This window comes from Oncorhynchus keta, chromosome 31 (genome assembly GCF_023373465.1).
Source record: "Oncorhynchus keta strain PuntledgeMale-10-30-2019 chromosome 31, Oket_V2, whole genome shotgun sequence".
Lineage (NCBI taxonomy): Eukaryota > Metazoa > Chordata > Actinopteri > Salmoniformes > Salmonidae > Oncorhynchus > Oncorhynchus keta.
The window spans coordinates 1,260,887-1,321,834 of NC_068451.1; the positions used below are offsets into that span (position 1 = coordinate 1,260,887).

Here is a 60,948-nt window from a genome sequence, read left to right on the forward strand (position 1 = left end):
TATTTTCGTACAATGTAGAAAATAGTCAAATTAACGAAAGACTCTTGAATGAGTATGTGTGTCCAAACTTTTGACTGGTACTGTACCTACAATGTATTTGCGAAGCATTGCAAAGTATGAAGTGATTGATAAGGTCCCCCCCAAAAATAGGAAAGCCCCTGTAGAAGCTGACCACTGAACATTTCTACTAAACAAGGGGATGATTGTGGTATTGAAGCTAGGTGGAGCATGAAGCGTACAATATTGCGGGTGGCGGCAGTGCAGCACTGCACGTCCTCTGGACTAATAGGCCTCGCACCCCCTCTCCCCAAAAGTCTACTCCCGGACTCTGTGCACAAAAGTACGCCCACTACTCTGACCTAGGACACACTAGCCCAGAAACCATAAGTGTACAACCTGATTGTCTGGTCATCATCAAAATTATTTTTGCTCCAGTTCTTTCGGATTCCTTATTGTGTCACATCACCTTACTTCCTGGTCATGGGAATTCAGTGTGAAATCTCGAAGCCGCAACTATCGGCCCTTCCTGTCCACACCCTTCCTTCATTGCCAGCTGGAACCTGAGGTCCCAGTCTCAGTCTGACGGTGGATGACATAATACAGTAAGTTCAAGGTCTGTTCCATAGCTGTACTTTAACTTCCAAGCAGCTTTTGTTACTTCTAGGTTAGACTACTGCAATGCTCTACTTTCCGGCTACCCGGATAAAGCACTACATTTATTTAAGTTAGTGCTAAATATGGCTGCTAGAATCCTGACTAGAACCCCAAAATTTTATCATATTACTCCAGTGCTAGCCTCCCTACACTGGCTTCCTGTCAAGGCAAGGGCTGATTTCAAGTTTTTACTGCTAACCTACAAAGCATTACATGGGCTTGCTCCTACCTATCTCTCTGATTTGGTCCTGCCGTACATACCTACACGTACACTACACGGTCACAAGAACCAGGCCTCCTAATTGTCCCTAGAATTTCTAAGCAAACAGCTGGAGGCAGGGCTTTCACCTATAGAGCTCCATTTTTATGGAATGGTCTGCCTACCCATGTGAGAGACGCAAACTCGGTCTCAACCTTTAAGTCTTTACTGAAGACTCATATCTTCAGTGGGTCATATGATTGAATGTAGTAGTCTGGCCGGGGAGTGTGAACGGAAAGGCTCTGGAGCAACGAACCGCCCTTGCTGTCTCTACCTGCCTGGCAGGCTACCCACACCAACCCAACACAGGCTAGCCTACACCAACCCAACATAGGCTAGCCCACACCAACCCAACACGGGCCACCACCACACCAGTCCAACATGGGCTGGCCTACAACAACAACACAGGCCAGCCCACACCAAGCCCAACATGGGCTATCCCATACCGTGCTTAGGGTCATTGTCCTGTTGGAGGGTGAACGTTCACCACAGTCTGAGTTTCTGTGCGCTCTGGAGCAGGTTTTCATCAAATTCTCTCTGTACTTTGCTCCGTTAATCTTTGTCTGGATCCTGACTAGTCTCCCAGTCCCTGCCACTGAAAAACATCCCCACAGCATGCTGCCACCACCATGCTTCACCATAGGGATGGTGCCAGGTTTCCTCCAGACGTGATGCTTGGCACTCAGGCCAAAGATTTCAATCTTGGTTTCATCAGACCATAGAATTTAGGTGCCTTTTGGCAAATTCCAAGCGGGCTATCATGCGCCTTTTACTGAGGAGTGGCTTCTGTTTGGCCACTCTACCATAAAGGCCTGATTGGTGGAGTGCTGCAGAGATGGTTGTACTTCTGGAAGGTTTTCCCATCTCCAAAGAGGACCCCTGGAGCTCTGTCAGAGTGACCATCGGATTCTTGGTCACCTCCCTGACCAAGGCCCTTCTCCCCCGATTGTTCAGTTTGGCCGGGTGGCCAGCTGTAGAAATCTTGGCGGAGTCTTGGTGGTTCCAAACTTATTCCATTTAAGAATGATGGAGGCCACTGTGTTCTTGGGGACCTTCAATGCTGAAGACATTTTTTGGTACCCTTCGCCAGATCTGTGCCTCGACACAATCCTGTCTCAGAGATCTACAGACAATTCCTTCGACCTCATGGCTTGGTTTTTGTTCTGATTGCACTGTCAACTGTGGGACCTTATAACGACAGGTTTGCGTCTTTCCAAATCATGCCCAATCAATTGAATTTACCACAGGTGGACTCCAATCAAGTTGTAGAAACATCTCAAGGATAAACAATGAAAACAGGATGCACCTGAGCTCAATTTCGAGTCTCATAGCAAAGGTATATAAGGTATTTATGTTTTTTATTTTTAATACATTTGCAAACATTTCCAGAAAACTGTTTTACTTCATCATTATGGGGTATTGTGTGTAGATTGTTGAGAAAAAAATATTGAATTCATTTTAGAATAAGGCTGTAGGGTAACAAAATGTGAGAAAAGTAAAGGGGTCTGAATACTTCCCGAATGCACTGCATATACACTGAGTGTACAGAACATTAAGGACAGGTGACCAGGTGAATCCAGGTGAAAACTATGATCCCTTATTGATGTCACCAGTTAAATCCACATTATCTACAGTGATTGAAGGGGAGGAGACATGATAAAGAAGTCTAGGGGTATGAATACATTCCAAATGTACTATAAATACGTGCATATTATGTAAAACAATATATGTAGGATAGCAACAACCAATGTTTGCAGCCTACATGGGCCAATATTTCAGCCCACATTGGACCCACATCGTGCCAATGTGGACATGTTTGCCAAGTGCACTCTATGCCGCCTGATCTACATTATGATGCTTTGCTGGCATGTGCTATGTTACTTTGCTACATGCTACTGTATGCCCTACTTTGTTAGCATGCTCTAGGCTAGGGTTACCAAGCAGGTTCTGTGTGGTTTGATTTTCTAGCCTGCTGCTCTCTGAGCTGGTTACTGGCAGGTGGCTCTGACTTTGACCTACTCTCTCCTGCCAGAAGGCAGCTGACAGGCTGGCCCTCTGCCACCAAGGGACTTAAGCTGCTGCAACGTGCAGCCGGCCATGTATACACCTGGGCACAAGCCCAGGGATTAGGATTGGCTGGGGTGTGAAAGAGAGGGGGGTGGGTGGGGTGGAGTGGTGCGAGGGTTAACCAAGTCTGTCCTCACAGGTCAAGAGCAGCCACTGCTGGGCAAACCCAGAGACCCATTCATAAAAACAGAGAATACTTACTGGACTGTATGCTGATGTGTATATGATCAACTACTTCCTCCAACCACTGCCACTGCCAGCAGCTCAAGGATATCCAGGCCACCCACAGAGTGACGTCCTGCTTCACCAGAGGTTAAATGTAATGGAGTTATTACATGGTATTTATTGTGGCTGTGTGATTGAGTTGGGTCCACCTAAGCGGGAGGACTGTATTGTGTGTTGCGATTGATTATATAATGGGTCATTTGAGGTTGTTAATTGGTTTGGTTGTACGTGCCGGCAGTCGGGTCCAGAGTGTCAATCTGCGTCACTGGATCCCATTTGCAGTGGCTCTAGTGCCAGGACACGGTGGCACCAGTGCCACCAGGCCTGGTCATAATGGTGAGGGATCCGGAGTCTTGGCAAGCATTTGTCACAAAATAGGAACCCGAAATTCCACAACACCTCCAGTATGACGTCAATATCTAAACACGACAGTGTAAATGCCAACAACCAGGCCACAAGAACAGCTTCTGTCAACTTTTTATTTTAAAGGAGAGTGGTAGTGGAAATCTACTCTCCTTAGGAATTTGTATTGTTTTATTGACAGGGATAGACTTGAATGTAGGCCAAGAGGAGACAGATATGAGGGGAAACAGTGTAGAAGAGCAGTGGGGTCAGTATTAGATCCCATGTAAGCCTGCGTGAAACTGTATGTTAGTTGTATGTCAGCCCCACAGCACTGGGTTCTAGGAAAGCAAGCGTGAGATTCTTTCATCTTGCTGGTACTATTTTTTCATGGTGTGTGTGACCCATGGCCCCATCCCTGGCACATCCCTACCCTGCCCTCAGACAGTGGTCAGTGGGGTGAGAGAGCAGAGGGGATGGAAGGTGCGGAGGCCGTATTAAGGGCAGTAAGTCATAATGATGGGCTGGATTAGTGCCGATGCGAAGATCACCCAGGTTAATCTCCCGCAAGAAGTTTTGGGATCAGAATACCGTGATCCAGTAATCAGTATTCAAGCCCAAAGCGCACACAGAGGCAGAAAAGCATTAGAGCGGCCATACAATGCATGAGCACTAAAACAAATAGCTGCACTAACACAATGTTCTTCTCATAAAAGGCACATGGTTTTGGGTCTGGTCTCCTCATCGATTTTGCTTTTCCAACCTCCCTGTTGACCAAGCAACACTGCACCCTATAGGACGTTCTCTGTACTACAACCTCAAAGGATACTTGCACTGACCTGGGTCTTCAATTGGATATGCTCTATGGATCTCTTCAGAAAAACAACTTGAGATCACACAGTTGGAAGACCTTTTCCCTCATGTATGTAATCTGTGGAATTTGGTTCCATGCAGGTCTTAGCCCAGCATCTTGCGGGGTGGGAGGGTAGCCTAGTGGTTAGAGTGTTGGACTAGTAACCGTAAAGGTTGCAAGTTTGTAATCCCCGAGCTGCCAGGGTACAAATCTGTTAGTTCTGCTACTGAACAGGCATTTAACCCACTGTTCCTAGGCCGTCATTGAAAGTGAGAATTTGTTCTTAACTGACTTGCCTAGTAAAATAAATCTTTAGAAATATTGTAAACCACATGAGAGGAGAAGTATAATTCACAATGGAGAGCACTGTACAGAGTATTGTCTTTGGCTTATATTAAACTTGGATGTAGGCCAAGAGGAAACAGGGTAGAAGAGCAGTGGGGTCAAGCTACAAGAGATTATACATTTGAATGCTTTGGGGTTTTAGGGATGCGCTCTACCCTGGCATTTTTATTTCCCCTAGGGAATATTCCCTTATGAAGAGCACCCACTCTTCTAAACTACTTAAGGCTGTCATTTAGCACATGCACGCACACTCACAGGTACACACGGGGCACACATAAACACACCCACGCACCCCTTTTCAGTGACCCCAGCTTAAACAGCAGCAGGTTTACCTAGCAGCCTGTACGAATTCCATTTTTTATTTAAACAGAACGTTTAAGAAACACCTGAATCCTATTTGCAGAACAGTCTCCAGGTTTATTTGAACAGATGACTTCCCTTCAGAGGCCATAAATGAAAGCAGGCCAGGACGCCACAATAAGGCTGAGAACCGCCGAGGTGTCAGATATCTGTGGGAAGAAGCAGCCGGACAAGAAGATGGGGTGGAGATGTGAGGAGACAACTAGACTGGCTCATCTCTCTTCAAATTATATATGTGGTTTCGAGTCTGACTCAGCTGCTTTGGAAGACTAGGCTATATTTGAAAAGTGCAAAATGACTCGTCTGTGATTGTAGGTGCTATGATGTAGGTGTTTACATCAGGTGCTGTGTTGTGGCTAGAAAATGGTGGTTGGGATAGCGGGCTATTTTTGTATAAGTTTTTCCACCATGTCAGCCATCATTGTGATGTGACTGTGGGCTGCTTCAGCTCTATCAGTCACTCTCACTTTTCAACCACTCCTCTCTTTACGGGCATGGCCTATTTCATCCACCTGCAGCTCCCCGAGGAAGAAACAGACAGAGGAAAGAAAGAGAGGCTTTTCTTCAAAGGAAGCAGTGTGGGGGAGGCAGGATAAAGCCATCTCCTCACAGCAATGCAGCAGGTGAGGATGGTGGAGAGAGTGAGAGAGAAAGTGGGAGAAAGAGTAAGAGAGAAATAGAGAGGAGAGAGAGAGAGTCAGAGGAAGAAAGAGAGACAGTGTCTACGTGAGTACAGTCAGGGATACATTTCTCAATACCAGCCTGTCTCGCTCGCCACAATTCTCTCTCTCTCTCTCTACACTAGCCTAATGAGACAGTGTAACAATGGGGCAAGTGTTGGATTTCTGAGACGAGATTCCGGACATCGGAAGAGTGCGGAGGGGTTTGATTCCCACATGGGCCCTAATCAGACACATGACAAACATCACCAGTGTCATTGTGTGTGTGTGTGTGTGTGTGTGTGTGTGTGTGTGTGTGTGTGTGTGTGTGTGTGTGTGTGTGTGTGTGTGTGTGTGTGTGTGTGTGTGCGTGTGTGTGTGTGTGTGTGTGTGTGTGTGTGTGCGCGTGCATGCGTGCGTGGCTGAGCATGTGTATGTGTGTATGGTGTATCATTGCTTCCCTTGATGACATTTACAATACAGCATTTCGGAAACATTGAACTCAGATGAACAGATGACACCAAACACAATGGGTACCTCAAAGTCAAAGTCGACCACAGAGTTTGTGGAGCAGCTGCCCTTGCCAAGCTCCGATGGGTTCCGCAACAGAATGACAATCGGCCCCTTCATCTGTTCGCTGTCATAGATGGAGCAGGAGGGACCGGCCCATTTCACCAAAACAAAGCAGTTCACATAGTCCCCTAACGCATATTATGCTCACTCTTTCCATCCTATATCAGCAAAACACATGATCTAATTATGAATCCAAAAGCTTCTGAATGCAGCACTGTAATTGTTGCATGTGTCTCTTGTACGTGAGCCCATTTTGTTGGCCACGTGACCACTGGATGACGCAATTTAGAGTTCTCCTTCTTTCTGGTTTTAATTCGGTTCCACAAGGCCCTCAAAGATCTAATACTGCTGTGCGACAGGCTGATAACTGTATATGAGAACTGAGCATCCATAGAGCCCACATCACAGGGCTGCATAGGAACACCTATGTGACATCCTCTATGAGACCTGGGCACCGCATGCCTCCTTTTTTTATGACACAATAAAGACCGGGCTGAGCACTGGGGATGCGTGGGGCCGCGGATGGGGCTAGCAGTGGATGCCATATACTGCACAGCAGCCCGGGAGACGCTGTCCTACTGGGAGGCATCTGCTGGGTGACCTGGCTGTTGTGACTTTCTTCCAAGTTCAGGAGGATTTCTGTGGTAATGTATGGAGGACTGTATAAGAGTTCAGGAGGATTTCTGTGGAGGAATGGAGGGCAAATGGAGGAATATATGGAGGTAAAACATAGAGTAGACCTACAAACTTGCCACAACATGCTAAGATCTGAGCTCTGGTTGGCTAGTTTGCCTCTTCCTCCTGCCACCTCTCCCGTTCACCATTATTGCAGACCTGGAAGTGACTGAAATTAGCTCAAAATGAGGCACAAGAATTCTGTTACAATGAGGATTAAGGTTACGGCTAGGTTTTAGGCTTAGTTAGGGTATGGGTAAAGTGGTTAAATTGTTTATTAGTGCCCAAAAACACGGCTTGCCTCTAGAATTTAGGATAACGTCTGTGATAATGTATGGAGGACAGTTTGAAGGCCTTCTCTGAGATCTGGACTGCAGTGTAGCACAGCCAACACATAAACCTGCTAATTTCAGTGTCATATAGACAGAATGGAACATAACGACATGGCATGACATGAGACACACTCATGCACCCACAGTGAAACATTTTGTTCTGCTTACTGTATGGGCACATGGAAAATAACATACACAGAAATACACAGACAAAGCACTGTGGACAGAGATGCTCTGTACCAGGAGAGGATGTCAGGACTCCTGCCAGCCTTGATGGTCCCTCCTTACACGTTCGCCCGAAACAGAGGGAGGCCAGGGGAAGGAAAGAAGAGGACCATTTGGAAGAGAGAGGAACAGGCGAAATAGTTTTTGTATGTGGACTAGAGATGAGTAAGGATGTGTGATGTTTTGGTATAACATGTCTGTGTGTGAGAGCCTCAGAGGTATAGATAGATAAGTGAATTGGTGTCCCTTGCATAACATGTGCATATGTTCACGTGATTTGATGCGCAGGTTTGATCATGTTTAATCAAACCCATCTCAGAGGGGTGGCCCTTCCTCTTCTGGCTGTACCGGGTAGATGTGTGTGTGTGCATGTGTGCCACCTTCACAGAACTGACATAAGGCATACCTACCTAGAGGTTATACCAACAACAAGACACACCGTATTGCTTATCCAGAAGCCCTATCAGACCGGCATTGACTGGGAAGCAATCTCATCACTCCATACTGACACATCACCAGCAGTTTATCCCATCACCAAATAAACATGTCTGGCCTAATCTGGAGCACAACATGTCATTTCCTTGTGCAACCTAATCTACTGTGATATAGCCATGCTGGCTGGTGTTTCAAGGGTAAAGGAAACCCACTAATGGTTGTTGTGGACATCTGTCTACACTGCCACTCAGTGGTGGAAAGGGGGAATGACTGCTATGGGCACACTTCCTCTTTTGACACAGCTCCAAACCATATGCACCATTGCATGACTGAAAGTGCAAACATTGAAGTTTTAGATGGCATGTTTGGTTCATCTTCTTACTCTATGCAGTCTCAATTCTGCACCTTATTGCACCACTTTATTATTATTATTATTCTTTTTAAACATAGGCATAAAGTCACACAACAAAATACAAAATCTACTTTTTATAAATGTTCAAACATTACACATGGTTTAATCTCTCGTGGGCAGACCACATAACATAAAATGTCGCAGACAGAGACGTTGATGAAGCTGCCAACCTGTTTCCGCCACTGGTCCTAGTATCTTTTCTCTTTCGTCTATCCCAAGACCTTAACCAAGTAGCTGGCGCACAATTTAAGTTCTGAGTTACCAAGATTACATATGGGTTAAACACAACAAGCGCAAAAAAAAAAAAATCAATATTCTTCCTGATTCAAATATCTTTGATTGGATCTGGATTTATGGAGGACTTCTTAAAACAACAGATTCGCCCTCCTGCTTGCTTACTTCAAGTCCCCTCAGAGCAGGCTCGGAGGCACAACCCTCGGCTTGAGGAAGCGGAGCGAGGAGGACATCCTGTATTTCTGTCGGATGTAGGGGTATCTACCATCATCCTGCGGATGCTCGTAGTGCATTTTGGGATAGACGTACCACATGACGACTCCTGAGGGGTTGATGGAGACGGTGAACTCTGTGGTGGCAGACAGTCCACTCAATGTTTTCCCAGTGAATACGTCATAAGCCTGAAAGATATAGAAGAGTACAAATGAAGAGGTACAATACTGTGTCACTTACAAAAACACAGCTCAAACTTCCACTTCCCTCAACAGGAATAAACACAGTCATCATACGCTGGAAGAAATCGAGTCATCATGCGCTACAAAGTGGTTGGAGAGAACTAGGAATGGAACCAGGAAAGAGGAGCACACCTCGTAGCTGCCTGCTGTGTAGTTTAACTTGGCCAGGGAGGTGTGGTAGCGATAGGGCATGTCCTGGCGACGGCTGAGGAACACCAGAGCACTGGCTGACTGGGAGAGGGGCCGCCAGTACACTTCAATCTGACTCCTCTCCTGAAAAAAAGAGAGTGACATACAGACAAAGAAAAGGAGAGTAAACAGTGGATTTCGTGGTCTAGCAGTAATGCTCCCTGTCAGTCACATACTCCACTCCCAATTGGAGACCAGGGTTCAATCCCCTTCCTACTGTTCTCCTACTTGTCTCCCAACTGTCTGAATGAAGTGAATTTTATCCTGCCGGAATCATAAACAAATGTGTCATTTTGTCATTGAGGGTCACCTGTAGCAAGCGTCTTCCCTGGACGCCCATCGGGTCCTGGTTGATGGCGATGGCGGCACCATTCTGCAGGATGGCCCTGGCCTCACTGCTTAGGGTTCGAAGGTTGTTAGACATAATGAGAGGTGCAGCCATGATCGCCCAAAGAGCCATCTGAGATCGCGATTGGTCCACACTGAGGCCAAAGTTTCCTATGATCAGCTGGGAGAGAAAAATGATAAATATGTAAGGTTAATGACTTGTACAACAAAATACTGATGGTGGAACAAATACACATATTAAATAAATAAAACAACGTGAGCGAGAGTGACTCCTAGTCCCTTCCAAATGCAGGAACAAGGTGAATATTGACAAGAGAGGTGGACGGGGTAAGAGTGACACGTAGCAAGTAATGTATACAGGCTTCAATAAATGTAAGATACAGACCAAAGTAAATGTGAAATAGGGTGAAAACTCTACCAATTCAATTCTGAGGAGAGTACAGTATTAGACATGGACAGAGAGGAGAGCACAGAAAGAAGGACAGAGGGATTGGTGTAAGTAAGGGACAGACAATGGTCGGACATAGGAAAGACAGCAGACAGACCATGTCAGGATCGTTCCAGCGTCCAGGGGCGGCTTCAGGCTGCAGTATCTCCTGGTTGTCAAAGAACCAGTCTGTAATGTCTTGTACACTGTCCCACGAGTCCTGAATGTCACCATAGTTACGCCACAGGTTACAGATTTCCCCCAGCAGAGTGTAATTCACCTAAAGAGAAAAAAGAGATATGGACTGTATGAGTGTTTGTGAGCAATACAAATGTATTTACATACACCTTGATTAGTTTCCAAAAGGGTACAAATGTTATAAAGATATTCGATTTGATACTGTTGCCCGCCTGTCTTTGGAAGACATCCTGATTCTTCAGGGGGGGGGGGAAAACAATCATCAAACACCTCTGATCAAGAATGATCTGAGTGATGGATCAAACGTGAAGGAGCAACCGTTTCTCATTTAACTACAGCAGTGCCGTCGCGGAATACCTGTAACTATGCAAAAGTAGCTCATGCGAGAAAAAAAACCTAATGTAAACCAGTGAAAGTATGACAATGAATGAAGCATTATTCAAAGAGAAGGGTCATCCATGACCTTTTCCTCCAAGCCATAATTGTTATTGTAAAACTAAAAATCTTTGCAACACATAGCTATTTACTAACCCTTATTTTTGTTTTGATCTCCTTCTGTATTTTATTATTTTCATGACAGCACAGTAGGAAGCAAAGGCTAGGGAGACAGAGAGGAAGAGCACAGACAATCCGCCGAGCCAGGGCTCAAACCCGTCGCCAGGGGGCATGCGTGGTCCCTTATTTCTGTTATTGTGTCACCGGTAGCTTAATGAAACATACACTGGGAGGGAGTCCACCCCGATAGGCTGGCCAACTACAGGAGTAGCCAATTGGACGGCCTGTTGCATTCAAAGCCTTGGACATGAGAGGGTAACCTGTATGACAGAAGAACATAGTACGCGTCAATAGAAATCCACACTATCCCCCTCTGAGTCTATTTCCCTCTACCCTCTTGCACCCATCTCTTTAAATACTACCATGCCAGTCTACCCAAAGGACCACCAATGCTGATACACTCTATATAGTAACTCCCAATGTACAGTTACAGTTCCCCCTCAAGATTCACTCACCCTTCTGTTGCTCCTCTTCATTGGAGTAACAGCCATCCAACTTCAGGAAGTCCACACCCCAACTAGCAAACGTCTGGGCATCAGTATCAATCTTGTCCAGCGTGGTGCCAGGGTACCCTCCACAGGTGTGTGTGCCCAGGTCCCCATAGATGCCCAGCTTCAGGCCGCGGTCATGGAGGTACCTCGCCAGCTTGGCAATGCCCCCAGGGAACCTGGGGTCAGAGAGATTGGCAGTGAAGTCTTGGGTCCATACCTAATATTGTCCTTTTATAATGTTGTAGTAGATAAGACCTTCAACTCAAGTCAATATCCTTTATTAACCCATGCTAAGGTATTCATTACAATCAGCACAGTTTTAGTACACCAGATTTACAGTCTTTAATTAAGGTTGAATGGGAAGAAGAGGAACTGCAAAAATGGAGAGGGTAAGGAAGAGGTAGAAGGCCAGGAAATAAGGAAGAAAGTCAAAGATGCAGAGAGTGAGGAGAAGGGTGAGAGAGAGGCTAACCTTTGTGGGTCGGGCTGCAGCCGTCCATCTTTATCCCGGAGCATGGAGGACCAACAGTCATCTATCATGACATGATCATATCCCATCTCTTTCCACCCATCCTCAGCCAGTCTGTCTGCCATGTCTCTGAAGAGATTCTCACTGTAGGGAGATATTCATTTATTCATATTCATGCCATTATATTATTTGATGTAAAATGTCCAGCATCCTATTAATATCAGAGTCACTATGAGAAGAAAATTAATCTACAAGTAACCCAGGCCTATATACACCTAAATAGTCTTGTCTACCAGCTTGGTCACTATCTGTCGAGTTATACTCTATTGGCCAGTTTATCGGACACAGATTAAGCCTAGTTATAGACCAAAAAATGATGTTCAAAAGAGATTCTCGATTGAAAGTGCTTATTAGTCCAAGACTAATCTTAATCTGTATACAGGGAAGATACCTGATATGCGGATGCAATTAGCCTGGGGATGAGGTTAATAGCTCTACAATAGGAGTGACTGCAGAGTCAGTCTGTAAAACTGCACATAAATATGTCTACCATTATGTACCTGATGCAGTTCTTGGGATCATTCTCACAGTCGATATTACAGCGAAAACGCTCCCAGGACATCCATCCCATGGGTGGGGTCCTCATCAAACCATTGTCCAAAGCAGAGGTAGCTGAGGTTAATGCCAGGAGGGAAATCACTGGCAACAGCTTCATCTCTGAGGAGAAATAGTGTTATGCAAAGCAACTGTAAGGTTTATCCTAGATGTTTATATTTAGGTCGCAGAACAAACTCTGCAAAACAAACAACAAATTGTATTGCCCAGCAAAGATAAACTGAAAGCACCACCCAGATTTGATGCACGGATCATATTTGTGGTGTCTACAATACTGATCTTGGTGTCTATAATACTGATCTTGGTTAACTGGGAAAGTGAAAAAACGGTTTAGCCAGAAAGCACTTTGCCCTGAGTCTGCACATGGGTTGTTTATTACATACCATAATAACAGATTATGAAGCCTGCAAGATTCTGGTCAATCAAGAACCAGATCACCAACAATAGAAGCAGTAAAAGGAAATAAGTCCTTTTTCAATAATGTTGTATTACAAATGATATTACAAAACTAAATTGGGGTACTATACCTGCTCAACGTTTCACTTTTGCAGTCAGTAAACCCACTTTATTGGTGCAAATTCCTCACTGTCGCTACTTTCTTTCTATTTTCTCTTGCTGGTCTCTATTTCCTGTACACAGAGCCTTGGTCATGTGACTTCTGTCACATGGTAAGGTGGAGTGATTGCTGGCTACTAGTTTAGCAGCACACAGCAATTGAACTAAGAATGCTGCTTCACACATTTTGTGCAGGATCATGACTGAAACACGAGCGATTCTAATCACACCATATAATTCAATGGGCTTTATTGGCATGGGAATTAGATAAAGAAAAAGTTAAATAAATAAAATATTAACAGTAAACATTACACTCACAAAAGTATCAGAAGAACAAGAGACATTTCAAATGTCATAGTATGGCTATGCACAGTTATAACGATGTGCAAATTAGTTACAGTACAAAAGGGGAAATAAATAAACATACTGTAAATATGGGTTGTATTTACAATGGTGTTATTTCTTCACTGGTTGCCCTTTTCTTGTGGCAACAGGTCACAAATCTTGCTGCTGTGATGGCACACTGTGGTATTTCACCCAATACATTTGGGAGTTTATCAAAATTGGATTTTGTTTTAAAATTATTTGTGGGTCTTTGTAAAAAGGGAAATATGAGTCTCTGATATGGCAGCTTAGTTTCCACCTCATTTTGTGTGCACAGAGCCTGTCTTCTCTTGAGAGCCTTGTCTGCCTATGGCGGCCTCTCTCAATAGCAAGGCTATGCTCACTGAGCATGTACATAGTCAAAGCTTTCCTTCATTTTGGGTCAGTCACAGTGGTCAGGTATTCCGCCACTGTGTACTCTCTATTTAGGGCCAAATAGCATTTCAGTTTGCGCTGTCTTTTTGTAAATTCCTTCCAATTTGTCAAGTATGTATATTTTTGTTTTCTCATGATTTGTTTGGGTCTAAATGTGTTTCTGTTGCTGTCCTGGGGCTCTGTGGGGTCTGTTTGTGTTTGTGAACAGAGCTCCAGGACCAGCTTTCTTAGGGGATTCCTCTCTAAGTTAATCTCTCTGTAGGTCATGGCTTTGTTATTAAAGGTTTGGGAATCACTTCATTTTAGGTGGTTGTAGAATTTCACAGCTCTTTTCTGGATTTGGATCATTAGCCGGTATCGACAACGTTCCGCTTTCTGCTCTGTGTGCATTATTTGGTGTTTTACTTTGTACAGGGAGGATGTTTTTTGCAGATTTCTGCACGCAGTCTCAATTTGGTGTTTGTGAATTCTTGGTTGGTGAGTGGATCCTTGACTTCACAACCATAAAGGGCAATGGGTTCTATAACTGACTCAAGATCATTTATGGGTTTCTTTCTAATGTTAAACAAAGTGGTGGGTCATTTTTGACCCTTATGAGTAGATTACTACTGAAATAGACAGGCCTAAATGAGCTGTCAACTGAGCCAGAAATTCCCCCCAAAAATCCCTCTAAAAAGAGCATTGGAATTATATTTAGCATAAACGTAACGTATATAAATATTTAGCCTAAATGTAATAGTGCAGCCTAGGTTGTGTATTGGCTACAGCCTCATGTCCACACCGATGCTGACATGAGGGAGGCAACAGAAAATATAGCCAAACAGTCTTTTAATTACATAAATATCGGCTAAACGCCAGTTATGTTTGACAGCTATAATGTAGGATAATTAACATTAAATCACTATGAATGACCTATAGGTTCTAGAGTGGACCCAATATGGCATATAAAAGATAAATACCATTGGGATGGTGATGAAAAAGGTTAGTCTTGAGCCCTGCTAACATTGGCCATCAAGTTTAAAGTCAAAGGAACACGAGAGAGCGGTGAGGACAGACAGGAACCGATTAACTCCATTACTGACTATCAATTTATAATACTAGCGATTGATTCATTAATAGTAGAATTAAACTCCCTTGGTGTACTGGATTCATGATGCATCTCCTCTCTTTCCTTTCCATCTTGCTCCAGAGGGATGGATGACTGGGACATCAGGCAGCAGCCACACGTTCATTTCCTTTTTTGTTTTATTAAAGCCAAAAATAAAACTGTTGGGGCTTTTTCGATTTTGTACTCCAGTTGATAATACAATTCTCTTCATCAGTTTACTAAGAACAGGCAGCAAACTGATTGGGCAGCTTTAAGACAGTGGAATTAGTTTAGCTTCCTTCCACAACTGTGGACAAACACACTACTTTTGGCTTTGGTTAAAGATACAGCAAATAGGGAGAGGGGGGCAATACAGTCTGCTACCATTCTCAATAGTTTCCCCATCAAGGTTGTCTATTCCTGGTGGCTGAATGTTATTAATGATAACAATAGCCTACCACCTCTCCCACATGGACTTGACCAAAATCAAAACAGCAATCCTTCCCTTTCATTATGAGGGTTCACTTTTCAATGTTGTCATTTCACTTGAGTTTTTCTACTTTACTCTTGAAAGTCATTGAGAAGGTTTTGTTATAAATGAACCATCAACTTCAATGAACATTGGAGCTTAAATTGGGTTTTCTGCCCTTGATATCATTTAAGGTACTCCAAAGTATTTTTCCATTTGTTTATGTCATTTATCATGGCTTACAAATACCCCCAGTGCTGCATCTGGGTTCCCTTCCTCATACACATTAGACCAACATTAATGATTTACATCTTCAACAAAAGAGTCCTGAGAAAACATTTTGTATGATCTCTTATAAATTACTTTAGGCCAACCCTTTGGCTTTTCTTGTTATTGCCACAACATTATGGTCACTACAGCCAATGGGAACTGATCCAAATGCTGACTTAACACTTGACAGCCTATAGCAGCACCCCAAAACAAAAGGCCTTAGATGAGGCAGGTGAACTTGCAACCACAACACTTCAACAGAAGGTCCTCTAAGCTTTACAGGAATATGTATCTTAACATATACAGCAAGACCTCCCCCATAAGAATTATTGTCTTTCCTGTAGATGTTATGTCCTTCTGCTATATAAAAGGAATTATCTAAGTAAGTTTCAGAGATGGCCATTGTGTGAATGTTGTCCGATGTTAATAAGTTATTGATTTCATGAACCTTATTTCTAAAGCTACATATATTAATATGGGCTATTCTTAGCCCATAGGTAGCTCGCAAAAAAAAGGAAGGTGGACAATGAGCTTGTGGTAGCAGATGTAAGCAATGTCCTCATGATCTCTGGCAACTTTCATAGCTGGGATAAGTTCTTTCTGCACATCTTCATTGAAGAAGAAGAAGATGGTTCCTCTCTTGTCCTTGAACCTGACAACTGGGCTGGTTACAGGTTTTCCAGACCTGTGGAGAGTCTGGTAACAGTGTTATTCCTCCTGGATTGTCCCTCTAGACAAGTCTGTAATAATGATTCACAGACGGTGCTGATGTCATCTTGCTGCAAGTCTCTTTCAGGGCATGCACCTCGCCCTGGGAGAACTCTGAACTGTTCTTAGGTCTTGGACCTATCTGGTCAGATCATCCATTATTTTGTTAGTTGAGCCCAGCAGTATTTGGACAAAGTTAAGTACGATCCCAGGTCAACAAACAGACAATGTTTAATAAGAGTTTAGATTCGCTTTACTTGAGGCCTCGGGGGTTTACAAAAATGTAGCACACAAATGGCCCACACAAACACTCAGTCCTATAATTAAATCGTGGCTGCTGCTAAGGTAGAACAAAAATGGGCATCGCCACCGTGCATTGTCCATCCATTGGGTGTCCACCTGTATATATATATTTTTTAGGGGGTAGATTGCCCGTCACATTACTCCGTCATTGGTACATGCTGCCTCGCCACTGGCACAAAGACCAGAGCAGGGGTGAGGGGCCAACATTCTCTCTGTAGCACTTAATCTTCATTCACTCAGTTCAGGAAAAAACATCTGGGCTTTGTGCATCGTAACACTCTTCATTCGGCTCTGTCCTCCATCACCCCTCTAGGTGACAGCATGGCTCTGTTGCTGTCGTCTAGCGGTGGTATGGCAGCAGCAGCCTCGGTAATAATAGTTGTTCTCAACATCAGAAGAAGGACTGAATTGAGCTGGGAGCACCTTTTTGTACAGGGAACATGGCTCGTTGAGGGCATTAGGCTCAGGTGTGTAAATTAGGGGTGTGCCGATCCCCATGGAGACCAGCCAAATGGGAGGACACTATAATTAGGAGACACACAAAAGAAAGGCACAGAACACCAAGGAAAGCACAGGCTAAAATAATGCATGGTCAATAAAGATAGTAGATATAGAATAAAGATCCCTGCAAACTCAAAATAAATAAACACAAAATGGTCCGGTCTCCAGTTAGGGGGAAACAAGGGCGAGCAACACGTGACAGCTATTTTGCTGTTGCTGTAACAATTGTTTGTAGACATATTTTTGTTGATTTAAAAGATTACTCACCTGTGATAGCGAAGCACTGTCCCCTCCATTACTCCAACTTTCTTTAACTTTGGGCGGCATGATGGTAGTAACGTAGACTAACACTGGTACTCCACGCAATTCCAGCCAGCACAGCTCGCAGGGCCGATGGAAACAGCAACAAACAGCAGGGATTCAAACAGCCACAAGTCTGGGACTATCCACGGTAGCGGGCTGTGTTCAAACTGTCAAGGAAACATGGCTAACTTGATAGCTAGCTGCTTCGCCAAGCATCAGCTCTTCAGACTTTATGGTTTTGCGGTGTCCTGGGAAAGAGGATCATTTTTTTCAAGGAAAACCCTTTTCAGAAACATTCAAAACAGCAACCTGAGCTCTCTCTTGTTCCGCGTTCAGCATGCGTTGCACTCTGATGAAGTCCACACTGTCTCCTCACTGTCTAGCCAACTGGAATCAATTGAGAACAGCACTTTATTCTTGCTGTAGGCCTGTTTTTTTTTTACAGGTTGTTAGTAGCTGTCTGTATCTTCTTACAGACTGCCACAGATGGGTAAGGCTTAATTTGCCTTTCTTACTAATTTTCATTCAATTATGAAACAACTGGGCTTTAGCCACATATTGCTGATACTTATGTTGCTTCCATCAATACAGAGGTAATATCACATCGGGCTGAGCACAGGCCTAGGTACTTATGCTCTGATCATGGCAGCAGCGAAAGCCATGAAGACTGTGGAAGTGATGATTGCATGGCAATTTTCTGGACTGGTTACACTGTTGGGCTTCCTAGTACTTAGATGGTCTATTTATCCATCTCATGTGGCATTATCTTTGGAGCTGGAGCTGTTACTGGTCACGAGAACAAGAGTCGGATCAGCTGTAGAGATGGGTTTAACTGGTCTGGTAAATTGCAATGTGGATCCAGAATAGGGGGAGCAGTACTAGAATCTACTTTGATGACAGTGGGACCAAAAGGGCTTTGTGTCATGGGACTGATTCTCAGCTCCTCCTTGCTTCCCTTGAGACGGCAAATAAAGAGGCCAACGACAACTACTCAGATTGGACTGTTGCTGTTATTCATGGCTGTGACATTCATGACTATGCATATAGGAGTTTGGCTGGTAGTGGCACTGCTGGGGGTATCCTGCCTTCCATTCCTTTAGCAGGCATTTTTCTGTTACCTACAGCTGACCTTTTTGTCAGAGATTATATTGGGGAAACCAAGTACAGTTGCAGGGAATTGAGCCCTGTGTGGACAGTTGACGGTTTGGCAGGACTCCTGTTCGGACTGAGTGCTAAGGAAGGCAATCACCCTCAGTTTTAAACATCCATGACACATGGGTTCATACTGCAGTGATGCTAGTTGGGGCAGTTGGCTCTGCTCTGGGGGCAGTTTCAGTTACCTCCATGGAGGCAGACAGCTGGCTGGGTGAGTATATCTCTTATGATGGTTGTGGTGCTCAACAACATACAGGTGGATATGTCACTGGTCGGCCATGAAGGAGACTCATCCCTTGGGAGCGATAGGTTTGCTGATGGGCATGGCTGGGTTTATCGGGGGTGTCTCTAGAAGCAGTTGTTACGGTCGAAGGGAAACAACATTCATAGATGGGACTTGGGCTGGCAGTTTTTGGGTCAATGATTGGCACCATTTTGGGAGACCTAACAGTGACATTGAGCAAAGTAGATACAGCTCTGGTGCGAACGCTAGCCTTGCCAATACTAGAGTTTGCTTGGATGAGGAGAACATAGTCAGATGCCTTGGCTTTAGGGGCATTCGGGGCTATGGTGCTGGGAGCAGCTGAACTACTAACAACTGAACTGGGGTCAGCTGGGTGGACTGGAAATATACTGTTTACAACCATCCATATTGGATGTCACTGGATGTCACTGATCATGGTCCCTGAAAAACTATTTCTGACTCTAATTGGTCAAAATGTACTTATACAATGACACATATTTTGTCATTTGAGCTGCCTTCTTTTATTCAAACCCATTTAGACAACTGCAAGGGCACTTGAACTCTATTACACTTACGAAAGAAAGCCATTGATGAATAAAGATTAATACATTACTACGATATCTTTATCTTATTTTACCTTCACACACCAGTAGGGTGTGGATGAATGACAGGACAGGGACAGGGACAGGGAGGAGTCATGGCAGATGCCAGATAAAGGAAGAACCATCGATGCTCATGTGAGTGTTGATAGTCATTTGATGTAGTAGAGATCCTGGAGATTAGTATGAACAGAATGATGGGAGAATTCGTGGAACAGTTAGTGGGTATATCCTGTTCTAGTCAGCCTCTCAAATAGGGAGCAGAGGAGTACTTCACCTGTATCACACACAGACAGAGCTAGAGTCTCACCTGAGGCAAAGGGCTGGAGGAGAGGCTGCACTGTAATCGCTGGAAGAAGAGGGAACTCATCTACTGTACACTGAGCTTCCTGTATCATCATGGTTCCATCAAAGCTGAGTAAGTCGCCTGCATTTTACTGAACCTTTAATTTCATATAATGGGGGTGGTGGTGAATGATTTCCCTATGCTGTATAAAGTAGTGGGCAACAACCTTTTCATATGAGGCAAATAGTTTGATAGGTGGTTTTGAGTTGACATGTTTGCCAATAAGTACTGCACCTCGCAAGATGTAAATTATTCTATTTATCAATGAGATGGAAACTCTTGTTTTGTCTTGACATACATGTGCAGACAGCACACTGTGAATAATGTTGACCATGCACTTATAGCAAACAAGTATTGGAGAACAACTTTGCTGCTTCAGAGAGAAGTCCTTGGGACATATACAGTATATTCAGTAAAGTGCTTGAACATGAGCTAAATCCTAGTATTGTAAGTGTTGGAACCATGTGAGCAATGTGAACAACGTATACAGTACATATCATGGCACCATGCATGGCAGCTCTGCTGGTTAAACCCGATCAGCAAGTCTGTTGACAGTCACTTGCTACAGGCACTTCACGGTTGAAGTGACACATGGTGGTTTCATTCAGTTGCATGGTACAATACAAATACATAGGCCTACAGTATAAATACTGTCAATACTGTAAGTACAATAGTAGAATATGATTCATGTACTCAAATTGCCAACCACTTAACAATTAAACATCAGGGATGATTGGATCTCTTTACTTACTTTTTCATCAATATTTACTTATTACACATCTTCAGGCAATATATAGAAACTATATCACAAAACTGTTATACCACATCCAGAGTTTTTGTCAGTGACCCCCCTTTTCCTGCTTTGTTTCAGAGGCCAGGAGCCCCATGTTGGAAGCAGTTCTGGGCTTTGTCCTGGGAGTGGTGGGAGGCTGTGTGCTGGGGGCCACTGAGGAGCCAGTGAATGAGGCTATGTCAGTGATGACCTCAGGGGCCCTGCTTAAGCATGTGTCGGACAGCGTCCAGACTGTGGGGCCCTTGGGGCTGGGTACCCTCCTGGGAGCAACGTCACTAACCACAGTCATGACTTCAATGGTGGCTGGGGTCATATTCGCAGCGGCTATGGCTTCCGTATTGCTGGGTGCCAGGAGCAGTGGTGGTGGAGCATCCCAGGCAGAATCTGTGGTTGTGTGGATCGCAGTTGGACTGGCTGGCGCTTTCGGGACCACAGCCAGTGGAGCAGCACTTGGAGTCGTCATTGAGGCAGTCGTGGTGGGCTCAGGGATGGTGGGACTTCTCTGGGCACTGAGCATATTCACCCTGGTCAAACCTGCGTTGCACTTCCTTCTCAAGTTCATATGGAGACAAGGAGAGTCCTGTGTCCGCCTGGGACAGAGCTCTCTGGAGGCCAGGGAGAGAGAGCTGAGAGAGATGGTGTCGAGGGAGGTGAAGAAGAGAGACAGAGTGACAGTGGAGATTGAGCAGAGGATTGTCACATTAGACAAGGAAGGACAGAGGACAGAGGGCCTGGAGCATAGAGCAAACTGGGAGGCACAGCGCAGAGAGAGAAATGAGATGGAGAGAAAGAGGAGAGAATGGATGGAGGAGATAAATGAGCAAAAGACCATTCAAGAGCAGATCAACAAAGTGGTGGTGAAATACGTGGATTTCCTGGCGTTTTCAGGGATACCCATGACTATGACCGCCATGGTCACGGCTGGATTTGGGGTGTTTGGATTCGGGGACTACCGGTTTGTGTTTGTGGTCCTTTTAGCTTTGGTCCTGTTCATGTCCTTCATGTTCATGAAATCATCCAATTTTTACTTCTGGATGTTCGCAGGGTGTATGGGAATGTTTGCCACGTTTGCCATAGCAGTGCTCACTGTGCACGCACATCAGGAAGTGGTGGCGGAATCTATCAAAATGCGCAGGGTTGGTCAGGATATATCAAGAGCGAACATTAGCACCCAGATGAACCACAGATCTTCTCTTGAGGCCTTGGGCGCAGGATTTTTTGTGTCAAAGCTATGTCAGCTAGGCTTAGGGGCCACCATAGGAGGCCCTTTGGGCAGGGGGGAAGATAAGGGGAAGGTTATAGTAGGATCAGCTGGGTTGGCAGTGGTCATTCTGATAGTAGTGAGTGTCTCTTCCCCTGTAGTGCTGGGAGCGGGAGGGACCTCAGGGGCACTGTTAGGGGTGGTAGGGGCAGCAGGGGTGTCTGTTGGGGCCACAGCATCAGTGGCAGTGGGGTGGTCCACATGGGCAGGTACGATAGGGACGACAGCAGGGATTGTTTTAGGAGCGTTGGGGATGGGTAAGTGGCACTTTGTCAACATTGGATTGCAGATGCCTGTGGCTTATATCTTTTCTATGGCCGATCTTTTTTGATAGAGCATCCAACAGGAGAATGAGATATGATTTTGTGGCTTTGTGGTATGTGTTGCAATCATGAGCAATGCAGTATAACCTGTTTCATGCCAGTACTCCCACTTGTCTTGATAAGCTAATCAAACAACCAATCAAAAAGTCATGCTCAGGCATTTTTCTTTATTTTTATGAAATGCTTATTGTCAAGCGAAACTTGTACCATTTCATTTCATCATAGATTGCAATGATTCATTAATGTGTTAACGTTTTAATTGACTGTAAGTGAAAATAGAGAAATGCCTCTTAATAAATGTCATTTTCAGATGAAAAAGTAATTACACTTCTCAAATAGCCTACTGAAGTGAAACATTGTTAGTTGTAGTCTAAGTAATCAAATGCACTTACAGCTACAGTAACAGAACCATTCTATTGAAAAGCAGAAGGGAAAACACCAGCTGTATGTCCATACTTCACGAAAGTACAGAGATAAAGATGCAACTCCTCCATCACACACTGGTTCCTCAGAAGGGTTCCAGTGATGGGTTCCCTCTGGCTCAATGCTGGACCTGGCAGAGACGTACTTCTCTCCAGACTCCCAGGTAGAGTGGGGTAAAGTAAGAGTGCTGCAAGTCCTATCAGAAATAAGTATAGACTGGCTGTCCTGTTGGTCTCCGGAGACACCCTTTCCCATCCATTGTCCAACTCACAGTGACCTGATCAGGGTAGAAGTTGTTGATCAGACACAGCAGCGTGGTCTGACCACGAGTTCTGGTCAGGTCCCTTACCAGTTGGGACATTGACCCCAACATGACCTGTGGAAAATATATTAATGAATAAATGGAAATGCAAAGCATCAGCATCTGGTAATATACTACATTATGGTAATTAAACAAATATTTACAACAATTCTCTCGGAATAAAAAAGGTTAGATATTATACAACCTGAAAATCAAACGAGCAAGTGTTTAATCCTTAAGAGTCGATTAATGTGCATAATAAAAGAATCCCCATCAAAAATCTGTTTAATCTAGAGATATGTTTTTGCTTGGGCTGCATCTCAATCCATCGCATCCGCCTATGTTGGCCTTCCTCATCTGCAGTGGAAAGTGGCAGAGCTACAGTACAGCGCTGTTTGTCAGACCAGGAGACCTCCCGAAGATCAGTCTTCTCATGGAAACATTTGTAGCATCCGAACGCTTTAACCACTCGTTGGAATGGGGAGACTCCCACGAACACGACGGTGTTCTCCATTTTGCTCTGTCGACCCCCACTAGTGTCACAGAACTCGTCTGAAGGTAACCCGGGACCGGATAAAAGAAAGAGTTAAATATGTGTCCAAATACAGTATATATACCTGTATATATATTTCCTGAGCTTTCTTATATCTTCTAGATATAGGACAGACATTTCAAAACCTTATTCCTTATTATTTATTTTTTGTTTTGCCATTATTCTATGCATTTCTATGGGCTATAGTAGTAAAGGACAAATTCTATATTTGAGCAGACATTTAAAATGTTGATACCTACAGGGGTCCTAAAATTCAATATCAAATAGCTAAATGATCCATGGTATGACCATCTAAAAACTCCATATGTTACCTTAGTAGAACCCCCCCCACCCACCCACCCCAACCCTCCCCCCTTAGTATTTTCATAGCCTCCAGCATATCTATCTATCTATTCTTGATTTACATAATAACATATATTTTGTACATTTGTAAAATACAATATAATTAACAAAAATATTGGTACAACTTTATAATAACTATCATGAATCAATGTGTAAACATTTCTAAGCATTCTAAGCCTTCCATTCCATAATAATTTAGAACATTTATCATCATTTATAAAGCATTTATAAGCATTTATGAAGGCTTCATGAAATGTTAGAACATGATAGGATGAAATGATGTGTTACCAAAACATTAGATTTATGATATTGATTAAATAAAGAAAATCATTAAACAGCAGTGTTTTGAAGGATCCATTCCAATTCAGCAGCATAGAGGCCAATGTCAAAATGTAAATGTCTCTGAAAGAATAATACACTCTTGTTTTTAATTAAAATAGTTGTTTGTTACAGTAGAATATCTGTTCACAATTACACCATGATGGTTCCACTTACAATAATAACAGAAATGTCTATAAACAATATAGTCTATTTATTACAAACATTGTAGAATTATTTGCAACTTACTCTTAACGTTCAGTTTGGTCGTTTGCCCAAACATGTACCACAGTGATTTAAACATGAGATTGCTCAAAAACCTCTCATCCACTAAACTCACTGGTCCGTGAATGGCACAAGTTGACAGAATGTCAAAACAAATATCAATCACTACCTTATCAGACTAATTATCCATCATTTAACGTAACTATTCAATTGTTTATCATCATTTTTGTTAAACTCTTTTCAGAGAGAGCTTATATTTCTATTAATATATAATAATATATGCCATTTAGCAGACGCTTTTATCCAAAGCGACTTACAGTCATGTGTGCATACATTCTACGTATGGGTGGTCCCGGGAATCGAACCCACTACCCTGGCGTTACAAGCGCCATGCTCTACCAACTGAGCTACATAAGGACCACATTGATTTGTTATAAACTATGAACAATCTTACAGTGGGAGTTTGAGATTTGCCTTCAAATAGTTTTACCAAACTCAATAACATTACAATTTCAAACATGAATCCTTACCTTTACTGATCAATCCAGTGTATGTATCTTTGTGTACAAAAAAAGCTCAATACAGATGAAAGATTTAGCACCAGGAATCTTCCCATACTGATCATGTCATCACAGTGATTCCCAGCCTGGTGCCATTTCTCAATTCAATATCCATCAATGTACAATTTTAAAAAATCATGACAGCCTTTATTCCAGGATCAGCTGTATCATGTCCCAGGTAACTAGGGACTTTATAGCTCCTGCATAAGGAGTCTGAGAGGTTGTCCATATGTCATTATTGATGGAAACAAAATATCCAGAAACAACATGTTTTCGATAAGGAAATGTAGATCCCAAATGTCCATATGAGCTCTAGCACATACGAGAGAGGCTGTTTTGACCAAATGTAGAGTCTAGTGTTGACCGAGGTTTACAAGCATGGAACAGTTTTTCACTGAAGCTAAACTGTGCACTGGAGCTTGGCAACATTCTCATATGAGAACGGTGATCTGAGGTTTTTGTACTGCCGTATTTCACTGTGTGGATGGAAATGTTTCACTGTGTTGACAGTAAATACTGAGCTTCGTCCTCTGCTTGTACTCCACTGATAGTGAAGGCGGTGAGAGCTCCAGTATAGGAGCCACTGAACCGACCGGGTGTGCACAAATACCTCTGGTTACCATCATAAAAATAATTCTGGGTGCCTGTCCAGGTTTAAACTGGTGCACCTCCATATCATTGCCAATGTCTTGCGAGGCTCTACAGAGAATCTGTACTGTCTCCAGGCTGGACAGAGAGGACCGGAGGGGACTGGTCCACTGTGATGATGCCCCAGGAACCTAGACACAGTGCTGAAAAACTTTGAAGTGTAACAAAGACAAAACACATAATGCTGTTTAGAAAAGAACGTGAACTCATCAAATAAATCACTGCTTTATTGGAAGAGAAACACACCAACTATATTAGTAGGTTTAAAGGGGAAATCAGCAGTTGCTACATCCATTTTTGGATAAATAAACATGTACACATTGATTCTTGAAGAATATAATGTATAAATGCCTCATGCACTTAGTTCCCCATCAGAACCCAAAATATAAGGCCTCCCGAGTGGTGCAGTAGTTTAAGGCACCGCATCGCAGTGCTAGCTGTGCCACTAGAGATCCAGGCTCTGTCGCAGACGGCCGCGACCAGGAGACCCATGGGGCAGCGCACAAATGGCCCAGCGTCGTCCGGGTTAAGGGAGGGGTTTGGCTGACAGGGAAGTTCTTGTCCCATCGCGCACTAGCGACTCCTGTGGCGGGCCGGTTGCAATAAACGCTGACACAGTCGCTAGGTGTACGGTGTTTCCTGCGACACATCGGTGCGACTGGCTTCCGGGTTAAGCGGGCTTTGTGTCAAGAAGCATTGCGGCTTGGCTGGGTTGTGTTTCGGAGAACGCACGGCTCTGTCCCTTCACCCCTCCCGAGTCCATACGGGACTTGCAGCGATGGGACAAGACTGTAACTACCAATTGGATACTATGAAATTGGGGCGAAAAAAGGGTAAAAATAAATAAATAAATTATATATATATATATATATATATATATATGTGTAAGCTTGTTTTACTCCAATGTTTATAAACAAAGAAAATGGAAACAAACACTATATAGCCTCAGAACATGGTTAAAAATAGTGCTGTCTATGAATTTCAGAATGGTTACATTTTTCCAGCCCCATCCTCAGCTTATTACAGAGCCAGGGGTGGGGCAACCGCTTTACTATTGTTTCTACTTCTGATTGGCGCTTTAAGTTTTATGTATATGTATTTTTTGTCCATAGGGCTAAAAGAAAGAGGAGCCTAAATGTTCACATCATGGTGATCACTGCTCAAATAACACTGTTGGGCGAGTCTGAAGTAGTTTATCCTCTTATTGAAGACCTATAGAATAGATACTTTATTGTCCATTGGTTACAGTGGAAATTTGTCTCCTGCCTTTCCCATACCCACAGATATACACTCGTAGAAAAAGAGTTCCAAAAGGGTTCTTCGGCTGTCCCCATAGGAGAACACTTTTTGGTTCTAGGTAGAACCCTTTTGGGTTCCATGTAGAACCCTCTGTGTAAAGGGCTTTACATGGAAGCCAAAAGGGTTCTACCAGGAACTAAAACGTGTTCTTTAAAGGGTTCTCCTATGGGGACAGCCAAAGAACCTGTTTAGGTTCTACATAGCACCTTTTTTTTAAGAGTGTACACACACACACACATGTTGAGAGGCACAGGATGAGCTGTAGTGCAGTGCCCCTCGACGAAGAGCAATTGTGGGGGGTTGAGTGCCTTGTCCAAGTGCACAAGGGCAGGGGATGGTACATGGGATCAGAGACCAGCAGCCTTCCAGCTGCCAGTTCAGTTCCATTCCCATATTTGTGTTGCCTTGACTGGCTAATACCACCCTACTACTAGTTATTTATGATTGTGATTATGCTTACAGAACAGCTACAGCTATGATGGAAAGAGGTCATTGAACCCTGACAGTTCTCGGATGCTTGGCCGGACACTCGCACAAACTCACTGATGTGAGAGAAGCTAACAGAGTTTTTTGTACGGCCATATTTCACTGTGTGAATGGAAGCTGTTCACTTTGTTGGCAGTATTACTCAGGTTCATCCTCAACCTGGACCTCTGTGATAGTGAAGGTGGTGAGAGCTTCATTCAATAAGCCACTGAACCTACTAGGTGTGTAAGTACCTGCACAGGTTTGAACTGGTAAAGCGTCATATCATTACCAATGTCTTGTGAGGCTCTACAGAGAATTCCCACAGTGGGACTGGAGGGGACTGGTGCACTGTGATTATGTCCCATGAACCTGCAATCAGGACAAGGAGGACACGGAGACACATTAGGACAATTATGACACATTAGGACAATAGGACAATGTACAAACATGGTATAAAGGAGACGGACCCACTGGTTTCCCTCTGGGTTACAAATAGCTGGTAGTCCCATCCACCAAACTACCAGGTGTGAAACAGGGAAGAGACTCAGGTGGTATGCTAATTTGGTATAGAGCAAACCTAAACCCACTATTAAATTAGTCCAAACAGGAACATTTTATTTCCGGCTCGAAATTAATAAGGAAATTATCTCAAAAGAGAAAAATGTCCTCATGTGTGCTACCTATATCCCCCCCAATAGAATCCCCATACTTTAACACTGACAACTTCATCCTAGAGGGGGTCATCAACAATCTCCAGGCCCAGGGAGATGTACTAGTCTGTGGTGACCTAATTGCCAGAACTGGACAAGAACCTGACACTCTCAGCACACGGGGACAAATACCTACCTGGGGGTGACAGTATTCCCTCCCAAATATGCCCCCCATAGACACAACTATGGAAGAAAAAAAGAAAAAAAACGGGTCACAGCTCCAGCAGCTCTGTCGCATTCTGAGTCTGTACATACTCAATAGTAGGCTTCAAGGAGTCTCCTATGGTAGGTACATCTACAGCTCATGGAAGTAGTACTGTAGATTACTTCATCACTAACCTCAACCCAGAGTCTCTCAGAGCATTCACAGTCAGCCCACTGAAACCCCCATTGCAGCAAAATTACAGTCTAATTGAACAGAGCAATCCTCTATAATGAGGCATCAAAGCAAAAGGAACTGCACAATATTAATGCTATAGATGGAAGGAAAGTAGTGTAGAAACCCACCCAAAAACTATTAGGCAAGAACAAAATCAATCCCTTTTAGAAAACCTCCTGGACAAAACATTTCACTGTAATGGTAAAGGTTTTAACCTGGCTGTAGAACGTTTAAACAGTATATTTAACATTTCAGCTTTCCAATCACATCAAAAAAAGGTCAAGGTAACCTAAGAAAATTAAAAACAATGACAAATGGTTTGATAAAAATGCAAAAACCTAAGAAAGAAATTAAGAAACCTATTCAACCAAAAACATAGAGACCAATGCCTTCACTATGGTGAATCACTAAAACACCACAAAAATACACTACAGAAAAATCAGGAACAGCACGTAAGAAACCTTCCGCACAGACACCAGACGTCTTTTTAAGCCTGTTTTCTCCACTACAATGCCCCGATTCCTGCCGTAAGCCCTGGACCATTATTCCTGATCATCACAGCTAGCTAGCTGCCACCGAGTGACCCAGCCCCAAAGCTAGCTCTGAACCAGGCCCACCTCCAGGCCTACTCAGTGATCACACGACTACACAGCTGATGCCTCCCGGACTCTACCCCAACACGGCTAGAATCCACTACTTCACCGGATCCTTGCCATAAGCTCTGGACTTTTGCATCGGATCATCGCTGCTAGTTAGCTGCTACCGAGTGGCTATAGTGGCTAACGCCCCTGCCCCGAAGCTAGCACCAGTTAGCCGCAAGCCAGGCGCATCTCCCGGCTTGCAAACTAAATTACTACAACTACAATACCCCTTTCGCTATCTGGCCTGTACCCTTTGTCGACACGGCGCCCCGCCGTACCACCCCGACTGTTCTGCCGACGGAACTCCATCCGCTGTGCCCTCAACTGGCATTTGCCGGACGTCGGAGCAGACGCTTCTACTAACCCCTCGGCCTGCTAACTTTAAATGCTGTGCCTCCCGCGTGCTAGCGTAGTAACGACTACCCTGCGTCATCTAATGCTGTTCACTGGACCCTATGATCACTTGGCTACATAGCTGATGCCTGTTGGACCGTTCATTAATCGCAGTACTCCATTTTGTCGGCCCCAGCCTCGAACTCAGGCCCTGTGTATAGTTAACCGACGCTCTCTGCCCATTCATCGCCATTTTACTTGTTGTTGTTGTCTTAGCTGATTAGCTGTTGTTGTCTTAGCAAGGTCTCCCAATCAACACCTGTGATTGCTTTATTCCTCGCTTTATGTCTCTCAAATGTCAATATGCCTTGTATACCGTTGTTTAGGATAGTTATCATTGTTTTAGTTTCCTATAGAGCCCCTAGATTCCACTCAACATGACTCAGATACCTCCTTTGTCCAACTCCCACACATGCGGTGACCGCACCCAGCATAATTAGCACGTCCAGAGATGCAACCTCTCTTATCACTCAGTGCCTGGGTGTACCTCCACTGTACCCTCACCCCCATCTGTACATTATGCCCTGAATCTATTCTACCACAACCAGAAATCTGCTCCTTTTATTCTCTGTCCCCAAAGCACTTCTTCAAAAATGAAGAACTAAGAACAGATATAGCCCCTGGTTCACTCCAGACCTGACTGCCCTCGAACAGCACAAAAACATCCTGTGGCGGACTGCTCTAGCATTGAAAAGTCCCCGCAATATGCAACTTTTCAGGGAAGCCATGAACCAATACACATAGTCAGTCAGGAAAGCAAAGACCAGCTTTTTCAAAGAGAAATTGGCATCCTGTAGCTCTAACTCCAAAAAGTTTTGGGACACTTTAAAGTCCATGGAGAATAAGATCACCTCCTCCCAGCTGCCCACTGCACTGAGGCCAGGTAACACTGTCACCACCGATAAATCTACGATAATCTATCATTTCAATAAGCATTTCTCTATGGCTGGCCATGCTTCCACCAGGCTACCCCTACCCCGGGCCAACATCTCAGCACCCCCTGCAGCAACTTGCCCAAACCCTCACCCCCACTTCTTCACACAAATCCAGACAGCTGATGTTCTGAAAGAACTGCGAAATCTGGATCCCTACATATCAGCTGGGTTAGACAATCTGGAAAATCTCTTTCTAAAATGATCCGCCAAAATTGTTGCTACCCCTATCACTAGCCTATTCAACCTATCTTTCATATCGTCTGAGATCCCCAAAGATTGGAAAGCTATCGCGGTCATCCCCCTCTTCAAAGGGGGAGACACTCTAGACCCAAACTGTTATAGACCTATATCCATTCTGCAGTGCCTTTCCAAAATCTTTGAAAGCCAAATAAATTATCAGATCACCGACCATTTCGAAACCCACCGTATCTTCTCACTATGCAATCTGGTTTCCGAGCTGGTCATGGGTGCACCTCAGCCACGCTCAAAGTCCTAAATGGTATCATAACTGCCATCGATAAAAGACAGTACTGTGCAGCCGTTTTCATCAACCTGGCCAAGGCTTTCGACTCGGTCAATCACCGTATTCTTATCGGCAGACTCAATAGCCTTGGCTTCTCAAATGACTGGTTAACCAACTACTTCTCAGATAGAGTTCAGTGTGTCAAATCGGAGGGCCTGTTGTCCGGACCTCTGGCAGTCTCTATGGGGGTGCCACAGGGTTCAATTCTCAGGCCCTTTTCTCTGTATATATCAATGATGTCACTCTTGCTGCAGGTGATTCTCTGATCCACCTCTACACAGACGACACCATTCTGTATACTTCTGGCCCTTCTTTGGACACTGTTATAACAAATCTCCAAACGAGCTTCAAAGCCATACAACACTCCTTCAGTGGCCTCCAACTGCTGTCTAACTTTAAACATCAGCTGTTTGAGCAGCTTACCAATCACTGTACCTGTACACAGCCAATCTGTAAATAGCCCACGCGACTACCTCATCCCCCATATTATTACTTACCCCCTTGCTCTTTTGCACCCCAGTAGCTCTACTTGCACATCATCATCTGCACATCTATCACTCCAGTATTAATGCTAAATTGTCATTATTTTCGACCTCTAGGGCCCATTTGTTGCCTACCTCCCTACTCTTCTACATTTGCACACACTGTACATAGATTTGTCTATTTTTCTTTTCTTTTGTGTTATTGGACTGTACTTTGTTTATGTGTAACTCCGTGTTGTTGTTTTTGTCGCACTGCTTTGCTTATCTTGGCCAGGTCGCAGCTGTAAATGAGAACTTGTTCTCAACTGGCCTACCTGGTTAATCTTGTAACTACCCATCCCGGATCCGGGAGCGTTGTCATCAACTGACACTAATTAGCATAACTAACGGACATAAATATTACTAGAAAATATTCATATTCATGAAATCACAAGTGAAATATATTGAAACACAGCTTCATCTCAGAATTTGAAAATATGCTTAACAGCCAAAGCAAGACAAGCATTTGTGTAAGTTTATCGATAGCCTAGCATAGCATTATGCCTAGCTAGCAGCAAGCAACCTGGTCACGAAAATCAGAAAAGCAATCAAATAAAATTGTTTACCTTGGATGAGCTTCGGATGTTTTCACTCACAAGACTCCCAGTTAGATAGCAAATGTTGCTTTTTTCCAAAAATATTATTTTTGTAGCCGAAATAATTCCGTTAGTTCTTCAAGTTTGGCTGAGAATTCGACCGGAAATTGCAGTCACGACAACACCGAAAAAATATTTTATAATCAATCCTCAAGGTATTTTTCAAATATCTATTCGATAATATATCAACCGGGACAGGTGGCTTCTTAATAGGAAAGAGAGAAACAATGGCTGCATTTGTCCCTTACGCACAAAATACTTTGAGAGACTCCAGCTGACCACTGACGCAATGTTGACGTTCAGGCTCATTTTTCAAAATAAAAGCCTGAAACTATGTATTGTGACACTAGACACATTAGGGAAGCCATAGAAAAAGGAATCTGGTTGATATCAATTCAATTCAATTCAAGGGGCTTTATTGGCATGGGAAACATGTGTTAACATTGCCAAAGCAAGTGAGGTAGATAATATACAAGTACAGGGAAGGACATCTCATTCACTGATCAATAGGGACGCATAGGAACGCAGAGCTTTCTAAATAAGAGTCCCTTCCTGATTAGATTTTTCTCAGGCTTTCACCTGCAATATCAGTTCTGTTATACTTACAGACAATATTTTTACAGTTTTGGAAACTTTAGAGTGTTTTCTATCCTAAGCTGTCAATTATATGCATATTCTAGCATATTCTGTTTACTTTGGGGACGTTATTTTTCCAAAAATGAAAATAGTGCCCCTAGTTTCAATTATTAAATAAAGGTGAAATAAATCAAATTTAAATAAAAACCCTTCCCAGAAGAGTGGAGGCTGTCATAGCAGCAAAGGGGGAGACCAACTCCACATTAATGCCAATGATTTTGCAATGAGATGTTCGATGAGCAGGTGTCCACATACTTCATTGCAAAACAAAGTGTTTTAGTCAGTTATTTGGAGACATTAATATAGTATAGTTTTATTTAAAAAATAATAGCAATGTTTTTATGTTTCACTATTTTTAGGATGGTCCTCCCTTCTCTGAGGAGCATCTGTTGTTGTACCATTGGGGTTGGTGTTACTAGTTAAAATCAGAAGCTAAGTTATTTTACTCTCACTGTAAACAACTTGATCAAGCCTAAAAATATGAAACGCCCCCACCCCCCTCTTTCGCCCTCAGAACAGCCTCAATTTGTCCCTGCATGGACTCTACAAGGTGTCAAAAGCATTCTCATTGTCACGTTCTGACCTTAGTTCTTTTGTTACGTCTTTGTTTTAGTATGGTCAGGGCGTGAGTTGGGGTGGGTAGTCTATGTTCCTTTTTCTATGTTGTGGTTATGTGTTTGGCCTGGTATGGTTCTCAATCAGAGGCAGGTGTCGTTCGTTGTCTCTGATTGAGAATCATACTTAGGTAGCCTTTTCCCACCTGTGTTTTGTGAGTGATTATTTTTCTGTGTCAGTTCCACACGGGACTTTTGTTTATGCACGTTGTTATTTCAGTGTTCAGGCAAATAAACATCATGAACACGTGCTGCCCATTGGTCCGATATTTCCGATCGTTACACTCATGTTGACTCCAATGCTTGCCAAAGTTGTGTCAAGTTGGCTGGATGTCCTTTGAGTGGTGGACCATTCTTGATACACATGGGAAATTGTTGAGTGTGAAAAACCCAGAAGCATTGCAGATCGATTCTGTTACTTGTTTGCTTGTTATTTGTTATTCGTGTCAGATATTTCCATTTTGGGATAGTTGTTCTGTTCACTGGAGTATGATTAAAACAGGTTAATATGCCCCACCAACATAAGACAACTGTACAGAAATAAGTAAACTAAATCAATGATTAGAGAATAGTCAGATTAATTGATACATGACACGGATATAGCAGGAAGATGGCATAGCAGGAAGGCCAAAGTACTGTGAATTGCTAGCACAAGTTGCTCACGCTGCTACAGTGCCTACAAACGTTTTGCGTTCGGTGGAACGTGAGTGCGTTATCATGGGATGCTGTCTTCAAATCTTGTCCCAAATGGCAGTAACCTACTGGAAAGTGCATAAAATGTGGCGAGTAATTGACTCAAAGAGAAAGACAATAGTTGAACACTTTTGAACAAAGTAATTTATTCCAAAATAAAAGAAAAGCAAAAGAGAAATATATAGATTTCGTCAGTGTTTTTCACTTTCAGTTTCACTTACTTAGCTAGCAAATGGAGTTAGCTAGTTTAGCCTACTGAAACACCCTGCTCCAAAAGATGGTTTCTATGTTAGCTATCTGGCTATGACTATCCAACACAACACTGAAACTCTTCCAAGTCAAGGTAAGGTTTTGGTTGTACTAATCGCTGTTGAACTGGGTGAATAGAAGATGAATGACAGTCATTCAACATGCAGTAAAGAAATAAGGCCATGCTCATGAAAAAGAAAATCCACATTTTAAACAGCACTGACCTCCACTGGTTAAAAGTATACTCAAGAAAATATTTTATTGATCATAGTGATGCAGGAGTATGATTAAAACAGGTTAATATGCCCCACCAACATAAGACAACTGTACAGAAATAAGTCAATAAAATCAATGATTAGTGAATAGTCAGATTAATTGATACATGACACGGATATAGCAGGAAGATGGCATAGCAGGAAGACCAAAGTACCGTGAATCAAGAGTTCAAATCCCAGATTAGGACAGATTGAATAGTAATTACTGTATAAATGAACATGCACATATATGTATGTTATAGTGTGTCAAATATACAGGTTGGAAACAATGTATATTAAAAGCACAGTGTGTGTGAGTATCCCTAACCTTACCAACACAATGTAAGAATGGTTCCAAAGTTGTAACTTGACATGTGAATACATTCAATACGATTTGCAAGCATGCAACTCAATTCGAGGATAAATGCAACACAATCACTAAACTTTGGACTGGTGAATCTTCTTCTGTGAATAAAAATTACATTTGCCCATGTCTAAGGGCTCCCGCGTGGCACAGTGGTCGAAGTCAATGCATTTTTAGCTGCAAGTTGTGTCAGTCCAGTCCCTGGTTAGAATCCTGGCTGTGATGGGAAGTTTCATAGTGCAGTGCACAATTGGCCCAGCGTCTTCCGGGTTTGGTCGGGCAACGCCAACGTTGTAAATAAGAATTTATTCTTAACTGACTTGCCTAGTTAAATAAAGGTTACATTTGCACACTCTGCGTTTTGTAACATATAACATGTGCCAAAATGGTTTGTGGTTGTAAATTCGGGGTTGCACATACGGAGCTTCTTGCTGCGGTCCAAAGAACTGGGAACTCTGAAATCTCAGACTTCCAACTTCAGTGCCTTCAAAGACAAGTGGTAACTGAAAATAAAACTCAGACTGGGAAATATCTTTTGAAAGGTCATCCAACTCAGAATTCTATGTCGGAAACTCTGGCATCATTCTATAGCTCTGACTTTCCGACCTGAAGATCACTGTAATCATGATTTGAGCTAGTTTTTTTTCCAGTGTTCCCAGTTGTCCTGAAAGCACCAATAATAATAACTAGAGACAGCCTCTCCAAGATGCCCGATTGTTGTTTAAAACGCAATCTACTCACGGTTGCATATACCAATTCGTGGCTGCCGCCATCTTGCTAGTTTCGATTTTACTGGAACTACTCTGCCTGTGCACTAATACGGGAATAGCATGAGCCCGAGCCGTAACTTCATCACAAGCATGAGTGCGGGAAGCTTTTGGGCATTCTGCCAGTGTTGCCAGGGACATGGATCTGCGTGGCTGAGACAAGTTGGAGGAAGGTAAATCTGTACCACAGTGACCACAACCACTTTAAAAATTAAAGGAGTTGTATGCAAGTAAATTAATGAGGACTAAATCAAATGTGCACAAGCTAGCTTGACATGTGCACCTCAGGAGACCTAGCAGTTGTATATTTTCTATTCAACACAATGCAATCACAACAATTCATAGGACTTGTTACAAAATTAATGATGAAAAAAGTTTCTGAAAAAGCTTTGCAGTTATGATTTGCCTGTTAATTATTCGAGCTGTGTCACAATTCATCAGTAAAGTTGCCTTGTATAACAACATTTACACAAATTCAAAATGGTTGTGCATCCTGATGTAAACTTCAGTGCCTTCAAAAAGTATTCATAACTCTCGACTTATTCTGCATTTTGTTATGTTACAACTTGAATTCAAAATGGATTAAATAAGTAAAAGTAAAACTAAATGCATGCTCTTCAACCGATCGCTGCCTGCACCTGCCCGCCTGTCCAACATCACTACTCTGGACGGCTCTGAGTTAGAATACGTGGATAACTACAAATACCTAGGTGTCTGGTTAGACTGTAAACTCTCCTTCCAGACCCACATCAAACATCTCCAATCCAAAGTTAAATCTAGAATTGGCTTCCTATTTCTCAACAAAACATCCTTCACTCATGCTGCCAAACATACCCTTGTAAAACTGACCATCCTACCAATCCTCGACTTCGGCGATGTCATTTACAAAATAGCCTCAAATACCCTACTCAACAAATTGGATGCAGTCTATCACAGTGCAATCCGTTTTGTCATCAAAGCCCCATATACTACCCACCATTGCGACCTGTACGCTCTCGTTGGCTGGCCCTCACTTCATACTCGTCGCCAAACCCACTGGCTCCATGTCATATACAAGACCCTGCTAGGTAAAGTCCCACCTTATCTCAGCTTGCTAGTCACCATAGCATCCCACCTGTAGCACGCGCTCCAGCAGGTATATCTCTCTGGTCACCCCCAAAACCAATTCTTTCTTTGGCCGCCTCTCCTTACAGTTCTCTGCTGCCAATGACTGGAATGAACTACAAAAATCTCTGAAACTGGAAACACTTATCTCCCTCACTAGCTTTAAACACCAACTGTCAGAGCAGCTCACATATTACTGCACCTGTACATAGCCCACCTATAATTTTGCCCAAACAACTACCTCTTTCCCTACTGTATTTATTTGATTTATTTATTTTGCTCCTTTGCACCCCATTATTTGTATTTCTACTTTGCACATTCTTCCACTGAAATCTACCATTCCAGTGTTTTGCTTGCTATATTGTATTTACTTTGCCACCATGGCCTTTTTTTGCCTTTACCTCCCTTATCTCACCTCATTTGCTCACATCGTATATAGAATTGTTTATACTGTATTATTGACTGTATGTTTGTTTTACTCCATGTGTAACTCTGTCGTTGTATGTGTCGAACTGCTTTGCTTTATCTTGGCCAGGTTGCAATTGTAAATGAGAACTTGTTCTCAACTTGCCTACCTGGTTAAATAAAAGTGAAATAAAATACAAAAATTGATTGTGTTTGTTAATCCATCTACACACAATACCCCATAATGACAAAGTGAAAATATATATTTACATTTTTTTTTTAAGTATTGAAAATGAAATATATACTGTATATATATATTTTTTTTTAAATGTTATTAAAAAATATATATATATATTTGGGAGTACGTTTAATTTAGCAAATCCTTGTTCCGATCTCCTGACCCACAGTATGTAAAGGTACGGCTGTCTATGTCGGTTGCGGATGGTTTATGTTTTGACCGGCAGTGCTTAGCAATATAATCTTGTGAGGCTATATCTTGCTTATCTCTGGGATTGACCCAGGATGACACTTAAATGCGCAATATGTTTAAGTTGCAACTTATTCTGTTTAGGTTTATTAGATGCTAACTGAACACTTTATTCGCGGGAGCCTCCTCAGTTCATATGTTAGTAGAAGTTCTAGGATAGTGAGAGGTGAACGTATAGTTGGGATTTTATTTTTGTTTTACCTCTTGTTCGAGGTCACGCCGTGGTTCTTTGGCATCGGCCAGACAATGTGTTTATTATTTTTATTTTTCCTTTTTTTCTCTCCTGTTTGGGGGGGTGTAAGTGTTGGGGAAATTAGGGGAATAGGGTGGGAAGTGAAGGTGCTTGCAGGGGGAGGGTGGGTTGGATACTGCTCGGGTGTAGGTGCTACATATGCTGATTGTGATGGTTTGGTGCGCTTTCTTACCTTTTTATCAAGTTACATGTTATGCAGGCCACCATAGGAACTACAAATGAGAGGAGGGCGGGGCTTACATTCACTTCCTGGAATGTCATGGGTTTAAATGAACCATTTAAGAGAGGCAAGGTCCTAGCCCACTTGAAAGCACTCTCATCTGATATTATATTTTTGCAAGAAAGCCATCTGAAAAATAACTCTCATAGCAGACTTAAGTGTAGGTGGGTGGGGCAAGTGTATCACTCTAACTTCTCTGCCAAAACGAGAGGCACAGCGATTCTGGTACGGAAAGGAATTCCCTTTCTACATAAAACCACTATTGCGGATAAAGAGAGTCGGTATGTGATTGTAATAGGAGAAATCCACCCTGCCTCAGTAACTCTACTAAATATCTATGGGCCAAACATTGATAACCCCTCTTTTTTCAAAAGAGTTCTTGCCCTGATTCCAGATATCTCCCATACTAACCTGGTCATTGGGGGGGACCTTAACTGTGTGCTAGACCAATATTTGGATAGATCCTCTACCCGGCGAACCCCTACCTCCTATTCAAGCGAATTCTTGAATACCTACATAAAAAATTCTAACTTAAAAAAATACCTACGGGTAGGGAATACTCCTTTTACTCTCGTGTTCACAATGTTTACACTCGAATTGACTACTTTTTGGTGGATGCTAGACTACTCCCCTATACCTGTAATGTGAGGTATCATGATATTATAATCTCGGACCACAGTCCACTCCCCTTCTCCCTGAGATTGGGTGACATTGTACCAAACGAGAGGGACTGGAGGTTGAATCCTCAGCTCCTCACAGAACCAACATTCGGTGAATATCTTAAAGACCAAATTACATTTTTCTTTGATACCAACGACAACACAGAGACTTTCCCAGCATTATTGTGGGAAACACTGAAGGCTTATCTGAGAGGCTGTATCATCTCCTTTCAGGGTGCCAGGAGTAGGCAAAACAGAGGAAAACTGGAAGAACTGGAGGGACAAATTCACTTACTGGATAGGGAGAATGCTAGCCATCCATCTATGGAGAAACATAAAAAAATACCACTTTAAAATTTGAATATAATCAGATTCTCTCAGCTAAAATTGCTAAATCTTTTCTCTATGCCAAGCAAAAATATTTTGAGTTTGGTGACAAACCACACAAATTATTCGCCAGACAACTTCGAAAAAATGTGAGTGACTGAATGATTCACAAAGTTAAATCTGCATCTCTGGGGAATTACTCTCTCCCCCCAAAGACATCAATGACAGATTCCGGCAGTTTTATGAGACTCTATATACAGCTAAAGCGGATCCTAACCCCTTAATTATGCAAACATTTTTGGAGGACTGTAATCTTCCTTCCCTGAACCAGGAAGATTCTAACTTCCTGAATTTTTTTATTTTTTATTTGACCTTTATTTAACCAGGCAAGTCAGTTAAGAACACATTCTTATTTTCAATGACGGCCTGGGAACAGTGGGTTAACTGCCTGTTCAGGGGCAGAACGACAGATTTGTACCTTGTCAGCTCGGGGGTTTGAACTCGCAACCTTCCGGTTACTAGTCCAACGCTCTAACCACTAGGCTACGCTGCCGCCCCATATAAGGAAATATCTCTTGATGAAATTCGAGAAACAATTAAATCTCTAAAGAGTGGCAAGACCCCGGGCCCAGATGGATACCCTGGTGAATTCTATAAAACATTCAGCAACATGCTCTCTCCCTACCTGGACAAAATGTTGGTTCAGGCCAATGAGGATGGAGCTCTACTTTGGACGAAGCGTTCATTACAGTTATACATAAGAAGGGTAGAGATCCAGAAGAGGTAGGGTCATACAGACCAATAGAAACAGAAACTCATTCTTCAATCTCAGGCGCCTCTTCAAAATGATGTATTCTCAGAGGTTACCCAACGTGGACCTTGCCGTCATATCTCTTGACGCCGAAAAGGCCTTTGACCAAGTTGAGTGGCCCTATCTATTCAAGGTCCTACAGAAATGTAATATTGGAGATGGGTTCATAAATTGGATCCAGCTTTTATATAGGAACCCCTGTGCCAGAATACTCACTAACCAATCATTGTCGCCCCGATTTAACCTTTACAGGGGGACAAGGCAGGGTTGTGCGCTGTCACCTATGCTCTTTGCCCTAATTATCGAACCGCTCGCTCAGACGATTAGATCTCATGCAGCAATACATGGCTATAATACTAAAGATACTCAAAATAAGATTTCCCTATACGCAGATGACATCCTCCTCTATGTAACAGAACCCCAGGCTAGTATCCCAGTTATTCTAGATGTGATCAATTTGTTTGGTACTTTCTCGGGATACAGAATAAATTGGAACAAGAGTGAATTAATGCCCATACAGTCGTAAAAAACACCTCCTGGCTAGAACATCTACCAGTTAAGTTACCTTCAGAAAAATGTACCTACCTAGGAATTGTAGTTACCAAACAATACTCCTTACTATTTACATATAATTTCCCCTCTCTGATACAAAAACTCAAGGCAAAGTAAGGGATTTCCTCCTCTTCTTCCGAAGAAGAGAGGCGAAAAGGATCAGAGGACCAATATGCGGCGTGGTAAGTGTCCATGGTTCTTTTAATAAGAAATAGTACACATGAACAACTGAATACAAAAACAATAAACGTGGAATGAATGAAACCCAAAACAGTACCGTGTGGTGAAAAACACAGACATGGAAACAAACACCCACAAACACACAGTGAAACAAAGGCTACCTAAGTATGATTCTCAATCAGAGACAACTAATGACACCTGCCTCTGATTGAGAACCATACTAGGCCGAAACATCCCCAAATCATAGAAAAACAAACATAGACTGTCCACCCCAACTCACGCCCTGACCACACTAATTAATGACAAAACAAAGGAAATAGAGGTCAGAACGTGACAGTAGTACCCCCCAAAGGTTCGGACTCCGGCCGCAAAACCTTAACCTATAGGGGAGGGTCTGGGTGGGCGTCTGTCTGTGGTGGCGGCTCTGGCGCGGAACGCGGACCCCACTTCACCATCGTCTTAGTCCGCCTCATTGTCCGCCTCCGTGGCTTCCTAACCATGGCAACCCTTCTAAATGACCCCACTGGAAAGAGGGGCAGCTCGGGACAGAGGGGCAGCTCGGGACAGAGGGGCGGAAGCTCTGGCGCCTCTGGGCTGAGGGGCTCTGGCGCCGGACAGGCGGGAGACTCCAGCAGCGCCGGACAGGCGGGAGACTCCGGCAGCGCTGGACAGGCGGGAGACTCCGGCAGCCCCGGACAGCAGGAACACCTGTAGGGAGGAGGCAGAGAGACCTTCAGGAGGCTTGGTGTTAGGAGGAGGCACCTGAAGGACCGGTCTGTGGGGGAGCACTGGAGCTCTGGTGCGCAGCCTTGGCACCACTTCCCCAGGCTGGATAACTACTCTAGCCCGGACCCTCCAGAGTGCAGGCACAGGTTGAACCGGGCTGTGGGTAAGCATGGGAGATCTAGTGAAAACTACACGCACCTCTCCCTTAGGCTCCACTCCCACATTTGCCCGGCACTAGCGGGTACCGGCGACCAGACACGCTGAGCAGGCACCATACGCCCTGGCTCGATGCCCACACTCGCATGACACTCTCAGGGGGCTGCCCTATAGCGCACCGAGCTATGGGCACGTACTGGCGAAACCCATGCGCTTAACCACATAACACGGTGCCTGACCAGTAACGCGCTGCTTATAATAAGCACCAGGAGTGAGCTCAGGTCTGCTACCTGGCTTAGCCCCACACCTCGTGTGCCCCCCCCCCAAAATCGGGACTGCCTCTCCTACCTGTCGCACTGCCGTGCTGCCTCCTCATATCTACCCTTTTTCTTTCTACATGTCCTTGTTTTGAATGTCGTGTTTTGTATTATTTGTTTTGCACCCAGAACTCTGGGTCTTGTTGTTCCTGTATGCTCTTTTATGTTTAGATAAGAATTGTATACCTGTCATGTATACCTATACACCATTATTGTGTGTGTTTAATAAAAAATAATAATAATAATAATAAAATAAAATAAAATATTTGACACAACATATCTTTGTATTCAAGGCAAAAAGTGAATTGCTTTGTCACATTTTTTGCAGTATTACTTTAGTGCCTTGTTGCAAACGGATGCATGTTTTGGAATATTTACATTTTGTACTGGCTTTCTTCTTTTCACGCTGTTAATTAGGTTACTATTGTGGAGATGTTACAATGTAATCTTTAGTTTTCTCCTATCACAGCTATTAAACAATGTAAGTGTTATGAAGTCAACGTTGGCCTCATGGTGAAATCCCTGAGTGGCTTCCTTCCTCTCCGTCAACTGAGTTAGGAAGGACGCCTGTATCTTTGTAGTGACTGGGTGTATTGATACACCATCAAATGTGTCATTCATTTCACCATGCTCAAAGGGATATTCATTGTCTGCTTTTTACATTTTTTTAATCTACCAATAGGTGCCCTTCTTTATGAGGTGTTTGTGATTAAATCTGTGTTGGAAATTCACTGCTCGACTGATGGACCTTACAGATAATTGTATGTGTGGAGTACAGAGATGAGGTAATCATAAAACAAATCATGTTAATCACTATTATTGCACATAGAGTGAGTCCATGCAATGTATTATGTGACTTGTTAAGCAAATGTTTACTCCTGAACTCTAGACTTGCCATAACAAAGGATTTGAATACTTATTGACTAAAGACATTTCAGTTTAAAACATTTCTTTGATTTGTAATTTTTTTTAAATTCATAATTCCATTGTATATGCTAATATATTCCTATTTATCTTCATTCTTCTGTATATCTGTAATCTGTAAATAGTTCAATAACGTTTTCATTTGTTCTAGACAAATGCCACGAAGACTTCCGGTGGTGTCAGGTTACGTACCGACTGCTGCTGGTCCACTGTCTGTCAGTTCACCTCAGTTTAAAAGAGAGTGGAGTTCAACGTTTAACATTGCAACCCTGAGCTATTGGTGGAGGAGGAACTCCACTTTATATGACTACAGTATGTGATTAGAGATTGGTCGCAGAGTTACAAAGCAATCATATCATAATAGTGTATAGAAGGAAAATTCCACAGGTAATAACCAGGGGTGCAACTTTCACTGGGGACGGGGGGGACATGTCCCCCCACAGTCGGAAGTTGCATTTTTGTCCCCCCCAGTTTTCTCATTGGATTGTGATACAAAACGAGGCAACATTGTGCTTTAGGACCATGCAGACCCCTCAGAGCGGTCGGGGAAGGCTGTTTGGAGTGTTTATTCGGGGAAAAAAAGTCATAATAATAATTCCAAAGTTGTGCCCCTCGTAATAACTGATAACTATACTGAACAAAATGATTAGCCCAACATGCAACAATTTCTATGATTTTACTGAGTAACAGTTCATTTATGGAAATTCATTAGGCCCTAATCTTTGGATTTCACATGACTGGGCGTAGCCATGGATGGGCCACCCACTGCGGAGCCAGGCCCAACCAATCAGAATGAGCTTTCTCCACAAAATGGCTACATTACAGACAGAAATACTCCTCAATTTCATCACCTGTTCGCGTGGCTGGTCTCAAACGATCCCGCAAGTGAATAAGCCAGCTATGGAGGTCCTGGGCTGGCGTGGTTACACGTGCTCTGCGGTTGTGAGGCCGGTTGGATGTACTGCCAAATTCTCTAAAAGGTCGTTGGAGATGCCTTATGGCAGAGAAATTAAGAGTAAATTATCTGCCAACAACTCTGGTGGACATTCCTGCAATCAGCATGCCAATTGCACGCTACTGCACATTTTAGAGTGGCCTTTTATTGTCCCCAGCACATGGTGCACCTGTGTAATGATACTGCTTTATAATCAGCTTTTTGATATGCCACACCTGTCAAGTGGATGGATTATCAGAAATGCTCACTAACAAGGATGTAAACCATTTCTGGGATCTTTTAATTGAGCTCATGAAACATAGGACCAACACTAAACATGTTGCGTTTATATTTTGGTTCAGTAATTATGAGCAGATAATGGCTGTTGTGTCCTCCAGTTTCTGCGTCTGGGGCGTAGTGTCTATCAACAGGATGCAGATATCATCGGCCTGAAGGAGGAAGAGGAGTTACTGGGTGATAAGGGATGCATGTCAAAATATATTGGGATGAGGATTGTAGTGAGCAGACTATGTCATTGTAAATCAGACACTTAGTTGTGCAACGAGAAAGATACTGAATAAATACATCCACCTCTACCATTATGAGCAAAAAAACCATAGGAGAGCTCTCTTGCTTATGTTGAGTTGAGAATCATCAGAGAATACTGACCACTTCATTAGAACTTGATCAAGAAGGCCGCAATATCCACGTGCTGTAGAGGAGATACGAGGAGAGGAGGGGAGAAGTGACAGAGAAGAGGCCAGGAGAGACAGAGGGAAGGAGCGAGAGATTAAAACCTCATCAAGACTTGCCCAACGACTGATGACATCCAAGCTGTTCCATATCTAGGATTTTCACAAGGTCACTTTCATCACAGTGTGGGTGTTGTGACAGAAACCAGTAGTCCAATTCAGTGTGTTACCAGTTGGATTATTTTCTGTAGGAAAGGGACCAACAACAGTTTTAAAATAACTTTCAGAAAAGAGTATGTTAGATTTATAGATAGCATTATCAATAGTTTCTGTGTTATACTTCTAAACCCATATGGTTATGCTTCTCATCAAAGCTCATAAAATGTTTAAGGTGCACACAAGCACCATTGTCAATCAAAATGTAGAGAGTAGAATATAACATTTCATCTTTGTATTTAACCAAAGTGCTGTACTACTTACTGTACCATTGGGGATCTGCTGCATGGTTTGTCGTATTGGATCCTCTGCTCAGCTGTGGGAACATCGCCTGGTGACGTCAGTGGCCTGCAGCTCCACTGTAGTCAGCCAGGTATTTCTCTGGTTGAGAGGCAAGGAATCAGCAGCGGTGGCATCATTGCTTAGAGACTGAAACACACAGGAGGACCTCAGGTAAGTGGCATGTGAACACAAATGGTAAATGACACTCACGCCAATAAACAGCACACCAGTGGCACACAATATCAGTAACAATGGAGCAGTAATCATAGTTCAATGTTCATAGTTAAATTCACAGTCGATGTACAATAACTACTCACTCAGTAATGTCAAATAGTTAGGTTGCAGCTGTGACCGTGACGACAGTCGCACCTGGATCCAATTTACTGACTGTAAATTGCTCTCAGTAAAAGTGTCTGCTAAATGACCACCATGTAAATACAAAAATGAACACTTGCAAAGCACTCTGGGTATTTTTTAAATGTGCTCCAGCCCTTAACAAGACCCAATTTTGTCAGGCAGGACCAAATCGGAACCAACCCTAGGCAAGTCTATGTTTGGGCCAAATCAGGGCCGGTCCAGAGCGGACCAAATCTGAACCAAACAACGTCTGTGGTTATAGTCGTCTATACATTTTCTCACATGTTCACAGTCCACCGGTTTAAGAAAGTACAAAACATAATATATGTTTACGTTATTAACCTACAGTGCCGATAGGTGCCTATACCCCCCTGGACATTCACATTTCATTGTGTTACAAAGTGGATTCAAATTGATTTAATTTTTTTTTAAATCATGATCTACACAAAATATTCCAAGCAGAAACATTTTAAAGTGGAAAAATTATTCTAACATAGAAATTCATAAAAAGATAAAACAATAATACATATTGATTGAATAAATATGCACCCCGAGTCAAAACATGTTATAAACAGCTTAATCAGTGATTAAAGCTGTAAGTCTTTTTGAGTAAATCCCAAAGAGCTGTGCACATCTGGATTGTGCAATATACTTGACAAAATTATGTGTGTGTGTGTTTGGAACAGTAAAGGATTGGCATGGGGGTGGCATGAGGGTGGCATGCAGGCAGTTCTTTTTGTGTAGCTAAAAATATCACGGAGTCAGTCAAGTCAACCCATAATCATTTTCAGTCAAGTTACCCTAAAGGTCGGCAGGTGGCGATATTGAAGTATGCTATACATACACTAATATCCCTTGTGGACTGGTTCGTACATAAAACATTCTCCATTCAGGCTGCATACGTTCTTTATGAAACACCATTTTCCACCACCATGCTAGAGTGGCTAATGCTACTTCCTGATGTTGCACCCCTCGTTCAGCCAGGGGTAAACAACAGACTGCTGCAACCTGAATGGCTGACCGCGATTCGCAACATCCGGATTCCTAGGCATTAGCCACTAGCAAGGTGGTGGAAATGGTGTTTCATAAAGAAAGTATGTATATTTTACCAGCTTTCACAGCTTTTTTTCTATAAAATTTAGGTAAGGAGGAAAATCAACGCCTTTGTAGCCGGAATGGAGAATGTGTTATATATGAACCGGTCCGTTAAGGATACAAGTGTATAGCTGGCTGCATGTGTTCCCTTTGGACGGTAAGAGGAAACGGCTCAATATCGCCATCTGCCGGCCTTTGGACTAAGGTCAAGTCAAGTGGGAACTTTTTACATGGAACGGAACTTTATTCACGGAGTAGTTTCAGTGCTGCACAATAATGGCATCTGTGGAAAAAGCACATGTGGAGAACTCAGCAGGGATATTAGGTACACTAATTATTTTTCTTAGAATTGTTCAAAAGAAGTAGCCAGCTAGCGAGATGATTAACCTTGTATCGTTTGTCTCTCCCAGACCCAACAGACGGGACTCAAGCTGGTAGCTAGGCTAGCTATAGCATTGGCACTAGCATGATCAGATAATATATGGCTGCACGTTAGGCATAGTTGGCTAGCGTTAGGTATCTAAAAAGTTACATTTACATTAAACCCTATGAAGTTAAGTAGGCAGATCAACTAACTAGCTAGCTACAGTACTTGCTTTCATTCGTCTTCACTCTGCATTTGAAACGTCAAATGGCATTAACGTTAGCTAGACTATGCGATGTAACTTGGCTAGCATATGGAGCTAACTTAGATAATTGGCTAGAAAGCTGTCTGTGTAAGCCACACATTTGATCGAATCAATAGTTAATGTAGTTAATAGTTCATGAATCAATATATTGTAGCTAGTGTTTTACAGAGAAGCATGAATAATGATAATATTAGAGGGTGTTAAATGTCTATTAGGTTAAGCTAGATATGAAGTGGCAGAGCTAAATTGTTTTGAATTTGCAACCGATTAGGCCTAGCTATTATTTGTATAAGACAATATGATAAATGCCTTGTTTTCACACATCAGAAGAGCCCCAGGAGGACCACAGCGCTGAGAGTGATGATTCTGACAGAGGGAGCGATGGAGAGGGATCAGAGGATGGAGGAAGTGAAGAGGAGGATGGAGAGAGTGAAGTGGAACAGACTGCGGATGGAGGGAGTGAAGGAGAGAAAGAAGAGGGTGAAGGCAACAGGGAAGTAGACGATGTAGACACCAACCCCAATGCTGGATGGGCGGAGGCCATGGCCAAGATTCTGCAGAAGAAGACACCGGAGAGCAAACCCAGCATCCTGCTGAAAAACAAACAGCTGGACAAAATGAAGGAGAAGGAGAAGAAGGAGAATCTGGAGAGGAAGAAACAGGTACTGTGTGTTTTTTCATGTCTGTAAATGTTTGTGTGCATAGTCCTACTTGTTTGTTTTTGGATGTACCTACCTGTATGTAAATGTCTTGCTTTAATGAAAACCGATCTTAAACTGATGCTGGTTATTGAAATCAGATAGATGATAGCCTGAAATCAATTCAGCTGGAGTTGACTTGTATGTATGTATGTGCGTGCATAATTACTTTTTTTCCTGGCTGACAGACTGATAAAAAGCGAGCATGGGAGATGATGTGTCGAGAGAAACCAGACTTAGTAAAAGACAGAGAGAATGAGAGGAACCTGCAGAGAGTTGCTACCAGGTACATACACACTTGTGTGCCGCTTACAAACCTACCAGTGCCTTCAGAAAGTATTCACATTCCTTTACTTTTTCTAAATTTAAAGCCTGAATTTCAGGTTTTTGGTCTCTACAAATTAATTTTTTTTAAATGAAATGCTGAAATGTCTTGAATCAATAAGTACAGTGCATTCGGAAAGTATTCAGACACCTTTACTTTTTCCACATTTTGTTACGTTACAGCCGTATTCTAAAATATATTAAATATTGTCCCCCCCCTCAATCTACACACAATACCCCATAATGACTGCAAAAACAAGGTTTGGAATTTTTTGCAAATGTGTATATATATATATTTTTTTAAATGCAGAAATACCTTATTTACATAAGTATTCATACCCTTTACTCAGTACTTTGTCGAAGCACCTTTGGCAGCGATTACAGCCTCGAGTGTTTGGTAGAACGCTACAAGCTTGGCACTCCTGTATTTGGGGAGTTTCTCACATTCTTTACTGCAGATCCTCTCAAACTCTGTCAGGTTGGCTGGGTAGTGTCACTGCACAGCTATTTTGAAGTCTCTCCAGAGATGTTCAAGTCGGGCTCTGGCTGGGCCACTCAAGGACATTCAGAGATTTGTCCCGAAGCCACTCCTGCGTTGTCTTGGCTGTGTGCTTAGGGTTGTTGTCTTGTTGGAAGATGAACCTTCGCATCAGTCTGAGATCCTGAGCGCTCTGGAGAAAGGTTTTCATCAAGGATCTCTGTACTTTGCTCCATTCATCTTTCCCTCAATCCTGACAAGTCTCCCAGTCCCTGCCGCTATTTAACCTTTATTTAACTAGGCAAGTCAGTTAAGAACAAACTCTTATTTACAATGACGGCCTAGGAAAAGTAGGTTAACTCCCTTGTTCAGGGGCAGAACATTTTTTTTGTCAGCTCAAGGATTCGATCTAGCAACCTTTCGGTTACTGGCCCAACACTAACCACTAGGCTAGCTGCCGCACCATGCTTCACCGTAGGGATGGTGCGAGGTTTCCTTCAGACGTGATGCTTGGCATTCAGGCCAAATAGTTAAATCTTGGTTTCATCTGACCAAAGAATCTTGTTTCTCATCCTTTAGGAGCCTGTTGGCAAACTCTAAGCGGGCTGTTTGGCCGGGCGGCCAGCTCTAGGAAGAGTCTTGGTGGTTCCAAACTTATTCCATTTAGGATTGATGGAGGCCACTGTGTTCTTGGGGGGCCTTGAATGCTACAGAAATGTTTTGGTACCCTTCCCCAGATCTGTGCCTCAACATAATCTTGTCTCAGAGCTCTACATACAATTCCTTCGACCTCATTGCTTGTTTTTTGCTCTGACATGCACCGTCAACTGTGGGACCTTATACAGACAGGTGTGTGCCTTTCCAAATCATGTCTAATCAATTGAATTTCCCACAGGCGGACTCCAATCAATTTGTAGAAACATCTCAATTTCGAGTCTCAGCAAAAGGTCTGAATACTTATCTAAATAAGGTTTCTGTTTTTGCTTTGTCGTTATGGGGAATTGTGTGTAGATTGAAGAATTTGTATTTATTGAATCTATTTTCAAATAAGGCTGTAACATAGCGTGGAAAAAGTCTAGGGGTTTGAATACTTTCCCCATTGTTATGGCAAGCCAAAATAAGTTTAGGTGGGAAAATGTGCGTAATGAGTCGCATGATAAGTTGCATGGACTCACTCTGTGCAATAATAGTGTTTAACATAATTTTGGAATGACTACCTTATCTCTGTACCACACACATACAATTATCTATGACCTCCCTCAGTTGACCAGTGAATTTCAAACACAGATTCAACCTCCGAGACCAGGGAGGTTTTCCATTGCCTCGCCAAGAAGGGCACCTGTTGGCAGAAGATGACTTTTTTTTAAGCAGACATTTAATATCCCTATTGGATGGTGTATCAATACACCAAGTCGCTACAAAGATACATGTGTCCTGCCAGAGAGGAAAGAAACTGCTCTGAATACAAAGTGTTTGTTTGGGACAAATCCAATACAACACATTACTAAGTACCATGTGGCATATTTTCAAGCATAGTGGTGGCTGCATCATGTTATGGGTATGCTTGTAATCGTTAAGGACTGGGGAGTTTTTCAAGATGAAAAAATAAACAAGAATGGAGATGAGTACAGGCAAAATCCTTTCCACCAGACACTGGGAGACAAATGCACCTTTCAGCAGGACAATAACCTAAAACACAAGGCCAAATATACACTGAAGTTGCTTACCAAGAAGACGGTGAATGTTCCTGAGTGGCCGAGTTAGTTTTGTTTTAAATCTGCTTAAATCTATGGCAAGACCTGAAAATGGTTGTCTCGCCATAATCAACAACCACCTTGACAGAGCTTGAAGAAGTTAGAAAAGTATAATGGGCAAATATTGTACAATTCATGTGTGCAAAGCTCTTAGAGACTTACACAGACAGGCTCACAGCTGTGATCAATGCCAATGGTGATAATAACAAGTATTGATTTAGTGGTGTGAATACTTATGTAAATAAGTTATTTTTGTATTTCATTTTGCAATAGGGAGGAGGCACTTTGAAACCATTTTGAATTCAGGCTGAAGGCACTGCATATCTCTTAATGATGATAGTGCCTACCAGATGAAGATGGGGATAACAAAATTATTAAATCAGGAAAAAATATTGTGCATTATATGATTTATGCTAAATATAAGCATCACTAAATATTACAATTAATCTTAAAGTGAATTGCCTTGAAATTCTACCAGAAAAACAGTGTCTTGTGTGTACCTCTCTTCACAGGGGAGTAGTACAGCTGTTCAACGCTGTGAGGAAGCACCAGAAAACAGTGGATGAGAAGGTGAAGGAGGCGGGCGGCTCGGAGAGGAAGAAGGCCAAGCTCCTCTCCTCTGTTTCCAAGAAAGACTTCATCAACGTGCTGCGGGGCACAGAGGGGGGCAGCGAGGTCGTCATCAAGACAGAGAGACAGACGGTGAGTTTCATCCCCCTCTCTCTCTCACTATTGATATGTTGTTTTCTTCGGGCAGGGGTTAAAGTTGTCATGTGTCCGTTGTCGCCCCCCCCCCCCAAGAACTGTCCACATTTATTTTTTCTCAGCCAACAAGACAAGTAAACCAACATTAAAATCACTAGCCTATGTCAATTTTCTATACCCTATAGTAATGAAGTTAACCTAATCTATTGGTTAGCTTGTCGTTCTGTGTGAGAAATAAACATTTGAAACAGACTCTGGGACAGTTGTGGGACGATAGATCCCAAATTCATACAACCACTACACTATTTTTTAAAATTTTTTAAGCAACAGAAGATTTCGATAAACTAGGATTTTTTACATTATAAGCAATGCGCACACGGCAGTAGACTTCGCAAATGTTCCAATATGTTCCGAATGTTCCAACCCAAAAGTAAAGATGCCTTCATAAAAAATGGCTTGAGTAAAAGTCTAAAAGTATTTTGTTTTAAATCTACTTCAGTATCAAAAGTAAATGTAATTGATAAAATATACTTAAAAGTAAAACTATTAATTATTTAAAATTCCTTATTAAACAAACCAGATAGCAAGATTTTCTTGTAATTTTTTTTTACTGATAGCCAGGGGCACACTCCAACCTACACATCATTTACAAACTAAGCATAGTGAATCTGCCAGATTTACATTTACATTTAAGTCATTTAGCAGACGCTCTTATCCAGAGCGACTTACAAATTGGTGCATTCACCTTATGACATCCAGTGGAACAGCCACTTTACAATAGTGCATCTAAATCTTTTAAGGGGGGGGGTGAGAAGGATTACTTTATCCTATCCTAGGTATTCCTTAAAGAGGTGGGGTTTCAGGTGTCTCCGGAAGGTGGTGATTGACTCCGCTGTCCTGGCGTCGTGAGGGACTGTGTTCCACCATTGGGGAGCCAGAGCAGCGAACAGTTTTGACTGGGCTGAGCGGGAACTGTACTTCCTCAGTGGTAGGAAGGCGAGCAGGCCAGAGGTGGATGAACGCAGTGCCCTTGTTTGGGTGTAGGGCCTGATCAGAGCCTGGAGGTACTGAGGTGCCGTTCCCCTCACAGCTCCGTAGGCAAGCACCATGGTCTTGGTCAGATCAGAGGCAGTAGGGATAACCAGGCATGTTCTCTTGATACATTTGTGAATTGGACCAGTAAAAAGTACATTATTTTCTTTAGGAATGTAGTGAAGTTAAAGTTGTCAAATATAAATTGTAAAGTACAGATACCCCCCACCACCACAAATTAAAACGATTTAAGTAGTACTTTAAAGTATTTTTCCTTAAATACTTTGTACCACTACCAACATGCAATTAGCAGGAATACACGATGCACATGAAAGCGGTTTCATGTGACGGAGATGAAAATATCCGTTACAAATGTAGAAAGCATGCAACAACTTGCATGGGTTGCTAATATGACTAGGATTGTTCCTTTGGCTACTTAATAATGAAAGAAAGTTGATTTGAAAACCAAAATAGAACATGAGAGTGGTCCTTCTGTGGCTCAGTTGGTAGAGCATGGCGCTTGTAACGCCAGGGTAGTGGGTTCGATTCCCGGGACCACCCATACGTAGAATGTATGCACACATGACTGTAAGTCGCTTTGGATAAAAGCGTCAGCTAAATGGCATATATTATTATTATTATATTATGAGAGAAATGCTGTATTCAGTGGCATATGAAGATGTGGGTCTGCTTTTGGTAAGGCTTCTTTGAAACAAGTTAAGACATGCCTCATAAAATAACAAACCATCTGTTTTCTTTTTTAAATTACGTTGATGGTTAAATAGTTTCAAAATGCCAATTGCTGAAACAGTCAATGCACAGCCATTATGGGAAAAGCCCGTTTGAAAGCCCAAATTATACTTTTTCATGTTAATTATTATGAATAATAACAATCAGGATGTGTCCAATGGGATAAATGCAGAAAAACAAACCCCATGCTTCAGCCTATGTATTTATATCCACTATGTCTCATCAGTTGGGCTACAGGTGATAATGCTTATTGCTAGTAGCACATCTGATAATATATACCTTTCATGCTCAACTTGGGACCTCGAAGCCAGTTCCACAGCTTTTTTCTCATTGTTCCCCTCTAGTCGAGGACTGATTTTTAGATCTGGGACACCAGGTGTGTGCAATTAATTATCAGGTAGAATAGAAAAACAGCAGCCTGGACCTCATAGGGTAAGAGTTGAATACCCCTGATGTAGACGATGCATGGTCCAATATAAAAATGTTTTTTTTACTAGTATGTTATTGGGCTTATTTATTGAAGTGGAAATGATATTTTGGATGTGGTCAGCATCATTTTATTTTCATTCATTTTGGGTAGAATGTCCTTTTTAAAAAGTCACCAGAACTGAGCTTGTCAATTATCATGGGGAGGACACTGGACCCCCTAAACAAGGTGACTGGATACATATACAGCGGCAGGGACTGGGAGACTAGTCAGGATCAATGGAAAGATGAATGGATCAAAGTACCTGCTCCAGAGCGCTCAAGACCTCAGACTGGGGCGAAGGTTCGACCCTAAGCACACAGCCAAGACAATGCAGGATTGGCTTTGGGACAAGTCTCTGAATGTCCTTGAGTGGCCCAGCCAGAGCCCGCCTTGAACCCGATGGAACATCTCCAGAAAGACCTGAAAATAGCTGTGTACCTATGCTCCACATCCAATCTGACAGCTTGAGAGGATCTGCAAAGAAGAATGGGAAAAACTTCCCAAATGCAGGTGTGCCAAGCTTGTAGCATCATACCCAAGAGGACTTGAGGTTGCTTCAACAAAGGACTGAATAAAGAATCTGAATACTTAAAAAAAATACTTAATATATTTTTTTTACTAGCAAACATGTCTAAAAACCTGTTTACTTTGTCATTATGGAGTACTGTGTATATATCGGGTGAAAAAAACAATGATCAATTTTCGAATCAAGCTGTAACCTGGAAAATGAGTTCTTAATACTTGCCGAATGGCCTGTATTTATTGAAATATAGGCCTACAGTGCCTTCAGGAAGACCCCTAGACTTTATCCTCATTTTGTTACGTTACAGCCTCATTCTAAAATGGATTAAATACCATGTTTTTTTTCTCAGCAATCTCCACACAATTCCCCATAATGACATTTATCTCATTTATCTAAAAGAAAAAAATGAAAAACCTTATTTACATACAGTCAGAAATTTGGACACACCTTCTCACTCAAGGGTTTTCCTTTATTTTTACTGTTTTCTACATTGTAGAATAATAGTGAAGACAAACTATGAAATAACAAATATGGAATCATTTAGTAACCAACAAATCAAAATATATTTTGGATTCTTCAAAGTAGCCACCTTTTGCCTTGATGGCAGCTTTGCACACATTCTCTCAACCAGAGTCACCTGAAATGCTTTTCCCACATATGCTGAGCACTTGTTGGCTGCTTTTCCTTCACTCTGCGGTCCAACTCATCCCAAACCATTTCAATTGGGTCGGGTGATTGTGGAGGCCAGGTCATCTGATGCAGCACTCCATCACTCTCCTTCTTTGTCAAATAGCCCTTACACAGCCTGGAGGTGTGTTGGGTCATTGTCCTGTTAAAAAATAAATTTTATTCCCACTAAGCGCAAACCAGTTGGGGTGGCGTATTGCTGCAGAATGCTGTGGTAGCCATGCTGGTTAAGTTTGCCTTGAATTCTAAATAAATCACTGACAGTGTCACCAGCAAAGCACCATCACACCACCACCTCTATGCTTCATGGTGGGAACCATACATGCAGAGATCATCCGTTCACCTACTCATGCTCTACAACATCCGCAGAGTACGACCCTGCCTCACACAGGAAGCGGCGCAGGTCCTAATCCAGGCACTTGTCATCTCCCGTCTGGATTACTGCAACTCGCTGTTGGCTGGGCTCCCTGCCTGTGCCATTAAACCCCTACAACTCATCCAGAATGCCGCAGCCCGTCTGGTGTTCAACCTTCCCAAGTTCTCTCACGTCACCCCGCTCCTCCGCTCTCTCCACTGGCTTCCAGTTGAAGCTCGCATCCGCTACAAGACCATGGTGCTTGCCTACGGAGCTGTGAGGGGAACGGCACCTCAGTACCTCCAGGCTCTGATCAGGCCCTACACCCAAACAAGGGCACTGCGTTCATCCACCTCTGGCCTGCTCGCCTCCCTACCACTGAGGAAGTACAGTTCCCGCTCAGCCCAGTCAAAACTGTTCGCTGCTCTGGCTCCCCAATGGTGGAACAAACTCCCTCACGACGCCAGGACAGCGGAGTCAATCACCACCTTCCGGAGACACCTGAAACCCCACCTCTTTAAGGAATACCTAGGATAGGATAAAGTAATCCTTCTCACCCCCCTTAAAAGATTTAGATGCACTATTGTAAAGTGGCTGTTCCACTGGATGTCATAAGGTGAATGCACCAATTTGTAAGTCGCTCTGGATAAGAGCGTCTGCTAAATGACTTAAATGTAATGTAAATGTACTCTGCTTCTCACAAAGACACCGCCGTTCGAACCAAACATCTCGGATTTGGACTCATCAGACCAACGGACAGATTTCCACAAGTCTAATGTCCATTGCTCGTGTTTCTTGGCCCAAGCAAGTCTCTTCTTATTGATTTCCTTTAGTCGTGGTTTCACTATCCAACGTGGGAGAAAGCGCATTTGTTATAAGATAATATAATTTTTTATTAATGTTGCAGCATGGACTGTGCCATCCCCACAGCCTCCGCAATGGATCAGTCCACAGGTGTCTTGTACACCATGATTTTTAATGGTTTTTTTTTGCTACTTCTCAACTTAAGAAATATCGGTCGACCAAACAATCAACCAGTTGACTAAATGTGGTCAGCCCTCTTTTGCAACCCAATTCACCTGGTAAAATAAGTAATAAATTAAATAAACTATTTTAGCTTGGATATAGCATGTGATAAGTATTTTTTTAATTTTATTTTTTTAAATCTAATAGACTGATTCTCAAGCAAGAGGGTACTTGACTGAAGTAGTTTGAAATGGTGGTAGTTATGGTGCAGATATCCACTGTGTTGATTGGGAATGGGAAGTTGGCCGTAAAGGGGAACATAGGCCAAATCCATCTCACAGCATCTGTATAAATACACTGCTCAAAATAATAAAGGGAACACTGAAACAACACAATGTAACTCCCAAGTCAATCACACTTCTGTGAAATCAAACTGTCCACTTAGTAAGCAACACTGATTGACAATACATTTCACATGCTGTTGTGCAAATGGAATAGACAACAGTTGGAAATTATAGACAATTAGCAAGACACCCTCAATAAAGGAGTGGTTCTGCAGGTGGTGACCACAGACCACTTCTCAGTTCCTATGCTTCCTGGCTGATGTTTTGGTCACTTTTGAATGCTGGCGGTGCTTTCACTCTAGTGGTAGCATGAGGCGGAGTCTACAACCCACACAAGTGGCTCAGGTAGTGCAGCTCATCCAGGATGGGACATCAATGCGAGCTGTGGCAAGAAGGTTTGCTGTGTCTGTCAGCGTAGTGTCCAGAGCATGGAGGCGCTACCAGGAGACAGGCCAGTACATCAGGAGACGGGGAGGAGGACCGCAGCAGGACCGCTACCTCCGCCTTTGTGCAAGGAGGAGCACTGCCAGAGCCCTGCAAAATGACCTCCAGCAGGCCACAAATGTGCATGTGTCTGCTCAAACGGTCAGAAACAGACTCCATGAGGGTGGTATGAGGGCCCGACGTCGACAGGTGGGGGTTGTGCTTACAGCCCAACACCGTGCAGGACGTTTGGCATTTGCCAGAGAACACCAAGATTGGCAAATTCGCCACTGGCGCCCTGTGCTCTTCACAGATGAAAGCAGGTTCACACTGAGCACATGTGACAGAGTCTGAAGACGCTGTGGAGAACGTTCTGCTGCCTGCAACATCCTCCAGCATGACCGGTTTGGCGGTGGGTCAGTCATGGTGTGGGGTGGGGTGGCATTTCTTTGGGGGGCCGCACAGCCCTCCATGTGCTCGCCAGAGGTAGCCTGACTGCCATTAGGTACCGAGATGAGATCCTCAGACCCCTTGTGAGACCATATGCTGGTGCGGTTGGCCCTGGGTTCCTCCTAAATGCAAGACAATGCTATGTGGCTGGAGTGTGTCAGCAGTTCCTGCAAGAGGAAGGCATTGATGCTATGGACTGGCCCGCCCGTTCCCCAAACCTGAATCCAATTGAGCACATCTGGGACATCATGTCTCGCTCCATCCACCAACGCCACGTTGCACCACAGACTGTCCAGGAGTTGGTCGAAGCTTTAATCCAGGTCTGGGAGGAGATCCCTCAGGAGACTATCCGCCACCTCATCAGGAGCACGCCCAGGCGTTGTAGGGAGGTCATACAGGCACGTGGAGGCCACACACACTACTGAGCCTCATTTTGACTTGTTTTAAGGACATTACATCAAAGTTGGAAAAGCCTGTAGTGTGGTTTTCCACTTTAATTTTGAGTGTGACTCCAAATCCAGACCTCCATGGGTTGATACATTTGATTTCCATTGATAATTTTTGTGTGATTTTGTTGTCGGCACATTCAACTATGTAAAGAAAGAAGTATTTAATAAGAATATTTAATTCATTCAGATCTAGGATGTGTTATTTTAGTGTTCCCTTCATTTTTTTGAGCGGTGTATATAGACACAATTGCTGCCCTTATAATAACAGCAGCACCATAGGGACAGTCTGTTGACAGACATGTTTATATACTAACAGGGCCTCTGAGCTTCAGGGTTAGAGGGTCAGTGTTATTGCTGGGATGGCACTGGGGATTGAAGGGCTTAGATTGATGTCAATCCCCAAACTACCATCTATTATGTCTGGAATAAATTTCCCAAGCTCAAACAGGATTTTTTTTCTGTTGACAAATTTTGGATTTTAACAGTAATAAACTTTGTAATGTATAAGGCAGGTCTGTAATAATTGCCATCAAAACAGTTTATTTAATTGCATATAATTTAATAAATACTCTCTGGAGTGTCCTGTTGTCTTAAGTGTAGTTTCCCCCGATGTCCACTTGGTGGCACCGTTGACTTTGGGATGTTGTGAAACTTTCTAGGAGACTAATGTTATGATTTCGTATTTCTTTTATTTAATCTTCATTTAACTAGGCAAGTCAGTTAAGAACAAATTATTATTTACAATTAAGGCCTATGCCAGCCAAACCTGGATGACGCTGGGCCAATTGTGTGCCACCACCCTATTGAATTCCCAATCACGGCCGTTTGTGATACAGCCTGGATTCAGGGTGTCCGTAGCGATGCCTCAAGCACTGAGATGCAGTGCCTTAGACCACTGCATCTCAGTTGATGAGACTGATGAGTTGGGAGTTATAGTGGTGGTCTATTCCTGTGTTTGACCATACACCTGAAGCGGAAATATATTTGATATAAGAAACAGATCATTTATGGATAATAAGTACCATCTTTGTATAAAAAAGCGAATATATTTTGTTTGTATAGACTGGCAGGGAGGCAGAAGAGAAGCCAGCTTGGAGCGTGCTGAGAGATGACTTCATGATGGGCGCCTCCATGAAGGACTGGGACAAGGAGAGCGACGAGGAGGGGGACGAGGAGGAGGCACCAGGGGGTGCAGAGGACTACAACAGCGAGTCGGACTGAGCAGACAGGCCCATCTGTGTAAGTATGTGTATGACTGAGCACACCCAGGAGTACAGAAGACCGTGCCTTTGAGTCCACTGTGAGGAATGGAGCTGAAGGGTCCTGCATCGCTGAGATCAGCTCAACCCAGCCTCCCTCTCCTCTTCCCACAGAGGCAGCCCTACCAGGCCCAAAGACTCCTCTTTTGAATGTTCTATATGGAACCAGGAGCTGAAGAAAGACTGGGGTCAAGGTCCTGTTCTGGCGCACAATTATTTACGGCAGGATCCCTAGTTTGTTTAATGCTGGTGCTCTCTGGCTTGTAAATGTCCCACTGAACATTTTTCTGTCTGAACTCTGTTGTATATAGACCCTTTTTTTTCATAACAGTTGCATGTCCCTCAATAAAAAGCCAGTTGATAAACATTTCCTTTTTCAGTTTTGTGATTAGTTTGTGATTAGTTCTAATGTAGCCTTTCACTGAATACTGATTTAGTTATATTACTAGTTATAGCACTAGTTTATCAATGTGTTTATACACTGTGTACAAAACATGCACAACTGCTATTTCCATGACAGACTGACCAGGTGAAAGCTATGATCCCTTATTGGTGTCACTTGTTAATTCCACTTCAATCAGTGTAGATGAAGGGGAGGAGACGGGTTTTTAAGCCTTGAGACAATTGAGACATGGACTGTTTGTGTGCCATTCAAGGGGTGAATGGGCAAGACACAAAAGATTGAAGAACTGAAACACTGCTGGGTTTTTCCCACTCAACAGTTTCCTGTGTGTATCAAGAATGGTCCACCACCCAACGGACATCCAGCCAACTTGTCACAACTGTGGGAAGCATTGGAATCAACATGGGCCAGCATCCCTGTGGAATGCTTTCGGCACCTTGTGGAGGCTGTTCTGAGGTCAAAAGGGGATTGGTGCAACTCAATATTAGGAAGATGTAGTTAGTGTTTTGTACAGTATCTAGTTCATTTCATCAATTATATATACTGTATATATATTTGTATGTTCTGTGGTTGTAGTTATCATATGACAAACAAAATGCATGGTAGACATGCTCCCTGTCTGTCAGAGAATGTGAGATGCGCTACTTATGACCCCTCAGAGAGGAAATGTGTGTGTGCCAGAGAGCACGGAACAGCTGCTGACATAAAGATGCTGTCCCACTACATAAACTTCTCGTTTTGTGACGCTCACTCCGTTTTACACACTGCTTGCCTGTGTGTGTCTACTGGACGGTTGCCAAGGTGACTGCCCTCGCCTCAAAGTGACCCTGAGTGCCAAGTTGATGTGGAGACTGCCCAGTGGCAGTTTTTCTGACTCTTCTCTCTTTCTCTCCATTTCTTCTTTCTTTCTTTTACTCCCTCTCTTCCTGTCTGACCCTTGCCACACACATACAAGTAGTGGAAATATTTGCAGAGCGCCCTTATCGCCGCAAGGAGAATGCCGCCACGACTCAGCCGACCTGTCTCCACTGCGTAGAACGCTCATTTGTCATGGCAACACTGCGACCTGCCGCTATGGAATGCCAGGGTTCTCCTGGCTCTGTTGACACACTGCTAGAGAACCAGCCTGCTATGTCATCTCATCCTCTTCAGTCTATATGGTATTTCCCTCTGTCCCTCTTTATTAGGTCCAGCTGTCCCTTTGTTGCTCTAACCTGGGCCATGTTCATTAGGCACAGAATGGAAGAAGATGTAGGTAATCAGCAAGGCACTACCTGAATTTGCCCAATAAGACACTTGTTTTTGTTTTCCTTCCTTTTGTCGGTAGGCCTAAATGAACACGACCCAAGAGTTTTCCTGAGCCGTTGTACAGGGATTGTAAAGAAGGAGTTAATAATACAGGTTCACTGTGTGTAAAGGAATGATATAGGGTTATCTGCAGGTGCAGAAGGGGATTACACATGACAGGGTCACTCACTACACATGTTTAGAGGGCTTTAAAGTAATAATGATCTGTCTGTGTTACTGTACCGTATACACTGACTGAGGTCATGGTGTGTTCAACACAGTGAGCAGGTGTTGGAGAGGACATGCAGGAACTGCCCTCCCTGTGTGAGATATCTACCTCTACTTCCCATATGCACCTTACACACAAACTCACACCTCTTGTTGGCCTAAGATGTCTGTGTGGGTACTGATTTAGTGACATCTGGTTTACACCAGTAAGGCTGGGCTCCGAGAGAGTTTCTGAGAGCCTGTCACAGCTGATGAATTGCAGGCTTTGGTTTGGGTGGAGTGGTGTTGGAGGTGTGGGGGCAGGGTGAGAGAGGGAGGTTTGAGCAGAGACAGGAAAAAAGCCTTGGCAAAGGATGAAAACAGTGGGATTTTCTTGGGAGCGTAAATGTAAATCAATGACTGGTGCATTATCGCTGTGGGAGTGAGAATACAAGAACATAGATAAATCGAGTGGAGGCGGGAATGTCCATGGACTCTCATGGCTGACACGGTACAGTCCCCCTAAGACAGGTGCAGGGATGAAGAGAGAGCTGTAGTGTACCACTCCCTAACA

The 60,948-nt window shown here is 43.1% G+C and overlaps 3 protein-coding genes and 1 long non-coding RNA gene across 6 annotated transcripts; 2 read left to right on the forward strand and 2 right to left on the reverse strand.

Moving 5' to 3' along the window:
- Positions 1-8,397: 8,397 nt before the first annotated feature.
- LOC118364173 (alpha-N-acetylgalactosaminidase-like) lies at positions 8,398-13,084 on the reverse strand. Its single transcript, XM_035745451.2, has 9 exons — positions 12,925-13,084; positions 12,343-12,499; positions 11,786-11,926; positions 11,278-11,489; positions 10,988-11,082; positions 10,188-10,349; positions 9,605-9,802; positions 9,238-9,378; positions 8,398-9,051 (listed from the first exon to the last, which is right to left on the reverse strand). Exons 2-9 carry the CDS (start codon positions 12,495-12,497, stop codon positions 8,827-8,829), a joined length of 1,329 nt encoding a protein of 442 aa, XP_035601344.1. The 5' UTR covers positions 12,498-12,499; positions 12,925-13,084; the 3' UTR covers positions 8,398-8,826.
- Positions 13,085-19,362: 6,278 nt separating this feature from the next.
- LOC118364175 (uncharacterized) lies at positions 19,363-22,395 on the forward strand. Its single transcript, XM_035745452.2, has 2 exons — positions 19,363-19,768; positions 20,568-22,395. The coding sequence occupies exons 1-2, from the start codon at positions 19,750-19,752 to the stop codon at positions 22,079-22,081; spliced, it is 1,533 nt and encodes a 510-aa protein (XP_035601345.1). The 5' UTR covers positions 19,363-19,749; the 3' UTR covers positions 22,082-22,395.
- Positions 22,396-41,992: 19,597 nt separating this feature from the next.
- Positions 41,993-45,493, reverse strand: LOC118364176 (uncharacterized). Its single transcript, XR_004821528.2, has 4 exons — positions 45,048-45,493; positions 44,718-44,877; positions 44,210-44,252; positions 41,993-43,989 (listed from the first exon to the last, which is right to left on the reverse strand). It is a non-coding gene; the product is annotated as an uncharacterized LOC118364176 (long non-coding RNA).
- Positions 45,494-46,357: 864 nt separating this feature from the next.
- On the forward strand, positions 46,358-58,844 carry LOC118364177 (RRP15-like protein). 3 transcript variants are annotated; one of them, XM_035745454.2, is made up of 6 exons: positions 46,358-46,507; positions 47,139-47,473; positions 47,698-47,795; positions 50,578-50,767; positions 58,281-58,457; positions 58,592-58,844. In XM_035745454.2, exons 1-5 carry the CDS (start codon positions 46,459-46,461, stop codon positions 58,437-58,439), a joined length of 831 nt encoding a protein of 276 aa, XP_035601347.1. In that variant the 5' UTR covers positions 46,358-46,458; the 3' UTR covers positions 58,440-58,457; positions 58,592-58,844. The 3 variants fall into 3 exon arrangements, with proteins under 3 accessions (XP_035601347.1, XP_035601346.1, XP_035601348.1); XM_035745453.2 differs by having other exon boundaries at positions 58,281-58,844; XM_035745455.2 differs by having other exon boundaries at positions 46,413-46,507; positions 47,142-47,473; positions 58,281-58,844.
- The last annotated feature ends 2,104 nt before the right edge of the window (positions 58,845-60,948 follow it).

What these genes read in the sequence shown, in the direction of transcription:
- LOC118364173 (XM_035745451.2), bottom strand. Translation starts at nt 12,497, where the DNA reads ATGAAGCTGTTGCCAGTGATTTCCCTCCTGGCATTAACCTCAGCTACC. An exon ending in TGAAGAGGAGCAACAGAAGG is followed by an intron (nt 11,083 to 11,277) that starts GTGAGTGAATCT and finishes TCTGTCATACAG; the next exon opens with GTTACCCTCTCATGTCCAAG. An exon ending in GGGGTGGACTCCCTCCCAGT is followed by an intron (nt 10,350 to 10,987) that starts GTATGTTTCATT and finishes TTTTCTCTTTAG; the next exon opens with GTGAATTACACTCTGCTGGG.
- LOC118364177 (XM_035745453.2), top strand. Translation starts at nt 46,459, where the DNA reads ATGGCATCTGTGGAAAAAGCACATGTGGAGAACTCAGCAGGGATATTA. An exon ending in GAACTCAGCAGGGATATTAG is followed by an intron (nt 46,508 to 47,138) that starts GTACACTAATTA and finishes TTCACACATCAG; the next exon opens with AAGAGCCCCAGGAGGACCAC. An exon ending in CTGCAGAGAGTTGCTACCAG is followed by an intron (nt 47,796 to 50,577) that starts GTACATACACAC and finishes CTCTCTTCACAG; the next exon opens with GGGAGTAGTACAGCTGTTCA.